Below are 60,948 nucleotides of genomic sequence, written 5' to 3' on the forward strand. Positions count from 1 at the left end.
CCAGGCTGGAGGAATGGGTTAGGGAGTGTTTGTGCTCTTTGCCTTGTTACTCTAAAATCCTCCTCATCTTTGGGAGCCCTTTAGTCCTGGCTTAAGTCTCTGTGGGGAGGGAAGGCTGAGATGAAGGAGTTGCTGAACCTCTCTGTCTTCAGTCCCTGCTCAGCTTCAGGCTGAGCCCTTCCCAAGTCCAGCACTTTTTACAGCCTTATGGAACTGTTCCTACAAGGAGAAATTTGCAGGAGAATGAGCTCCAGACCGAGGAATTCCTGTAAGACCAAAGGACCTGAAGTGGCTCCCTTGGGCCCCCCAGATGGGGAGGTACAGGAGGGAATGGCTCATGCTGCTGCACTTATCCCAGGCCTCTCTGTTCCTCCCCAGGCTCCTGGCTAAAAGGCTCATCTGACTTTTATGGGGCTGGAGAGACCAAGCAAACAAAGCCTCAGGGTTTAGTCAGCGCCGGCGGGTACAGCACGTGCCCTTTCCTTCTCTCCCCTCCTTCCTTTCCTGCTGACAGCTCCCTGACCACATGTGGAGCCTCTCCTCAGGAATCAGCCTCAGGACTGGGGCAGGGGGGCTTTTCTCACCATCCCAAGTGGAAGCTGCTTTCTTTTTCACCTCCGGGACTTCTCAATACCTTCTGGACTCTGAGGAAGCTGAGAAAGGCAGGGAAAGAAGGGGAGGGGTGCTGGAAGTGTCTTGGAGCATGGAGATGCTCTGTTGGATGGAGAAGCGACTCAAGCATGAGCCCAAAGGCTTGCAGGCAGAAGGACATGACACTTCCCTCCCTGCTGTTTCCCAGAGCTCTGACTTACAGCCACAGCCTGTTCCTTCACACCACCTGTGCTGGGGGTCAGGGGAATTCACAGACCTCGACCTGTGGTCCCCACACCCTCAGGGTCCCCTGAGCTGAGGGTCTGCTGAGGAGCTGCAGCAGAAGAGCTCCTTTCCCTACCCACTGCTGGGTTTTGTTGTCTGTAACAAACCTCTCCCTTTGCTGCTGGGGCTGTGCTCTGGGGCTGGGAATGAAGCATTGCTCATCCTGCTCATTCCCTCCTTACAGGAGTTTTGGGAATTCTTGTAAATAAGCCAAGAACATGAGAAAGAGGAATTCCTCCCGTTCCAGGCCCTGCCTGACACTGCACAGATCCTTTGTTCTTGGCTTCTTTCTCCCTCCCAAGGCCTCAGAGGAGTTCTCCCAACAGCACAGCCCCTCTGCTCAGTCTCTTCCACCAGCTAGCAGCTGAGCAGGAATAATTCCATCAATCAGCCCATCCCTTGAGGATCTCTTTCCCCAGGTGCTGGCAATGCCACTTAAGCACCAACAGGAAAGGAGCATTCAAGAGCTATAAATATACAGAGATGTTTGTATAGGACCTCTTTGTTCTTCCTAACTTTGTGGTACTCCTGGTTTCAGCTGGTCCACAGAGAGCTCAGGATCAGCCCTTATTCAGCTTATTCCTTGGAGCCTTGCATTCTGGGCTGTGCTCCCAGAGTGGAATCAGACCTTTCTGGCATCAGTTTTCTCACTTTGTTTTTTTGAGGGGTTGTGTGAGGATGCCCGGAAGGCTTTGAAGCCACCCATGGCATCCTGTGATCAGGCCAGGCATGATGGATCCAGGATGGTAAGAAATAGGCTGCATGTGTTGCAAAGGAGACTGTTCAATAAAATAAACATCCTCAAAGGAGAAGGAAAGTAGCAGGAACAAGTAGAAGAAAGGATGTTTTCAACCCTTGAAGGGGAATCTGGAGAAAGAGAGATTTTTTCAAGGTGTAAAATGGTGTCAGTAGGAACACAGTACTGTTACTCCTTTGAAGAGAGCAGTTAGCTAAAAATGGGAGGATGTGCAGGTTTTCCCAGTGGTGATGGAGCAGAGGGAGGTTCCTTTGAAGTTTTCTGATCCTACAAAGGAAGAACACACTCCTGCCCACCTGAGCCCAGCAGGAATCAAGCATAGAATCCTCGAATGGCTTGGGTTGGAAGTGACCTTAAAGCTCATCTGGTTCCAACCCCTGCCATGAGCAGGGACACCTTCCAGGTGTCCTTGCAGGGAATGTGCCCCATCTCTTATCTGGGCCATGTTCTCAGAGCCCTGCCCAGCTGAGCCTTGCTGCAGGGGAAATGATGGAAAATTGAAAATTAGGGATGCCCAAGCGGAGGACAGTGAAGGGAAAAGGAAGTGATAGTCTACTGGCATCTACTTTTTTTGCTGTGGTACCAGGGACTGAAAGCTGGAGGGTTCAGGCTGTGCAGCACCAGGTGGTCTGAGGGGAGCTGCTTCCATCAGCCAGGAAAGGGGTGATGCAGATTTGATGCAGAGCTTTTAGTGCCCAGGTACCTTTTGAAAGCTTCTCTGCCCTTCCCCTCTTCACATGGCCAGTTATTTCCTCATTCCCTAAGGGAAATGCTAAAGAGAGACCCCAAATCTGATGAGGGAGCTGCTGGCTCAGTGATGCTGGGTTCTGCTCAGGTAGCACAGTGGCTGCAAATTAATTACTGTTAACGATGCCACCTTCCTGCAGAGAACAGCAATTTCTGCAGCGGGCACAAGGCTTGGTTCTGTCGAGTGCCCAGCCTGCAAGGAGGCCTTCTGGCATCCCTGCACTGCCCGTGAGCCCATCTGTTCCCAGTGGGAGCCACGGGGCCATCAGGCAGTGCCGGATGGAAGCTTGTTTTGAGTCATGGGTCAGAGAAGTCTATCGTTCCCAGTCGCTTCTTTAATTGACACAGTGAAAGAAGCCACATCTTCCTGCCTGATTCTGACCAGGTCTGTAATTGAATTCAGCTCAACATCTCCGCTTCAGCCCCCCAGGGACCTGCCAATTAATGATGGATTTTTTTTCTCGCCTTGGGAATTTCTCCTTGCTCCCATTCTTTTTAGTTAATAGGATCTAGTGCTAAACCCAGCAGCAGTAAATCTCCCACCCCCCATGTCCTACCTTTCCCAAAGGTGCCACAAGAAGAAAAGGGCTTGGGCATGAAAAGAGAGATGAGTGAACTTCAGGGACTGAAAACATGTGCAGCTTTCCTGTCTTTTGTTCATTCATCCTTCCTCTCGCTCCTCTCAGGTCTTTTGTTTCTCCTTGCCAAAACTGCTTGCGCACACTTCACTCAGGATCTCATGAGACTGTTTTAGAAGCTGCAAAGCTGAATTGGATCCTTCTTTTTCCCCCCTTGGAGCACAATGTCTGTTTAACCTTTCTCCCTTGGCATCTGTCTCTCCCAGCAACCTATTTCCAACCCATGGTTGCAGAGGAATCCCAGTGCTGACTGGGTTTAAAATGGGGGTTGCTGGGGCGTGGGCAGGAGTGTGTGATACTGTAGGGTACAATTTCAGGCTGGCTGCAGGAGGCAGTTATTCCATGGATCTGCCTCAGCCTTGTCTCTCCGAGCCTTGCCAAGATATAGAGCTTTTTCCTTGCTCTTAGAAAGGCAAATTTGATTTGCATGTCAAAGAGTGAGAAAGGACAGGGGTCCTCAATTCTCCAGCTTATTTATCCTCTCCTCATCCCCCTGCCTCTCCCCACACCCACCCCCCAGCCTTCCTTTGGCATTCCCAACGCGTGATCGCTGCGTTAACGCACCCAGTCACCATGGCAGAGCTCTTGGGCTTTCTCGAGCTGTTGGATCCCGTTGAAGATCCTCGTTAAAGCTGGCCCTCGCTGCAGCGTGCGGGAGCTGCCCACGCAGAGCAGAGCTCGGTCCCCAGCCCACCGGCTCTCCCCCACAGGCGCTGACGTACGAGGCTCCGCAGGAGGCGGCGAGGGAGGGAGGCTCTTTGGGAGAACGTGTCTCTGGAGCTCTGACTGTTTGCTGAATGTGCACACACCAGTGGGCTTGGCGGGGAACCAGGTGAGAGCACAGCGTGTCCCCGCTCTCAGGGAAAGCCCACTGACCCTGCTGCTCGTCCTCAGCAGCTGGTGATGGGTGGGAGGAAGGAGTGGAGGGGGAAATCCCTCCCTGACCCTCCCCTTGGGTGGACTTCTTGTGCTTTTCCTGTGTGGGAAGAGATGAAGTTGCCCGGGATCTGGGTTTGTTAGGCTTGAGGCCTACCTGAAGAACTAGAAGGCAAAGAGCTTTTTCCTCTCCTTCTCATCACTCTGTGATTCTTTCCCAGTTTCTAAAAGCTTTTCTGGTTTGTTGTTGGGCTTGTTTCTTTTCGTTCTTTGATGGTTTTCCTTCATGTGTGGGTCAGACCACACTTCTCTGTGGGGATCCGCATTCACTGCCTGGATCTCCTGGAGCGGGAGAACGAGGAAGATGCTGATACACAGCAGGGAAGAGTGTATGAACCTCAGGATGCTGCTTCCAGCCACCTGCTCCTGAGGCCATCAGGACAGGACCTTCAGCTGAGGCTGAGGCTGGTTACACCAAGAACTCACAGGACAATTCAGCTCTGCAGGGATACCAGTGCCTGCCATGACTGGCCAGAGGAACAGAATCACAAAGTGGTTTGGGCTGGAAGGGGCCTTAAAGCTCATCTCATTCCAACCTCCTGCCATGGGCAGGGACACTTCCACCAGACCAGTTGCTGCAAGCCCCATCTAATACCCTCCTCTGTGTGTGCTGAAAACAACAGTCCTGCACGCAGGGACAGTCATTCCACCATGTGCTTGTGCCCTGCCACCACCAGCTGTGAGGAGGAGGAGATCCTCGTTGTTAGGGTGTGCTGGGACATCACTGGGATCACTGGCTTAGGGACATTTAAGCCTTTGTTTTCTATTCACAGTGTCTCACTTTCCCAGGCCTGGCAGAGAGCAGGGAAGAGTCATCTGCAGCCCGAGCTGAGATCAGTGGGAGCAGGGCTGTCATCCTGCTCGTGTGCAGGGCTGTTCTCACGCCCCATTTCCTTTGTGGACACAAAGAGGAGTTATCAGGAGCCTGCACCTGCTTCCAGCTGAGGAGAGGAAACACTTCTGGAGGGAGCAGAGGAAGGTGGTGGTATCTCAGGAATCCAGGAGGGATCGGGGCTCTGTTGGGCTCTGCACAGCAGAGGTTGATACTGGGAGCTTGTGGCTGATACTGGAAAAATCATTGCCGTGCGCAGGAGAGGACTCGGAATTAAAGTCATCACCCTGATGTTTGTAAAACTGAGCTGCTGGTGGCACTGAGAGCTGCCCCAGGCCACAGAGGACACGTTCCCCAGCCCATGGATCAGTGGGGGCTCTACCTCCCCTTCTTGCCCTCCCTGTGCCTGGTTGCTCACAGATGAGGAGCACCTCAGCCAGTGCTCAGCTGCCCCATCACCCTCCTGGCTGCCTTTGGGCTCTCTCCATCCCACAGCAATGCTTTAGTCCTGGGGACACCCAGTTCTGTCCTGGCTGTGTCCCAAAGGCCCTGGAGAGCCAAAGATGTCCAGGCAGCTAAGCTGCATGGCCTGAGGGAAGGGAGGGCAAATACATCCGAGTTAAGGAGTGATCATGTTAATGTGGTGCATTAATGAGGAAATTGGAATAAAGGACTTCATCAGAGATGTAAAGTGAATTGGTGGCAGGCTGGAAGTCTCCTAATGAGTGCTCTCCCCTGAGTTTTCTACCCTTTTGTGAAGCCAGGACAAGCTGTTTTGAAACAGTACATTAACTCGAGGCACTAAGAGGCTTCCAAGAGATGGGAGGGGAGGAAGGAGCCAGGAGATGGGAAGGAAGGAGCCAGGAGATGGGAAGGAAGGAGCCAGGAGATGGAGGGAAGCACTAGAGGCAGCAGTGCTGAGAGATGCAGCTCAAAGCTCATCTGGGATCTGAACTCCCCTGTGACTTTGGGCAGGACCAGGAGCCTGGACACCCCAGCACAACAAGATGTTGACTCAGTTCTGGACACCAGCCCAGCCCTTTTCTCACACCAACGTGTCCTTGGAGACACCTTCCCACACGAGGAGCTGGGCAACAACACCCCCAGGTCCCCTCTGGCACAGGGCACCCAGCAGCCCCTCTTACCTTTGTGTAATAAGGTTAAATCCCGGCCTCATTAGAGCCCTCAGATGAAGTCCCCACCTTGGTGGATCGATAGCATTTTCCATGATGCACTCGTGACACCGAGCCTGGCAGATGGATTGATGCTGGGAGCCTGGAGCGCTGCAGAGTCAGACCCAGCGTGGCAGGGCTTGTTGTCAGGGGGAAAACGGCAAATTTCCATGGAGAGCAGCAGCTGAGGGCAGGGGCAGGAGCTGTGGGGGAGCGGGGGCACGAGGACAGTGTCTGCTGGCACCTGGTGGGGCGTGGGGCTGGTTCCCAGTTCAGACTTGGGGCTGTTACAGGAGAAGGGTCCTTGTGTGTGAGAAGCCTGTGGCAGAGATGGTCTCCTCCAGGCGTGCCTGCACGGGGATCAGGGTCTAAAATGGGCTTTTCTTTCTACTCCCCCATTCTCCTTCCCTCTGAGCAAGGTCTGGGAGAGGAAAGGCTGAAGGAGCAACCTCTATGGGGTGGTTGCTGTGACACGAGGGTGCCTGGGGCTGCCCTGTGCCATGCTGGCCCCTCTGCACAGGGGCACAGCCTTCCCACCCCAGCAGCCACACCACACCACTGTCCCCAGGAACTGCCACCATGCCCTGGCTGGGGTGGGATCAAAAGGACCCTCCAGCTGCCTTGAGCCCTCTGGAAAGATCTTTACAGGTGTGTCCCAGTGGCTCAGCTGGGGACTGGATCCAGGAGAGGAGTGCCCAGGGCTGAGTGTGAGGTGACTTGGGGCAGTTGGGGACCCCAGGTGCCAGACCACTTCTCTCTGAGCTGCAGCCAGGCCAGGAAGATCTGTGGCCAAAGTGAATCCTGGCAGTCCCAACTCCCAGCTCTGGGATGTTTGTACTTCTGCCAGCTCCCCACACATGGAGGCTTAGAAGGGACCTCTCTGATGAAGACCAGAGACCACCCACCTCATCGCAGCCACCTGCCCCACTCCAGGTGCCAGGGCTAAGGTCACTCCTTCATCTTTCATCCCCATCTCCCTCACCCAGTGCCTTTCTCACCTCCCTCACCCCCCCTTGCCCCTCAGGACCACTAAACCCACGATCCCCCCGTGCTGGGTGCTTGTTCAGCTGGCTGGAGGAGCAGGCAGGGCAGCTGGTGGGTGGTCAGAGCAGGGGCTACAACCCCTTCTTCCTGCTCTGCAGCTGGACACCACAGGGCTGGGAGATGGGGAGGGGAATGGGACCAGTCTGCTGCATGAACTGGGTGAATTTACCCTTCCAGGTCAAGGCTGGCTCTCTTGAACAGCTCTATGCAAAATCAGAGCCTTCTGTAGAGCCAGCCTTTCCCAGCCCCCCAGGGGGTAATTGAGAGGAGCAAGCATAGCCCTAAAACCATTCCTCACCCTCCAAACCAATCACCTCCTGCCTGCAGGGTGCCCACATTGCTGCCAAACCAGAACTCCTGGGTGCTGGCTGTATTTCCTTTCTAAATCTGTAACAGCACAATTTATTCCATATATCTGGCATTTTAAAAAAATGGGATTTCTCCTGTTAATCCCTCTGCAGATACACCCAGAGGTGACCTGGGGGCTGTCACAGCCTCGTACTCAGGCAGAGGTGGGGGAGTGGGCTCCAGGCAGAGGCTGCTGCCCGCCCCACGGCGTGAGGGGTGAGTGGGTGCCTTGGAATAAAACACAAAAGCAACAGGAGGAGGGCAGAGCTGACACAAATGCCCAGAGCAGCTGTGGCAGTGTGGGCAATGCGGTGACACCGCAATTGGCTGCCACTTATTTTGAGGCTTAGCATCTCTGGCTTGTTTAAGGAACCTTGTTTTCCTGTCCCAAGAGCCCTCTTAGGAGCTGAAGCATTTGTGCAGCCCAAAAGTCTGACCTGCAGCTGGCAGGGATGCAGGAGGAAGCCCAGGGACCCCTTGTGAGGAGCGGGGGCTGCTGGCCATTTGGGCTGAGAAGTCCGATTTAAAGGAGAGGAAGGAAGAAACTTTCCTGTGTCTCTGGCTCATACAGGGAGCAGTTCTTGAGCTGATCCCCACCCTTGGGAGCTCATCCCTGGCCTGGAGAGCAGGGAGAGGAGAGGCCACACAGCTGCTGTGGGTGCTGCCAGGGCAGTGGGGCTGTCTCTGTGCAGGCAGAGAGCTGAGCTCTTTGTTCATCCCTGCTTCGAAGCAAGAGAAAAACACTCCTGCCGAGTGCATCCAGAAATAACCCAGGCCTCCAGCAGCCAAAAAGCTTCCAAGGGGGAATTTTAAAGTGCTGGGAATTTGGCCTCTCAGCCTGTGCTTGGGGCTCCTCTGCTGTTACAATGTCCCAGGCAGGGAAAGGCAGACCCTGAACACAGCCTTGCTCCTGAGGTCCAGGAACCCTCATCTCAACGGGGAACAGGGAACAGTTCATTCCTGGGTCACCCCAAGGCCCTCTCAAGGTCCTCTTTTCACCCCAGTCTTTTCCAGCAGCACCACCACAGCTCCTGCCTGGAATGGAGCCAGGTGATGGGCACTTCCCATGTGGGATGTGCTTCCGGCTCGTGGTGCCCCAAAATACCTCAGGGGTCCCTCACTTTGCTGTGTCCCTGAAATGAGGCTTCCTTGCAGGGCCCTGTTACTGGTGTGGCCAGGATTTGGGAATCTGGAAGGGGAATGCAATAAGGATGAGAGGTTCCATTGCCTGCAGAAGGGAGGAGCTGGGGGCATTTAAAAACAGGCCTTCCCTGTCTCTGGAAAGGACAGCAGACTCCTGCACTGTCCATATGGGATTTGAGTCACACCGTGAAGAGAACGATCCCTCCCGTGACACATGTCAGAGGCTGCAGGGAAGATAATGTTGCTTCATTGCTCTGGCCCCACTGTTTGTTCACCCACAGGGATCTCCTGGCCAGCTTTTCCATGTGTCAGCATCTCCTCAGCACCCCAGAGCAAGGGCATCGTGTGGCAGATGCTCCACGGAGGGACAGACACCTTGTCACGGGGCAGCAGCTCTGCTCCAGCTCCATCCCTTCACCTGGGGCTCTAACCCAGCACATCGCTCAGCCTCCGGCTTCCACAGGCAGGCTGCAGCTTCTGGGAGCCTCCTGTGGCCCTGATCTGATCCTGCATGCCCCAAAATGCCCCTGTGGGGCAGGACACCCCCAGGGGATGAGCCGAGTGCTCTGGGCACACGCAGGAGCTCGCTGGAGACGTGTCGGCTTGGCAGGGCAGATCCCCTGATGGATACAGGATCATCTGTTTATTTTAAGTTTTACAGGGGGCATTTTCCCTTGCCAGGAGTTGGAGAATAGAGGGCCTGGGTACCATCTGCCCAGGGGACTGGTGAATCATCCTATTTTCCAGTTAACAGCACTTGTTTGCTTTGGGAGATCTCCAAGTTAAGGGGGAAGAAAAAGAAAACCCAGCCCATGGATCTTTTCCCACACAATAAGAAAAATGCCTTGTTTTCTTTTTTTTTTCCTTTTTTGTTTTTTCCCAAAAGCCAGTGTCAACTCTGCTTTTACTTAGCAGTGGGCTGGATAAAAATAGACAGTGAAGTCATGACGCCTTCAGAAGAAGCAGGTATGGCCTGGGGAGAGGGGGTGAGAGGAGACAGGCTTTGGGGACAGGGACAAAATCCAGCGTGATGCAGGCAGGCAGGGTCTGTCCCTGGAGAGCTGCTGGTTAGCCCAGAGTCTTGTGATTTCCCTAGCATGTTGCTGAGAGGGGCAGGAGCCTCTCTGGTGGATGCTCCAGAGTTCAAGCTGCTGGGATGGGGCTGCAGCCCAGAGAACACCAGGAGATCAGCTCTGTGCAAAGCCGAGGCACTCGGAGCTGGAGGCACTCTGGGAAGCAAGGGGAAGCAGCAGGGAATGGAAGCCAAAGGGTTGTGCTCCTGCTTTCTCCAGGACCATATTGCTGCTGCCTTCTCTCTCAGTGTTCTGCTCAGATCTGTCTGTTCCTCCCCTTTGATCACCTTGCCAGGCTGAGAGCACGCTGGGCTCCTTGGAAGAGTGTGCCTGGCAGAGACTTTGATGTCTCCTGCTCAGGGCAGGGGCCCTGGAAGCCACTTGGACACCTGGAGCACGAGGAGATGCAGCTGGTGCCCATATTTTGGTTCTGCTGGTGGGGTCTCCTGTGGCAAAACCTTCCTGGGGCTGCTTCTGCAGAGCTGGGACACATCCTGAGCTCAGCCAGGCTCGGGGCTGGGGTGGCTGCAAGTAAAGATCCTCTGGGGCAGAGTCTCTGGTATTTCTGCACCACAGGACAAATCAGGGATGTGAAGGCAGCTTTCCAGCCACACAAATGGATGTGAGAGCCCAGGATGTACCACAGAAATGCTGAATCCCTCTGTAGGCCTGGTTTGCCTCAGGTGTGTCTCGGCTGAGTGCTGAAGAAGACCCCAAATCGCTGACTGCGGTGTCCCCTCTGTCACCACACAGCTCCGGTGCTGTCCTGCCAAAGCCACTGCCCCAGCTTTGGACCTTTCCAACCAAGCACCTGCTCAGGTCACGACTGAAATGAGTTTGGCTGGCCCCAGCACACCCTTCCACAGGTATTTCTGCACATGCTTGGAAGCACCATGGAAGCTGCAAGGAGGTGCCAACTTTACATAGCAAAAAGCTGCTGCCCAGCAGGAACACCGGGCCCTGCCAGGACCAGGGGAGATGAGCTTCAGGCTTTATTATTTTCAGGATATAGTGTGAGGGGTTTTTTTTTTGCCCTTCTTCTTAAACAAATTCAAACTTTCAAGGAAAAAAAGAATTCCTGTGGAAACCTCATCCTCGCCCCACAAAGAAGGAACCTTCTACCATTAAGAAAATTCACACGATAGGAAAAAAGCATGCTCTTTGCTTTTCCACCTGCTCCTGAGCCATGGTTTCTCTGCAGCAGGGGAGTATCTGCATTTCCCTGGGATCAGTCCTGGAAGCGGCATTATCGCTGGAACAATGGGCTCAGCCGGGCCGGCCGTGCCAGGGCGGCTCCACCGCAGCGCTCCCGGGGTTATTTCTGTCCGGGCTTGGAGCGGGGGTGGCGGAGATCAGGTGACAGTGCCCGAGGAGCGCTTGGCATCGCCTGTCCTGCCACCGGGCGTGCACATGGCGGTGGAGCGGGGAGCAGGCAGGGATGAGGGGACAGGCAGGGATGAGGGGACAGGCAGGGATGAGGGGACAGGGAACAGGCAGGGATGAGGGGACAGGCAGGGATGAGGGGACAGGCAGGGATGAGGGGACAGGGAACAGGCAGGGATGAGGGGACAGGGCTGGGCGGGCAGGGTGGCTGCTCCTCCTCATGGATCCTTTCTCTTGGATGAGCCTGAGGAGACCCCTGTGGGAGAGGGGATGCTCCCACAGTGGGGGAACCCACGGATGCTCCCACTTGAGCTGGTTTAGAGCTTTGCAGTCCAGTCTGAGGAATCAAAGCAGTGAGTGCTTTGTACTGGGATTAGGAGCTGGAAACCAGTTTCTGATAGAATTGACTCGTGGGCATACAGGAGGTGACCAAGGAGACACAGAAAGGAGCGTGGTGGAGCCAGGGAAGCCCAGCTCCCCAGGAACCACTGCAAAGCTTCCATCTCTGAGCTTGCCTCTTTTTCCATATGGTTTCCCCACTGCGTTGTGTTTGAGCACCACCAGAGAGCCCAGTTCATTCCTGGTGCTGTCCCAGAAGAACAGCCAGCCTGGCAGATGTGACTGTGATAAACTTCGAGTTGACTAATTTGGCAAGCTAGTCAAATCTGCCAACATCCTTGGCCACACAGGAACACCTTTCCAACAAGAATCCATCCTGGATCCATCCCCAGCCTCAGCAGAGGTGAGTGTGGCACTGCCAGAGGGTTCAGCCCCTGCTTTCTCCATCACCTGAAAACAATCTGCCACGCTGGAGAGTTTTATTTCCCAAGGGGCTGAGAAAAGAGAGGAGCCTGGAGTTAATCAAAGTCTGGGAAGTGTGTGGGAGCAGCTGTGACTGCAGGAAGCTCACAGGGTCTGTGCCGGAGAGGGAGCAGAGCTGCACTGGGGGCTGGGGGCGCGGGGTGCAGAGGGATGGGGGCTGTTCAGAGAGTGGCTCTGTGGGAACACAGGAACAGGACATTGATCTCTCAGGTATGGAATGAGGGACCAGGGTGCTGTGCCCCAGCTGGGGGTGCAGGTTTGTGTGGCATCACACATGTGATGGCTGCTCAGAGGCCTGAGCAACATCCCACAGCCCGGGGTGCTGTGACTCAACACACAAGCCCAGCCTGACCTCGACAGGAGCCGAGTGCTCTGTGGCAGAGGCTGGGGCTCTCCCTGAGCCCAGGGCTGTTCCAGCTGCGCTCTGGGAGCCCCACACTTCAAACACCTCACCTTTGCAGGCCATCCTGCAAAGAATCCCCTTTTATATAAATCCCAGCACATGATGCCGGAGTGGAAGGAGCCTCCCCTGGCCCAGCAGGTCATTTCAGGCTTGGCTGAGCTCCTTTCCTCTAGAGGAGATGTTTGCCAGCATCTCGGAAATGGCACTGGTGGGATCTGCAGCCCTGTCAGTGGAGGACCTGCAGCTCAGAGCAGCAAATCCCTCCTGCAGCAGGATAAGGATGGGTGATGTGGGAGCATGTGGAAATCTGGCAATGGATTCATTGAGCCTAGCTCAGCTTCCAAGGGTCTGACCCTGTTGGTGCCTCCCAGCTGTGTCTCCCTGGATCCCTGGGAGTGTCTGGGCGTCTCTGATGTTGAGATCAAAGAGCCTGTGTTCATCCAGAGGGCTGGAAACACACGGTGGAAGGGATGCAGGCACAAAGCACCGCCCTCTTCTGCACTCTCAGCACAGCCCTTACCTTGCTGTGGGGACAAAGGACACACACACACACCAGAGCAGTAAAGCTGAGGGTATCACCTGTCAGTTTTCCTGAGGGGGAAAACTTCCAGACTGCTCTGCTGGGAGATATTCTGCAGACATTTAACAGGAGCTAAATCCAGCTGGGATTTGTAGCGAGGTCTGATGCATCCCCCACTCTCCGGACTGTCACGGTCAAGGCAACATGTTTTCCTGGGCTGATTAGGGAAAGTGTCAGGGACCTCACAGCCAAGACTGACAGGTCAGGGCTTCTCCTCTCGCTCTGCTGTGTTTCACTAATTGCACCTCTGCCTAATAAAAAATCAGTGATGTGGCTTTGGCAGCTGCAAGTCAGGTCCCCCAGGCGAGCCCGGGGCAGAGGTTGGGAGGCGGAGAAGGATGGAGCCATGCCTGGAGCCTGGCACGTCCCCTGCCATGGCTGGGTGCTGCAGAGGAGCCGAACATCCAGGAGAGTCCTCCTGAAGAGGCACAAAATCAGAGCTCGCCTTGCCAGAGAGGTGGGGCAGCCAAGGGTGTCCTGGGCCCTGAGCTGCTGTTGAGCAGGAGGGAAATGCTCTGTGCCAGCTGCAAAGTCCCTTTCCAGGTGGCAGTGGTGGCTCCAGTGCCACGTGGAGCTGGGAGCTGGGGCTCTGCAGCAGAGGCAGCAAATCCCAGGATGCTCTGGTGAGCTGGACATGCTCTGCCTCTCCCGGGGGACAGGAAGGGCCAGCTCCCTGCCAGGCACTTAAAATCAGACAAAATAAAAGCTGGATGATCTATAGAAGTGCAGCTTCCTCTTGGCTTGTTAGTTGCTGATCTATCAGCTCTTTTCCCTTCCTCATTTCCACATGAGGAAAAAAGTTTTGTTTCAAGTGTCTTCCCATGGGATAATAATTTCTCCAAGCAAACTCACCCTGGGTGAAGGCAGGAGGAGCAGCCAGTCACCAGCAGCAATGTACAACATCAGCAACTGCAGGGTGATTTCATTAATGAGCTCTTGTGCTCTCACTGCAGACTCACAGACCCCGGTGAGTGTTCCAATCCCCTGCCGTGTTCCTCTGGGCCAGGCTGCTCCAAGCTCCATCCAACCTGGCCTTTTCATACCTGCACATGCCCTGCTTGGAAATCCATGGCTGAAGGGGGTGTCTGTCTGTCAGGATGTCAGATAAGGACAGGAGAGGTGATGCTTTTGTTGCCCAGGGAAGCTGTCGGTGGGAATAGAGACGTCAGCTCCTCTCACCTGAGGGGCTGCTAGAGTGAGGTCTTGGGGGAGGGTGAACTGCACAGCAGCCACTCCAAGGGATGAAGCAGGGAGGGTCTAGGAGGGGCAGCACACTCTGATCTCTCAGCCGGGCATGGACATCTTCCAGGAATTGGTGAGCAGACTTTGGAGAGTGGCTGGAAGCCTTCAGTGTGGTGGTCTACAAGAGAGCCTGAGAGGGACTTTGGGCATGGAATGACAGGACAAGGGCAAATGGCTTCAAACTAACAATGGGCAGGGTTAGTTGGGATATTGGGAAGAAATTCTTGGCTGTGAAGCCCTGGCAGAGGTTGCCCAGAGAAGCTGTGGCTGCCCAGGCAGTATCCAAGGCCGGGCTGGAGGGGGCTGGTCTAGTGGAAGATTCCAGGGGGTTGGAATGAGATGATCTTTAAGGCCCCTTCCAACCCAAATGTCCCCAGGGAAACAGGGAGGATTGTGCCCAGCTCCCCTGTCTGGCCCACAGCCAGGGAGGACTTGCAGATGGAAAGCTGTGCCTGGGGCTGGCTGCTCCTGCTGGGCTAATAATACCCCTGGGAGAAGGTCAGGTGGGCAGCAGCACGGGCAGCTCCCATTACAGGCTGCCACGCATCACCCTCAGCTGCCAGAGCCTCCAGAAAATTTTGGGATGTCTTGGAAGAGAGCTGGCAGTGCCAGCCCTCCTCCACTGGTGGATTTCCAGGGAGATGGCAGCAGGTGGCTGCCAGTGGTTATCTGCACCATGGCGCAGAGAATTCAACCCCCAGCACCATCCCTGCCCTGCATCCCCCGGGTCACCACATCCTGCCCTGCCTCCCCATCCTAGCAGGACCTGGCTGCCACCGGGCAGCCCACCGTGCTGTCCCACGGCCACAAATGTCCCAGCAGAGAGGGTTTTTCTTGCTGAAAAGCTGCTTAGCAGCTTAGGGAAACAATAAAAGTAGTATTATCTTCAATGGTGAGGCAGATGGTTTGGATGATTGGTTTGACTTTTAAGCTGGATTTGAGCTACGGATATTCTGATTTTTAACAATTTTTGGCTGGTCAGACTCTGGCAGAGTAATCCCCAGATTCCTGCTCCCACAAATCCAGTCCTCTCTGTGCTGGGGGCTCTGGGACGCAGACCTGCCCTGGGAGGGGCCCTCAGACACCTGCATGTGAGGGGGGCACCCAGAGCCCCCCACCTGGGCTGGCAGCCACCAACTGCCACCCTTGTCCCCTGACCTTGGGGGGACAATCCCCAGCTCTGCTCCCGTCCTGCGTGGGCAGCTCTGCAAATCCAGGGCTGGCAGGAGCCCAGGCCTGAGCTTCTCCCTGCGACATTGTCTTTTGCAGAGGGATTTATTTAGTTTTTCTCCTAATTATCAGGAGCTTTGGACTTCCTGCCACCATCTGAGGGCTGGTAGCAGCCCTCAGCGCTCCTTCTCCTGACAGAGCCTGTTCCTGCTGTCACCCCCGCAGCCTGTGACAGTGTGGAGTGCTCAGGGGTGACATCCTGCCCACCAGGACACGGCCAGGGGCCTTCTCCATCCTTCCTGCAGCAGGGACCCTCAGCCACCCAGGAGCCCCTCCAGGGCTAAGGGACCTGCCTTGCTCCAGGACCCCCAAGCAGCCCCTGGGATTTCTCTGTAGCCACGGGTTTGGGAAAAAAAGAGATTTGGGAATGAAATCAGCGAGGTTGGGGAAGGCTCCTATTGGGGCAGCTCCAGACAAATAAAATCCATGTCTGAGGGCTCGTGGTTAACTCTTTGCTGAGGGATGTGCAGCAATGTCTCAGGTAGTGAGTTACCTGCCCCAAACCCCACACTGCCCTACCTGAGAAGAGCCATCACATCCAGAGCACCCTGTGTATTAGAATGGTTTTTATTTAGCAAATCTCCAGAGCATTAAAATAAAACTCCCCTAAAACAAGGTTCATCTTTGTGTGTACATTGAAATTGTAAACCGAGAAAAAGAGGAAGACTTCTATGGAGGTCAAAGGTCACCCAAAACACCCCTTCAAGAGAAATATCATCAGTTTTCTGCTCCCACTGTGAGCTCCAGGGCTGGTCAGCAGCCACCAGTGAAGCAGAGGACAGGGAGGGAAGGAAGGATGGGGACGAAGGGTCTGGGAAATCTTTACCCAGCTTGCTTCAGTCCTGCAACCAAAACTGTGCCCGGATCATGAAACACCAGGGGAAAAGACCTGTGGTGAAAGAGCAGGGGTGATTTTCGGGGGTCTGTTTGGGAGAGGCCGAGGGAGGTGAGCCGGGCAAGGGCGGGTCCCAGGGATGTGACAGCAGGGATGGCGACGGGACCTGGCTGTGAGCTCGGTGCCCGATCCCAGCAGCCTTTCCCCTGCCGGCTCCCGCGGGGCCTGGCAAAGCTCTGTCAGAGCTGCCAGGCTTATCTTTAGCTCTGTTCCCTCCCTCGCCCCCGCGCCCACCTCCTCGCCGCGCTCCGCGTCCCGGCCCCCGCCAAAACACGCGTTATATAAGCGCTCCAGAACCATCTGGGGCTGAGTCAGCCACGAACCCAAACGGACAGCAAGCCCCCGAGGCGGGCATGCCGACCCACGGAGAACGGGATTTTGGGGCCATCCCCCCGGCGGTGCCACCCCCGAGTGTCCGGCACCCCGGGGACAGCGAGGAGCGCCCCAGCCCGGGGGACGGGGCTGATGCTGGGGGTCTTCAGGCAAAGAGGGGAAGGCTTAATTACGTACTAATGAGGTGTTTCCAAAATAAATGTGCCAGCTGCAGGGGAAGAGGAGAGGGAGTGTCGACTGGCTGGGGAAGGGATGCTGATGTGTCAGCTTGAACACATCCTCTCCATCCTGATACCCCGCGGGAAACCCTTCTCACTTCTCCCCTTAAATCAGCACCACCGAGCCCGGTTTGATTCCAAATTTACTCATTTGGGGTTTCCCCCCAAAGCCCAGGGTCAGGACAGGAGATGTCCTTCACCTCCTTTATAAAAATCACCGTTTTTCCCTGTGAGCAGCACCTCAGGAGCGTTTGAGACCTGAACTCCGCAGTGTTGTGCTGATTCACAACGGCTTGTCACAAAAAAACTGCCTAAAAGTGACAGAAAAAAGGACGCTGACTCATGTGTTTGCCTTCCCCGAGTGAGGAGAAATGTGAAAGGTGAACGAAGTACTTAACGGATGATAATTACATTCCGCACTGAAAAAAGCCAATCCATATTAATAAGCCAGAGTGTTATTGCTAGTAGAGGCATTCTACAATTAAAAAAAAATTAAAGTATTTGAGGTTTTTAACCTTGACAGTGACCTGTTAACAACAAGTGTAAGGAAACCCCTAATTTTGTCCCACTCACAATTATAAATCTGTGTTAAGGAGAAACTCCAGCTGCTGCCTTCCTGGACTCCCTGCAGGATGCTGGAGGCTGGTTCCCTGGCTGGATCCTGCTTTTAGTGGGATGAAACCTGGTGTGGGATGGAGTGGAAAAGCTTGCCCCTCTGGCAGAGCTCTTGGTATTGCCTTTATGGAGGGGGAGAAAGGAGTTGGAGAGGGTCCACCTTAATGTAGGATGAAAAAGCAAATTGCCAGCAGGAGAGCAGAGATGCTGCTCCGTTACTATGGTTACCCCCAGAGAGAACCCAGCATCCCTGGGTATCCGTGAGGTACCCGAGCTCCTTCCGGACACCTGGAATGGCACTGGGGCAACTCGGGTGGGCAAGGGACCAAATGTGAAGGGTCTGAAGGGTCTGAGTCTCTTGGAGCTGCCTGGAGAGAGGATGAATGCAGGATGGATGGAGAAGCAGCATCTCCAGTAAGGCCAGGGCAAAGTTCCTTGCCTTCATCCCTCTGAGGTGAGGTGCTGGTGGGAATGCAGAGTTCCCAGCCCCTCTGCCCACTCTCTGCCTCTTGATGACAGACTGGCTCAGCCAGATTTCAGTGGGTTTGAGCCAAACCCATCCAAGCTGATGAAAAGACACCCTGCTTTTGGGGAGGCCAAAAACCTCTGCAAGGGCACAGAGAGATGCTCTGATCCCCTGAGTCTGGAGGGAGAGAGGCAGGAGGGCACTCGGTGAGGGCTGGTGCATTGCTGAGTTCTGAGAGGGTTTTAGCCCTTAAAGACATCTTGAATATTAGGAGTGGAGGTTGCCAGCTAAGAAACAGCCCCAGACTCATCACACTGGTGCCCATTCCTGCTGAAAACCTCCCAGCCAGGCCTGTGAGGGTGTAAGCAAGGTCATTCCCCTCAGAGCCACCCTCTGCCTTCCCTTCCCTGCTGCTCCCACCCCTCAGTTCAGCTCTCGAGGATGAGGATGGTTGGACTGGAAATAAAGCAAGGAGCAAGCACCTGGCAGCACATTTCCCGTGGCGCCAGCATCAGCTCGGCTCCCTGGGGATTTCTGCACGAGCAGCCACTGAGGGAGGAATTCTGGAGGCAGTGGGAACCGTCCCCAGGGAGCTGCCGGCTCCTGAATCATTGAATGCTTCCACAAAGGAGGCGCTGGGGTTTGTAGAGCAAACGGCTGCGTGAGGAGTCACTGCCGCATGGCAGAGCAAACCCCGCGAGCGAGCGGAGGCACGGCGCCCGTGGGCAGCTGCTGCACGGGCCTCTGCGTGTCCCCAGGAGAGAGAGAGATGCTGGCAGGGCTCTGCCACAGCATCCCCCACCTCCTCCCTGGCATTTTCCTTGCCGAGATCCAGCCCGTGGTTTGGAGTAAGAGTTTTTTGCCATCTCCTCTCCTGCCCGCCTCTAACAGGCCATTACCGTCCCCAAGAACCCCCCGCTCCTCTCCTCGGCAGGAGAAAAGCTTCCAGAAAAGCATCTGGTCCAGATTTAAAGGCATTAAGAGACAGAGATTGGTGGCTTGTTCTAATAGCTAATCATTATTAAAAGATCGCTCCTTATTTCCAAGATAGATTTGTCTGGCTCCAGCTTCCAGGAAGAGGTGGTTATTATGCTTCTCCCTGCTAGATTAAGTTACCTCTTTGTACCAGTGTATCCTCCCCATGACAAATGCTGTAATCAAGTCACCTCTCAGTCTCCCCCTTTGCTAAATTAAACGGGCTTTGCTCTTAAATCTTGCCTAGCCCCAGCCCTCTCTGTGATGATTACAGTGAGTGGCTGGTGGGGATTTTTTTTTTTTAATGAGTAAAAAACTTCCTTATGGCGAAAGGGATGGAGCTGATGGGACCCAACAGACCATTACTGATGATGAGCCGGCGGTCACCTGAACTGGATTCAGCCCGTGCCCAGCCCGAGGAATGATGATGGATAATTTCCCCAGGTTATCTCAGCACACGAGCCCCGTTCCCTGTGGCAGCCAGCTGTGAAAGCCAGGAGGAAAATCCAGGATGGCAAATCCAGGGGCTCTGCATCCACCAGGCCATTAACCTCTCTGTAAATAGCATCTCACACAGTCTCTGCTTTCCTCCAGCCGTGACCATTAAAGACATTCAAACTGTCACTTGGACGTGGCGTGATGTCCCCTGAGGTCCCCACAGGAGGCAGTGCCCGTAGGAAACAGATCCTCCAGGGCCCACGGGGACCAAGGTCGCTCTGGGAAGATTTGTTGGGTCGGTTTTGGATGACTGGGCTCGTTCTGCCTGGGCTCCAGACACATTTTCCCATCTCCGGGCTCCCTGCATGGCTGCGCTCTGTTCCTGTGGGCAGCCACTGCAGCGAGTGGTACCCAGGGAGGGGCTGTGTTTGGGGGGCCCCCCCCCTGATTCTGAGCATTCCTGCAGCAGGGAGGAAAATGATCCTGCCAAGAAAAATTCAGATATGCGTTTTCTGCTCCTGCCTAAAGGCAGCAGGATGGATATTTGCTAAAAGGCTCTTAAAAATAATCTCTCTTTGTCGTGCTGGCCCCAGTCTCGCTCAAAGTTTGCTCCACATATCCTGTGTGTGTGACAACTGACAGACTTGGAAACACGTTGGAAGTTGGCTACAGGCAGACACTTCACTATGATCTTTAAAATATACAGCATGACGCGAGATATTTTAAATAGATCAAAATACATTTATTACATATTTATATTATTTTCTCTAGTCTATTTATATCTTTTGGAGACTCTTATATATAATATATATAATATATTTAAAATAACATAAAATTGGCCAGTTTTGTCATCTGAAATACATTTTACAAATATATATATACATTGTCACATATATCTCAAATATATGTGCAATGAGACAGAGAAACACCGGAGGTGGAAAAGGTACAGATACTTCATTGCATCCCTCAGCTTCTCTACCACCATTGCCCCAGCGAGCACACTCAGCGTTTCACCCCTGGGAAACCAGTGCTCCCAGTTGCCAGCCCGCCCCGTGAACTGGTGCCAGGTCTCTGTCCCCAAACCCACGCGGGGCCAAGCCTGGGGGAGCACTGGGGCGTGTTTGGGGGGGGAGATGGAGGGGACAAGGTGCCCTGGGAGTGGGCAGCAGGACAGATGTGCACAGCTGGCGGCCGAGGGGATGGGTGGCATCGGGTTGGGCGCTGTCCCACATCCTGTCCCTGCTCCTGATGCATCTGGATCCTGCCCTGTGCCAACCCCCCCGTGGCAGCATTCCTGAATCGGAGGGGTGGGAGAGCAGGATGTGGCTGGAGTGCTGGACACAGCCGCAGCTGCCACACGCTCGTTTCTGTGTGCAAGGAATGGGAGGGGGACACACACACACACACACAGGGGACTCTTTTGGTTGTCAGCACGAGAGGAAAGGGAAGAGCAGGAGGGTTTAAAAATAAACGTATTTGTTCTGCCTTATTAAAGATAGAAAAGGTGGCTCTGAAATCATCTCCTACAAAAGGTTTGAAGGTCAAGCAGGCACCGAATCGTGAAAGGTTGAGCGCTAAGTGATTGTCCCAGCCCTAAAAGACAAAGTGCACTAAATTCGGTGATGAGAAGCTAAGGCTCGTCCCGACGGCCCCCCCGGCCAAGGGAGGACCCCTCAGGGCACAGGATGCTCTTCCCAGAGGTGGATTCAGGGTGTGGGGATGCCGCTGCTTTCTGCCCTCTCTGGGGAGTGTTTGGGGTGAGGCCACCCTGGAGCAGCAGCAGGGGCAGCCCCGACCCCCGGCCTGGGGAGCTGCCCGAGCCCCGGCCCAGGGCGATCCCCGCGGGATGCTGCCAAGGGGATCAGCGGCTCTCTCCTGTCTCCTGCCATCCCTCAGGGATCGAGTGTAACGCCGGGGTGAACTCCAGGGATGGAGCTGGCTGGAGGAAATGGCTGGCGGCTGTTTTTTTCACCTTGCTCCTCTCCAAGCCCCTTCCCACAAGGATTCCACTCCACAAAAACCCACACCCCCAAAGCATCCCTGTGCCTTCCCAGCCCCCTCAGGAAACCCAAGTGCTGAACTTGGGCTTTTCCCACCTTTTTTTTTTTTTGTTTTCTTTTTTCCCCCTTTCTTTGACGATTGATGGGATTTAAGCTATGGATGGGCAGCCTTCCCAATTCTCCCTGGTGGTAGGAAAAAAGACCACTAGCTCTGGGCTCTCACAGGTAGGCAAAAATAATATTTATACACTATGTACCGGCGTGGTCCATGGTCAGGACAAGGACTATACAGTAGATAGAGGACATCTCACCAGAGCTAGACCCTCACTAGCAGGGCTTGGGGCAGGGGGTGTGTGAACAGGGGCCAGGGAAGGTCCAAAATCCCCTCACTGTGCCAGCCACAGGTGCTCCCTGTCCCAGTTCACATCCTCCTACACAGCAGTTTAAAAATGCATCTGTATATATTATTCTATTCTCCCAGGTAACACTGTACAATCATAGAAGTTTCTTTAAAAGCAATAATTTACTTAAAGACATCTCTATTTCTCTTTCATTTTTATACAAATATTTACTGTGATATATATATATATATATATTTATTTATAAAGAAGTTAACCCTCTGAGAACTCTACAGCAGCAAGATGTGCACCTTTTATTTTTTTAATAATTATTATTTATTCAAAAGAACCTAAAACCACTTAAAAGCATTTGTTTTAAAAAAATAAATAAGTAGTGCTCACACAAAATCTCTCTGCCCCCCCCCTCCATCCTTCCCACCCCCCAGATGCTGTGGTGCAAAAAGCAGGGGGTAAAAGCATCCCCCCAGGAGCAAAGGAATTGGTGATGGGATGGCATCCACCTTCACTGCCTTAGAAACATAATTGTCATGGCTGGAGCTCAGTGGCATGTCCCTACGTGTCCCCACTTTTGGGGACAATGCATTTGGGGCACTCAGTGCTGTAAAAGCTGCCTCCCAGTGCTGCCCCTGGAGAAGCTTTTCTCCCAGTGGTTTTTAGAGGAAGCCAAAAACAGGGCAGCGCCTTGGTGGGCAGCGTGGGGTGATGGTGACAGACTCTGGTGGGAAGAAGCTCTGCAGGGATGATGTCCCGGTCCCCAACACCGTGCTTGGTGGCACAGGGCAGTGGGACACTCGGGGCAGCTGTTCCCCAGAGCCCTTGGCAAAAAGAAGATGGGGATGAGGACACAGGACAAATCCTGCCTCTGCCTCCCATGCCTGGACACGCCACAGCAAGTCCTGACCCCAAGACACGGCTTCCCTGGTGTGGGCTGTGGGGGGAAAAGCACCGGGAGCCCATCACAGCCCAAATGCTGTGGAGGACCCCCTGTTGAGCCCTGTGTCCAAGGGCTCCATGCCCAGGGTCAGATGAGGGATGCCCATGGGTACAAAGCCCTTCCCACGGCCACAAGGAGCAGGGAGCCAGAATTTGGCTCCCAGAGCACCAACGAGCAGCACTGCCAGATGGAGGGACCCACAAACCTGACTCCTTCCCTCTGTGGGGAGCAGGGCAGGAGCAGAGGGAAGCACCCTTCCCACGCATGGGGTGCTCTGCCTTGTGCTGGAGCCAAAGCTAAAGCAGGTTGTCACCGAGGCCAGCCTGAAAGGTGGTGGATGATGGGATGTGGGTGCTGCAGAGCAAGAGGGGGGGATGCAGGATGGAGGCTGTGGAGAAGGGCTGGGACACGGGATGAGTTTGCATCTCTAAGGCACAATCCACCTTGAGGCTGGGACGCAGGGATGGGCTGAAGCACAAGATGGGATGATTTTCTCAACTGGCATCTGTTGTTTTGGGGAGAACATCTGCCTCTGAAGCAGGACTCTCTGGTGGGTTGGGAATTCATAAAGCCCAGCCTGGCATGGACACAGCTCCAGGACTAGAAGTGCAGCTCAACAAGATGACTTTCCCATTGATTTCCATGTTTGAAAATATTCTTCAAGGAAGAAAAATACCGAATTGGTCAGAAAAGTGGGGAAATACCCAGGTTTGAGTGCTCTCCACTCTCATTTTTGTGCTTTTCACTGTTCCATCCCAGTTATGGTGAACCTTATGAATTCCTCATCAGAGATGTTGGGGGAGACCCAACACTTCGGCAGCTGATGTTCCAGACCCCATTTCCACCCCAAAATCCAACATTTCCAGAAATTGGCTAATTACCGTGTTTACAATGCTTTTTTCTCTCACAGCCCTGCTTATCCTTATTACCTCCTCTGTCAATAATTCCACTACTTTCTTTCACTGCCACGCACCTACAGTCACTTACATCTGTTTTCTGCATATGAAGCCAAGCCAGTGGTAAAAACACACCCCAAAATTGGATGCAATCTTAATTTTTGGCTCTTGCATTTACCCAACAAGTCACTCCCTCAAAGGACCCCGGTGGCTTCTTCATTCCCTTGTTCATTTCTAAAAAAATACTGAATGACTTCTTTCAGATTTAATATTATTATTATTGTTATAATTATTATAATAATAATAATTATTATTATTTTGGTAAACAGTCTCCCAAACGGTGTGGTGAAAATATTAAAAACCCTCTCACCTCCCTCCCCTGTTTTTCCCCCAAATTAAAAACAAGTACATTAATGTTGCATGTTATTTCAAGTGTTGTTCTTGTGCAACTGAACCAGACCGCCTGCCGAAGGAGCAATTGTTTTGTTGTTGCTGCTCAGTTAAAAAACAAAAGGAAAAGAAAAGAAAAGAAAGAGAGAAAGAGAGAGAGTAAGATTTGTTTCCTGATATTTCCTCTTTTTTGGATCTCGCAGTGCTCGGCTCCAGGACAACACTGGCTTTTTCCCCGCGGGGAGAGCAAAGCCCCACGGGGCCGCGCGGGGCGAGCACCTGCCCACGCCCCACGGACCCTCCTCTCCTCATCCTTCCTTCTGTCCATCCATCCACCTGTCCATCCATCCATCCATCCATCCCCCAGAGCCGTGGGCCCCGCCGCGGGCGCTGGGCGCGGGGGACGCGCCGTGGCCTGCCACCGTCCCCTCTGCAGACCGCTCAGTGGTTATTGCGATGAAACTGAAAACTATGAACGATACTAATTTCTCAAGCATTCCTATGGCACTTGCATTGTTCTGCATAATTTGAGCGGGTTGTAGGGGAAGAGATTAGAGGAGGAAAAAAAATACCCTTGGAAAAGTCAACGGAAGGACCAAGAGTCATATTTCTGACTCCCTCCTGTACGACCGCTGATCCAACGCTATTGTGGCTTGAAGCCTGTCGAACTCGTGCCTGTTGTCCGGGCTGAGGTCCTCCAGACCCCGACTGTCATCGTCTTCCTCTTCCTCGTCGCGGCTCATGAAGGCCAGCTCGTTCTCGTAGCAGAAGGAGTTGGTGCTGGGCAGCAGGAATTTGTTCTCCACCAAGTCCTTGGCGCTGCAACGGGGCGTGGACGGGACCTCGTAGGTTTTGTGGAAGTGGGAATAGTCTACTTTGTACTGGTTTTTCTCCTCAAACAAGACGGGCTCGAAGCGGTGGCCCCACAGTATCTCACTGGCCAGGTAGGAGCTCCGAGCTTGCGTCGTCATGGCCGTGGCCTCTACCATGCCCTCCAGGATGACGACGATCTCAAAGTCATCTGTCTCCAAGTCCTGGCGGCTGATCCCAAACAAGGGGCTGTCTTCGTTGATCTCGTGGAGAATGGTGATGGGAGACACCAAGAAAATACGGTCCAAGCCTTTATCAAACCCCACGTCAATGTCTATTTGGTCGAGCGGGATGTACTCCCCTTCCTCTGTGATCCTGGGCTTAATTAGCTGAGCTCGTACGTGGGCTTCTACTATGTGGCTTTTCCGTAGGTTCCCAACTCTCCACATCAGGCAGAGTTTTCCATCTCTCATTGCCACTACTGCATTATGGCTGAAAAGTAATGTCTGGGCCCGTTTTTTGGGCCTGGCCATTTTTGCCATTATTGCACCAATCATGAAAGAGTCGATTATGCAGCCCACGATGGACTGAACCACCACCATGAAGACGGCGAGCGGACACTCCTCGGTCACGCAGCGGAAGCCGTACCCAATCGTCGTTTGGGTCTCGATGGAGAACAGAAAAGCAGCCACAAAGCCATTGACCTGCAGAACGCAAGGCTTGAAAGTATCGTCTCCACCCGGGTTTTCTAGGTCTCCATGAATGAGTGCAATTAGCCAGAAAATCAGCCCAAACAACAACCAGGACACCAGAAATGCCAGGGAAAAGAGCAAGAGCATATACCTCCAGCGGATGTCAACGCACGTGGTGAACATGTCTGCAATGTACCTCTGTGGCTTGTCATCCATGTTGGTGAACTCCACGTTGCACTGACCATTCTTCTTTACAAACCTGTTCCTGCATTTCCTCCTGGTGTGGATTTTCCCATTGCCAAAGCCGTTGATACCTGGCATGGTGGTCAACCTCAGCCCGTCTTCCTCGGAGGACACGATGCTGTAAGGGTTGACTCTGCCCGTTGTCATCCCTGAGCCAAGCCCACAGTGAAGGTGAAGGGTCTTGCGACTCCCAGTGTCCCCCTGACCCACCCCTGCCCACCCCCCAAATTCTGCTGCAGTGGAAGAGAAGTCCCAAACTTCCACGTCTTGGCTGCCACGTCACCACGTGGATCCTGTGAGAGGCTCTGCAATGAGAAAACAAAGACAGGGCCGTTACCACTCGTGGGACCCGAGGTGCTGCTTGGCCAATGGTTCTGATGAGTGACAACATCCTACACTGCTCTAATTCTCCCTTCCTTGGCTGGGCTGCTCTCAAAAAACACACCGAGGAGAGGAGAAGGTGTTAGCGTTTATTCTTTCATGATATGAAGTGAGTGAAATTAATCTTACTGCATTTATGGGACACTCAACATCCCCAGCAGATGAAAAACCTGGAGTTCCTCCACTTCACTTTTCCCACGAGCTCTGCCACCAGAGAGGAAAGCAGAGAGGCCGGGCTGTTCTCCGTGGGACACAAATACCAATAAAGGTACTCCTGGAAGTGGCTCCATCAGTTCACATTGCCCGTGCCAGATGGATCGGCGCCCAGCCCAGCGCCGACCTCAGAGCACCAGCTCTTCTGGGCTCGAGGGAAAGCACAGGGAGATGTGGATTTAACCTCTGTCCCCCTGCCTGGGGATGGGAGAGGACACAGCCAATGTGCATCTGGCTGGAGAAGGCCCCAGGAAGGTACTTGCTCAGGGCAGATGTCCTGAGGAGCAACATTCCCAACGTATCCATTGGGACATGGAGCCATCCGGTCACAGATGGGTTTAGCTGGCCAAGTCTCATGAAGGAACAACTGCCACTGGGGAACGGGGAGCTGTTTTGGGCCCTTCTGGAAGGCTCAGCTGCAGGGTCAAGGACCTACACTCAGCTTTGCTTGGGAGAGAGGTGACATGGACATGGGAGAGGTGGCTCAAGCCTGGTGGGCTCCCTGGTGGAGGTGAGCACATGGTGGGGGAGCACAGTGACACTCTGCCAGGCTGCTGGACCCCCCCCCAGCCCCTCGTGGGGCTGCATCAGGGAATGAACAGTATTGCAGAGAAGCCGTGTGGCACACCCCAAGCACCTCAAAGAGATGGCACCACAGGAACTCTCCCCACACCACCCCCTGGCACAGGTCACCCTATTATTTAGCACCATGGGACGTCCCACTGAGGATGGAACCGCCGTGCTGGTGGTGAGACCTGCACAGGGCAGCAGGGTGGTGGGGCAGCGGGTGCAGAGCCCCCCTGAGAGCCCAGCTCGTGCCTGGAGCGCAGCGAAGCCGCCGGGCTGGACACGCTGTGCCGGATCCGCCGGCCCGGTCGATGTGCTCGATTCCTGCAATCAGCTCCAGTGCCCGGGGACACGCTGGGACAAACACACCCTTTCCATTACACAGTGTCCAGGGCCAGCCAGAGCCAGGGAGCATTGCCAGGCACAACCTGCCTGGGGCTGCATCATCCCAGCTCGCAATGATACCCTGCACTGCCTTTTACTGAAATGCTCCCCAAATCCAGCCTGAGAATCAAGAAACACTCCAGAAGCGCTGCACCACAAGCAGGAGCATTAAAGCCTGCCCAAACCTCCCAGCTGCTGGACACAGACCCATGTGTGCCACCACCTCATACCAAACAACACATTTCCCCCGGCTGCAATCCAAACACAACCATTTCTACTCCCAAAGTTGATTTTTCGAGAACCACAGTGGTTTGTTGGCATCTCAGCAGACCAAGGGATTGCTCACACATGGAACGAGAGCCTCTCCTTCCTTGAAGCCACAGGGGAGAGTAAAATAGGAACAAACAGTTAATACTAATAGTAAATATTTACAATCTTATAGTCCCTGGAATTGAAACAGCACCAAAGTGGCCTTGAAGAGCTGATCTGTCAGGCCAGCTGCCCAGCACCAACCTGGTCTCCCACCCCAAGTCTTCCTCCTGTCCATCCTAGCTGCATCCATTAATGTTTCTCCTCTTTTTTTCTAAATGAGATCTGAGCATTTTGGCCAGAAAAGGCTGCTCCTCTATCACCCCTCTGGCTCGCCCCAGGGCAATACACTGAATGCTTTTGCCACAAGAGGAATTTGGAGTTGAGTTTTTTAATTAATTCTAGATGCATTTGAGAAGTGAATAAAATGCAATGAGCCCCAGTGACCTGTGAGAGGATTAGCTGGGGTCTGGATTAACTGTGCTGGAAAGGGAGCTGTGCCCGGGTGACTGCGGAGGCAGCAGAGCTGCCCTCACCTGCAGTGGAGTTTCCAGGGACCCTCAGCTCCCCGTCCCCATCACTGCTCCTCCCCTCCCTGCATCCTTTTTCCCATCCTTCCTTCTTTCCTTCTTTCCTTCTTTCCTTCTTTCCTTCTTTCCTTCTTTCCTTCTTTCCTTCTTTCCTTCTTTCCTTCCTTCCTTCCTTCCTTCCTTCCTTCCTTCCTTCCTTCCTTCCTTCCTTCCTTCCTTCCTTCCTTCCTTCCTTCCTTCCTTCCTTCCTTTCCTTCCTTTCCTTCCTTTCCTTCCTTTCCTTCCTTTCCTTCCTTTCCTTCCTTTCCTTCCTTTCCTTCCTTTCCTTCCTTTCCTTCCTTTCCTTCCTTTCCTTCCTTTCCTTCCTTTCCTTCCTTTCCTTCCTTTCCTTCCTTTCCTTCCTTTCCTTCCTTTCCTTCCTTTCCCTTTTTTCTTCTCCATGTCACACACAGTTTCAGGGACCGCTCTGCTGCGGGGTGATGCCAGGACAGACCCCAGGAGCCGACTCTGGTTTGGGTACAGGGACGTTCTTGTGACACAGCCCCTTTTCCATCTGGGACCCCACATTCCCGGGCCGAGCCCTTCCCGGAGCTCCTGGGGGGACAGACCCCCCCGTCCCAGGGCGGCAGCGGCAGCCTGGGGAGACGGCAGCTAAATAAAGGCAGCAAAGTGGATGTGCCGGAGCAGGCGGCCGCCTGCGGCTCGTCCTTTATTTAGCACAGTTTTGTTTGGAAATACACTTTCTCGAGTTCGCTGAAAGCTGAATTTCTGGTTTGGTTTAAATTTGAAGGCTGGAGCCCCACGCTGCCGCTGCGGGAGGCTCAGGCTGGGAGAGGACTCATGCAAACACACGGAAATCGTGGCTGGACGGGCTGTGACAGGGGACCAGCTGGGGACAACATCCCCGCGGTCACTCTGTACCTCCGTGGCTCCGGAGCGCATCCTCCAGCACCACCCTGGCACCCCCCACAGCCAGAACTGCCCCAGGGGGCTCTTCCTGGAGCTACATCCCCCTTCCTGCCGGCTTCCCAGGAGTTCCACTAACCTGCCTGTGGCAATTTTCCCTCACAGGAACAAAATCAAAACTTCCCTGACAATCCCTGCCCGTTAATCCCCATCCCAGGCAGGAGCGGGACATCCCCTGCTGTCGCTGCCACGCGTCCCGCGCGGAGCCAACAGCGTTAACGTGCAGGAAACAAAACAGGCTCATAATCCGAGTTTCGGGAACCAGCGGCCCCGGCTCCCCGCGGCTCGGAAGGCAGGACTGCCCCAGCTAATGAGCTGACAAGAGAGGCAACAACTGCTGCCACGAAATGCAGCGAGCCAGCTCCCGCCGCGGAGCGCATCCCCGCCGAGAACCCGAGCGTCCCCAGCAATCTGCCAACTGCACCGTTAATGTTATTTATTTTGCTTTTCTCTTTAAAAGGGGATGTTAAATGTTACAACAATATTCGGAACAGCCAGCACGCTGGGAGAATGCGCTGTGTGCCGGGGAAGTCATTAGTTAGAGCCGGCTGAATGTGCCAATGCGATTCAGCATCACACCTTCGGAGAGGACGCGTTTCGGCTGCCACCCGCCTCTCGCACCCTCCCAGCGAGGATTTTCCCATGGGAGTGAGCACACAGCCGGGCTGGGGGCTCGGAGGAGCTGGGTTTGGGGATGATGAGTTTGCAGATCCCCCGTTCGAGGGGCAGGAGAGGTGAGCGGCCGGGAGGGGATGGCGTGAGCGGGTCACACTCGCTGCTGCTGCCTGCCCCGAGCCGGAGATAACGCTGCCCTGCGCCGGGAGATAACGCCGCTATCTCCCGCGGCGATGCCCTTCATGCCCCAGCAGCAGGACAGCAATGTCAGCGGCGAGGAGGGAGCTCTGTGTGCCAAATATCCCCTGTTCACCCTGTCCCGACAAAGCCACCCCTCACCGGGCAGCCACAAAGTGAGGGGAGGCAGCTCAGGGGCTGGAGGCTCCCCCAGCCATACCGGGGCAGCAGCAACGCCCGAATAACTCCCTCCTACAATGCCCTGTCTCTGAGCAATGCCAAAAAATTAAGGGTCAGCACAAGGCAGGCCAGGTCAGGACATATAAAGAATAAATGAGAATAAATGGCCCCCTGTTTCCCCTCCACTGCCAGGGAGGACAGGAAAGAGGTTCCCACCACAGTGCATCACTAATGAGAAAAAACTGCTCCATCTTGGCAAGGACACAGGAGGAAAACAGCCATGGGCACACCCTCCCCAGGACCCCACACACTCCCTTATTTCCAACAAGCAGTCGAGAAATCGCTGTCTGCAAGCCTTGGTGGCACATACAGAAGGGAAACTGAGGCACGTGGGACAAGGAAGGCCCTTGGTGGCAGGATTTGGGTGCTTGGAGAGATGCTGGCTCATTCCTGTCCCCCCGAGCCACGTGTGGATGCCACGGGTACGGGAGCAGAAAAAAGGGCCACGTGCAGCCTTCGTCACCACTGGGGCCAGGTGACCTCTGTGGGGTGATGGGCTTGTGCTTAAGCACCCTAAAACTCCTGCTAAATGTGCCGTGGATCAGAGAGATCCTGGGAAACAGCCTTCCAGAGGCTGCACCGAGCATTCCTTTGGCCCCAGCCTCCGTGGTGTGATGTGGGGACTGAGCACCCCAGTCCAGCTGCCCCCGTGTCTGCTCCAGCTCAGCACCCATCCCTGCTCCAGCACCCACACCCTGCGGTGACAGGGCTCTACATCCACCCCTGCTGCCTCCCACTGCTCCAGCTGCTGTCCCCCTGCCCAGCTGCAGGACAGTGCCAGAGGGATCTGGGAATGCCACAACACCCACAGTCACCCCAACCCCCAGCCAGCCCTGCCACCCCCCAGGTCTTGAAATCCCATCTCGTTCTCCTGGAAAACTCAGGAGAAAAAACTCTCTCACATCCATACACCCGGACAGTGGGACACGGCTGGGGGGAAGGATGAGGGCAAGGGGGTCGCAGGCCTTGGCAGGGGCTGCCAAAGGATGCCCCAAAACCCAGCCAGACTGCCCTGTCCACATGACACCCACCCAAACCTCTGGGGTACCCCCTTACCCCTCCCCACAGCTCCCTGCAGACCCCCACAGCCCCCCCAGCTGCCCTGGCTCAGAGGGTGGGTGTAAATATCCCAGGAAATCGGCCTGGGAAGGGCAGAGCCCCAGCTGCTCCCCAGGCAGGGAGGCTCAGCCAGATCCCGGGGAGGGGTCAGCCCTTACCTGGTGTGTGCCCGGGGGGACCCCAGCGCTCCCCGGCCATGGCTGCAGGGCACAGGGTGCCCCGGGGCCCTGCTGCAGCCCGGGCAGGAGACAGAGAGTTTTAATTGAATTTCTAGATTATCCTGGGGGAGAAATTGTAATCTCCTTAAATCCAACCTCTGGTCGAGTCCCTTAACCTACTGTCCTGCGCCGGGGAAGGGATTTACTGAGGGGGAGGGGAGGTTTCCCAGCCTGCTGATGCTCCAGACCCTGCACCCAGCAGGATTTGACCCACGGGACATCAGAGTTCTGCTCCCAGCAGCCCTGGGATCCTGCAAATTAAAGTTCTGCAGCAGCAATGCCCTGTCCCCTGTCCCCGTGTCCTGCCATGGTGACAGTGTCCCAGGAGCCTTGGGAGCTGGTGGGGTTGGGACTCTGGTGATGGAGATGGCTGGTGCTGGGTCAGTGGGGTCTTTGGAGGGTGAGGAGGAGCCCCCCTGGGTGGGACTCATGGCTGGGGGATGTCCAGGGCTTAGAACTGAAATACCACCCGGCCCAGCCGTGCCCAAGGTGCCAGAGGGTTGTACAAGCCCCCAGGCAAGTCCTGTTCCCTGCCCAGGCTGTGGTGGTGGCCTCCCTCCCCAAAAAACCCATCCCTGGATCGTGTGGGCCAGAAGATGTTCTTGGATGGTCGGTGACCTTGGGATGTCTCCATCGCATGGCCCTGATCCCTCCTGCACGCTCCCAAATCCAGGTATGTGCTGGGCTCCAGCCCCAGCCCCGAATCTCCCAGGAATGGCGCTGAGGCAGATGATGGCAGGGCTGGAATCGGTCAGCCATGCTCCTGCCTGCCATAGCTGGGGCCTCTGCAGGGACACGGATCTCCGTCGGGAATGGCAGGTTCCCATCCAGCACATGCCAAGAGGCTCAGGGGACAGGCAACACCCCTGCCCCAGCCCTGGCCCTGACCAAGGGGGGAGCATCCAGCTGCTAAAAACCACCGTGGGAAGAAAGGGAAAAGCGAGGCAGAAAGGGCAAATGTCTCCAAGTGGACTTTGTCACCAACCAGATGGAAACGAGCTGAGGGCCGCAGTGCTGAGGGCTTCCCATCCTGAAGGTAACACCAGTGATCGGAAGCATCCCTGGGATATCACAGGCGCAGATTATTTTGAGAGCCCTCTCACACCTCAGGGTCGGATCTGGATCCATCCATCCTCATCCATCAAGGCTAACTCTGTGCCTCCTGCTGGCCCGGTTCCAGTGGAGGTCTCTTTCCCAAATCCCATCACTCCCAAGGCAGGTTTCACTTGTTCTCACCTAACAACCCCCCCCCCCCCCCACTCCAGGAGCCGTGCCTCCCGCTCCAGGGAAATCGCGACTGTGGGCAGAGCCCCCGCCCAGGAAATGTTTATCCTGAAGGCACAAAGGCAGGTTGGGAGCCATGGAGCTGCCAGCCGGAGCCAGGGGCTTTGGGGAGAGCAGTGGCATATCCCCTCGGTGACATTCCAGCTGGGAATCTGCACGGAAAGGAGCGGGATGACCATGAGAACCAGCTCAGGATATACACACATCCCTTCCAGCCAGGAGAGTTGGGATGTCAGCAAGGCTGAGCCATCAGCTGCTCATCAGCACCCTCCACCCTTTTCGGGACTTTAAACCAGCTATCGTTCCCGCTCCACCAAAACATTCACAGCTGCTCAGCTCCCGGTGAGAAGCACAGCCCGTGTCCCACTGTCCCAGGCAGCTTTCCTGGCTCCAGGGCGGTGCCAGGGTAAAGTTGTCATTTCTGAAGGGCTGTGTTTCCAGTGCTCTTTGGCACTGCCGTGGCTTCAGGCGTCAGCAGAGCCCTAAACGTGACTGCTAACCCCAGGAGGAGGGAAACGGGGAGGAAGGACGTGCCAAGCTCGGGGAGAGCCGCCCTCCTGGCTCTACTTACCCCTCGGTGGCAGCGAGAGCCGCAGATGCTGAGCCCGGTGCCGGCGGCCGAGGGAGCGGGCGGGCGGCGGGGGCTTTGCCGGTGTCCTGCCTAATTGCTGCCCAGCTCAGATTACAGCCTCGCTTCTTCCCTACATGTACAGGAGATGGCACCTCGGCCGCGGCCCCGGGGAGCCACCGCCAGCGAGGGGGATGTGCACCTTCAGTGGCATTTCCAAGGGGAAGGGAGGGGAATGGCCGTGTGACAATGGTGGGGAGCCCACGATGCCTTAGCGGTCCCAGGGGTGTTGGAATAGAAGCAGCTTGGAGGGGATTTCAGAGATTTTTGGGAAGTGAAGGACCAGCCAGAAGGATGAGACACATTCCAAACTGGTGGATCAGACAGTGGTGTCAGGCAGTCGGTGTTCCAAGGCGAGACCACTTTGTTCTTGCTGTTTAACGACGGCCGTGACACAAACCCCATCTTCTCAGGAGAGGATGAAAAATCACCCTCCTTTTCTGCTGGGGATGTCCAACTCCCCTGGCACACTCGTGATGCTGTCCAGCATCTTCAAGACAAAAAAGGCCCTTGCACTGTTGTTGCAGCTATTTGTTTTCCTCCAGCTCATGGCTCTGCCCGCAGCAGTTCATGAGTTTCAGTGTCTTCAAAATCCTGTAAGGGCTCCCTTTAAAGCTCTTATTCCTCAAGCAAAGCCTGTTCGGAGGAAATCGTCTTCCCAGGGGGTAACAAGTTTCTATCCCAATGCTTCTGCCTTTTCAATGCTTCTTTGCTGTCACTGGAGAGCTGGACAACCCCAAACTTCAGGCATGACCCCAAACCCAAGTAGCTGAAGGGCAGCAAAGGCAGGGCAGGGTATTTTGGGGACCGTCTTTATCTGCTGCACGAAGATTTAGCACAGACGTTGCGTAACGCTGGGGGGGTCACTGCTCTCGTCCCCTCTCGCCGTCAGAGATCAGAGACTCAATTAATCCTCCCTCATTCCCTGCCCACGGGGACCAGCCATGGGTGCCCTCTCAGCCTGGCCCTGGCAGCAAGAAGTCAAATCTCTGCCCGACGTCAGCATCCGCTGATGTTGGTAGCCCACAGCCTGGGGGCGATGTGCTGTGGGACACTGCACTGCCACATCCCAGGGCACCCATTGCCACCACCCAGGGCTCCCATTGTTCCTCCCAGGCCACCCACCTTGCTTGGAAAGCCCTGTTCGAATTGAGGTGGCCATGAAGGAGCCAGACAGACACCCTTAAAATGATTCATAATTTCTGTGCCCCAACCTCGGGTTCTGTTGTTAAGGGGCTCAGCAGACACAGACCCTGTGGCAGAGCTCTGGGCATTTAAGGCATTTTAAAGGTCATTTTTAAACCATCAAGGTTTGGTGCACATCTGCCCGTGTTCCCCCTCTGCTCCTTTGCACAGAGCAGGTCCCTGGTGGGTGGCTCAGGCACACACTGCAGGATCACAACAGCAATGAAGGGATCCCTATTTTTTTTTGGCCTGCCCTAAAATAACAACCCCCACGTGTGTCCTTGTGCAACCCTACAATGAACAAGGCGAGTGCAAAGCCCGGCGTTGGCGAGCCCGGGCACTGCTGTGTGCACACATGGGCTGACAAGGAGAAGGGCACTAGCAGGCAAACCCAAAATGCTGTCACAGGAAGGTTTGGGGAAGTAAAAGTGGTGTCATGCTGCTGCCACCCACAACAGCCTGCAGAACCCCTGGGGTGCTGGTTCTGCCCACCAGCATCCCTTGGGCGGTAAAAATAGACATCAGACAGCATCCTGGCATGGCTGGGTGGCCGTGATGGCAACGGGAGGGCACAGAGCAAAAGGACCCCGTGGCTGGGGCAGGGGCCAAGTCTGGTGGCACTGGGGAGGATGACAAGTCTGGTGGCATTGGGACAGGGTGACATGCCCCTGGTGAAGAGCCTCACGGAGAGTTACACAACGCAGGCCCCGCCGCCCTTGGCTGTGCGTGCTCCTATCGACACGGCCCCGGCCGCCCTCCGACATCCCCGCGGGCACAGGACTCTGCAAGTGGCACAAATGAGAGTGCACGTGAGCAGGGGACCTGCTCCAGCCCCCCCCCGCCCGAAGCCTGGAGCTCCTGCGGTGGTCAGCAGCCGTGCAGCAGCATCCCACTGTCCCCTGGCCCGGCTGTGCCATGGCAGGGGGGCAGGAGGGCTGCATGGAGCAGGGGGAACAGTGGCAGGCACCCACCCCCAGCATCCTGCCGGGAAAACACAGTGGCTAAGGCACTGCATGGTCCCCACCCAGGGACTTTTAGGACATCGAAGACCAGCAAGAAGGACACAACAAATTCAAACCCGAGGGATGTGATACAAGATCAGGGCAAGGCAGTAAGTGCTGCAGGCAGGACCTTGGTTCTTTGGTCTTGCCACTTCAGGAGGTCTGTGACCCAAAACCACCCTCAAGCCTGTTTCAAGAGAGGAGAAAAAATCCCCCTCTTTTTTCTGTTGGAGGGGAAAAACATTCTCTACTCCCATAGGCAGCAAGGAGCCCTCCCCTCAGCACAGCAGCAGAAGAAGAAGGGATGCATTAGTCCATAGAAGTGGGGAAACTGAGGCACGCTGGCTGGAGAGGCCTGAGCGTGGGGACTGGCAGCAGCCCTTGTCATCGCCTTCCCCCCTGGCTGGCCTGGCCCCAGGTCGAGATATTTATAAAGCCGATAAGGGAGCAGAAAGAATTTTCCAAACGCCCAAGTTACGTAACCCCTCCTCGCCCTCCACTGACATCGTCTTTAATTATAGGCTTGGTTTGGGGGGCAGCCCTCTGTGCTGGGGCTGGTGGGGGCAACACAGTCACCCCAAAGGGTCTCACCCTCCTCTCCCTCACTGCAGAGAGTCCCCAGGGCCGGGCACCAGCCTGTGCCACCGGGTCACCCTGCGGAACCCCATCCCTGAGGGACCCTGATGGTTTTGTGGCCAGTGTCCCCATCCTGTGTAGGGGACCCCAGGTTTTTGTCTGGGGTCTGGGTGGCTGAGCCCCCCAGGGTGTGCCCACCCCTGCAGCCCACCCCAGCACGTGCTGGATGTCACAGTAGATGACAACCTGAGCTCAGCTGGCATTGCCATGGTGACGATCGATGGCTGCTGCAGGGAGGACTCGTGTGGAGGTGCTGCACCAGCACCTGCCCCCCAAAGCGCTGACCCCCACCCCAGAGACTGCCAGCACCCCCTGCCCTCCACCAGCCCCATTTCCACCACTCTTCACCCCATCACACCTCATAGGCAACTTCCAAACCCTTCTCCATCGCCTCACAGCTGCCTCCAACTCCTCCAGCTGTGCCTCAGTTTCCCCAGCCTTGCGCTTGCTACCCCAGGGGAGGACAGAGTCCCTTCCCTGGGATATTTTCCTCTCGCCCAACTTCGGCCGAGGCTGCGGAGTTGGAGGGATGCTGAGCAAGGCTCCGTCGCTGTGGCAACCCGCGGCGGCCGTCTCCAGGCGACCGCCCAGGGATGCTGCAGAGATGCTCCGGAGGCAGAGCGAGAGGGACCAGGGCGGTGGGGGATGTATCCATAGGGATGCCACCCCCCTCCTCCCCTTCCCTACCCAAACCACAGCCTGGATCTTTGTCACAGGCTGTTAAAACACCCTGAAAACAGACACTGATTTGACTCAGGCATCTGGCTGAGCACTGACAAGCTCATGGCAGCACAGGCTGGCTGGTGGGAACACACACACCCCCAGCAGGATGCTCCCGGGTGGGAGCAGGGCCGCTCCGCTTCCAGGGACACCTGCAGAGCTGTGGAAACCATTGTTGGAAATAAGCCCGTTAGCTTCTTAACCCTCATTAAGCAGCTTAGGGGGGACACGCGCCCTCCTACGCAAACCCGGAGGCGGAGAAGGCCCTTGCCAGGGCGAAGGGGTGACGGGATCTCAGTGGCTGCTGTGGGGGTGGCACGGGGGGCACGGCTCCATCCCTTCCCCGGGGCGAGCTGCACTCCTGCATCCAGCCCCGCTGCTGCTCCTCGCCAGCCGGGCCCACCGGCAGCTCCCGGCGGCGCTGAGCAGGGGCAGGGATGGTGAGGATGGGATGGTGAGGATGGCATGGCAGCGCTGAGCAGGGGCAGGGATGGTGAGGATGGGATGGCAGCGCTGAGCAGGGGCAGGGATGGTGAGGATGGGATGTCACACCCGTGTGACGAGTGTGGGAGGTCTCAGCCGCAGCCCCGGCGGCGGGGGGAGCGGGGTGGCGGTGACAGCGGGGTGGCGGTGACAGCGGCCCGGCCAGCGCTCGGCACCGCGGCTGCGGGACGGAGCGGGACGTTTCTAATCACTCCACTTGGAAATGGTCCCGTTTTTACATTTGTTAAATTAAAGGATGTCAGCGCCTGATGCCAAGCCCAGGCTCCCTCGGAAATTTAAACTAATGACAGCGAGGAAAATGAGCTGAAACCAGAGCACGGGCGCTCCCACGTTATCCAGCCGCACCAGCCATCTCTGTGGCGGGGCTTACATGGCAGCTTGCACAGCACCAACCACCACAAAGATCTCAACTTTCTGCCCCAAAATCCAACCTTGCCCGCTCTGCTCGGCCAGAAGGTGCGTTGGTGGCACCTGGGCAAGCCAGGCTGCTGTGCTGGGGGCCCCAGAGACCCCCATCCTCCTCCAGCCTTGCAAAGGGCAAATATCTCCCTCCTTCCAGGGTACTGCTGCCCTGGGCGGGGGGGTTTATCAGCACGGGGTGCAGGTGGGAGGGCAGATTAGCGAGTGCGATGTCCGGATTTCTCCAGCTCTGATGATTCCTACGGCCGGCTCCATCCTGCCTGGCCCTGTGCCAGCAGGCAGCGGGGTCCTGGCAGAGCGCGGGGGCTGCCGCCGTCGCACGGCCCCTCGCTGCCCCTCTTCCCCACGGAAATACCTGGGCTCAGGCGAGGGCTTCGCTCCCGGCGCTCTCCAGGCTCCGCTGGGGTGGTTTTGTGCTGCAGCTGAGTAAAACCACAGAGTGGTGGTGGTTGTATTTTTTTTTTTTTTCCTTTTATAATTTTCTCGGCGAGATAAAATTAAACAAACAAGCCCTTCTGGGAGCAGCGCGAGGAAGGGAGCCTGCTTCCCTACAGATGTGCGTGTCCTCAGCTATTACAAGCACCGAATTAAGCTTTCCCTGTGGCTGGGACATTTGCACAATCCCACTCGTTCGCCTCCTGCGGTTTCACTGGTAGGAGACTGGCTCACTCTGCAGCCTCCCTCCCCATGAGGTCATTACCCAAACACCTATTTTTCACAAAAACATTGAGAATGTTGTTTTTTTTCCCTGACCTCACCATCTTGCCATCAAGTTAGAGTGGTTTGGAGTGTGAGGCTGGGAGAGCTCAGCGAAGCAGAACATGCTGAGGAGAATAGAATGGAATAGAAATTAGAATATAATGGAATGGAATGGAATGGAATGGAATAGAATAGAATAGAATAGAATAGAATAGAATAGAATAGAATAGAATAGAATAGATGCACCCAGACATTCCAGGGCGTGGGGCTGCAGAGAAGGGGGAATGCTGTCAGTCAGGAGGGGAGTGGGGTCTCCCAGCTGCCCTCCAAGCCCCATCTGCATCCCCCAAACCCAAAAAGGAACAATCATGGCATAAGACTTGCAAACACACCTAAACTTCCCAGCTTCATCTGCCTCGGGAGCCAGCACAGAAGCATTGCCATAGCTTTGAGGACCACCGGTGGGTTTTGCAGCACAATCTGGACCACGGATCTATGCAAATCCCCAAGGCAGAAGAAGTCTTTATGGAGGCATATGACAACCGAAAAAGAATAGCGCTCAGTGCTCTACTCCCACACGCCACCCCCCAACTTCACCATCATTTAAATCAGTCTTAAGTTGGAAGAATTCAAATCAACACTGTCGTCACAGAGCCAAGCAGAGAGGTGACACAACTTGGATGCTGCCAGGGAAATTGCCCCCCTGAGACTCCAAACTCATCAGCCCATCACTTTTTTTTGAAACCCCATCGAGGAAAACAAATGAACCGGCAGCTTGCTGCCCCCAGCCCTCCACTGCCTCTTGCCTGGGCTGCTGGAGAGGTTCCCAACCAGCCTTCCCCCTGGGATCATCAGGAGGGGGACCAGTGGGAGAAAAAATATCCAAGACACGCTGTTGAGGCTAGAGAGCTGCAGTTGGAAAAGAAATCAAAGCTTCTAAAGAGAGAGATGCCAAGGAGATATGTTGTTCCCAAGAGAAACAGGACATTCCTCTCCCAGGGGGGGAAAATGAGGAGGAAGGCTCGTGCCACCTCTTTCAGCTCCCTGGCATAGGTGCTCAGCAGTCTGGGCACAGCTTGTCCCTGCTGTGCCACACTGCAGACACAGATGGCATCACAGCTACTGATTCTTTCTTTTTTTCCATGTGTTTTGTAGGGGTTTTTTACCCCAAAAGCACATTTTCCATTTGGAGGAAAGGTTGCTGAGTCGTGACAGGCGAATGTGGAGCCACTCTGGATTCCTGGAGACCTCCCTGCCTTTCTGCACCACACGGAATCATCTGGGGTGGAAAAGGTCTCTAAGATCACCCAGTTAACCCAGAACTGCTATGACCACCGCTAATCCATGTCCCCAAGTGTCTCATCCACACCTTTAATCACGTGCCAGACCTGCTGCTGTCTCAGGGACAAGACCTGGCATCAGCAGAATCCTCAGGGCTCTTACGGGAGTCACAAAGAGAAGAAGCCCAGGGGAAAAATTTATATTTTGCTACTGCCAGAAACACCAAAATCAGATCCTGGCTTAGTCCATGGGGGGAAGGATCATCAGGTTAGATTTTCCTTACAAAACATGAGTTACACAAGCAATGGGATCAGGCTGGAAGCAAGCGGGTGAGATCATCTCAGCGCAGTCCTGGTTGATCCCCCGAAACCACCCAGTTTGGCTGGTTCAGCACAATTCCTGCAGCAAACTGTTCCTGCAGGAAGTTTTAGACCTGTGCCCTTGGGCTAAGCCTTGACAGCATCTTTCTCTGGGAACAAGCTACCTGCCTCCCCAAGGCAACACCTGGGGACATCAGAGGGAGAGGAGGGTGGGAGCAGAGCTGGCCTGGCTATAAATAATCCCATGGAAAGGAAACGGGAGGAAAAGCAGCAAGCAGGAACCAATAAATCCAGGGAGATGAGTTCAGCTACAGGCACTCAGTGTGAACAGCTCCCTGTGCTCCATGTGATCCCATAGAATCAGGCACAAGAGAAAATGGGATCTGTTGCAGCTCAACGGAGCAGGATCCAGCCCAGACATCGCCTTTCCATGAGAAACACGTGGAAACCAACCCAGAGCCCAGCGTGCAGGATGCAGCACATGGCTCGTGGCAAGACCTCATCCACTCTGCTCCATTAGAAAAGATGAAGTGGAGAAAGGGGAGAGTTAAATAAAGGAGAGTTAAATTACAGAGAGTTAAATTAAGATGCCTGTTGGACCACGTTAACACAGAGCTGGCCTGGCTCCTGGTGCCACCAGCACTGAACACCCAGCAATCCCATCCCCAGCAAGCTGGGAAATAGCCTGTGTTTAAGGCAATCATTATTTGCAATCTGTGATCCCAGAGAAAAGGGCAGAGAAAGCAACTTCTCATTTTCACCAATAAAAGAGAAATTGCAGAAGCTCAGCAAGCACAGTGGCCAGCAGGTCACAACCAGCAGTGCTACAGTGATTCATCCTAAAAGAGCCAGATTTAGTCAAACTAACCTAGAATAAGGCAGGGAAACAGCCCAGAGTTTTCCCTGCTGGTACCTGCCAGTTATTTACCCATGGGAGCAACAGGGCCAGCGAAGAGGAAACAGAACAACATCATCCCCACCACCGCTGTCCCCTCCAGCTCCAGGACAATCAATGCAAAGCTTCAATCCCAGCTCCCACACCTGCATACTGCACAAAATCCCATCAAAGAGGGATTTTTCCCCCTCTCTTCCCAGCCTGTCTTCCCAGAGCACATCAGTTCCCAAAGGTGCTGGAGGACCAAGGGCCCAGGCACTGCTCCGCAGCATCCACCTGGCTGGTTTTCCCCACAAAACCATCTGAGCAGCTTCAGTTTGGCTTGTGTGTAACTTATCATTAAAGCTGAGCAAATAATTCAGGGCAAGAGTTCCAGGAGCAACGTTTTGCCTTTTCATTTTCCGCTCTGGAGCTGTCTGCAGTTTTCCCAGAGCTCGGGGATGATTTAAAGACCTGTCTCCGGACGGGAGCGTCTCGCTGCGACGCCGGCTCCGAGTGTTTGATGGCCCCGATTTCACGTGCGTGTTTGAGGACACGCTGGACACATAAGGATGGATGAGCCTTTCCTGGTACCCTAATTAGATGAGCAGCATTTGCAAGTGGGTACTGGGGATTTTTTTTTCTGTGTTGGAGACCTGCAAACACTTCAACGCAGAGTTAATGACCGCCTGTTCGTTAGGCAGGGCTCTACTTTGCTTTGTGGTGCCTCATTTTTCCAGTCAGTGATGCCATCCTGGACATGAGATTTCCTTGGAGCATCCCCTTCCCAGCTCCTCTTTACAGCCCAAACCACTAAGGATGTGGGAAAGGAGGATGGGACCATGGGCAGAGCCATGGGGCTGCCAGGCTGTGATGGCTCTGACCTTCCAGCGCTGCAGCCATCCCAGGAATTTGCTTCCTCATTAGTGGAAAGGTTAGGGAGAGGGGATCAGCTCTGTGCAAACTCCCCGTGGTGCTCATGTGACACAGGCTGGCAAAGGCAGCTCACCCCTGTGCTCGGGCAAGTGCCAGCCGAAAGAAAAGCAGGGAAGAAAAGGAGAGCCACATTCCCAGGCTGCAGAACCCAAATCAGAGGTCCCCACACTTGGAGTAGAGCCTGTCCCCCCCACACTGTCTGCCTGTCCCTGGGAAGCCCATCTGTCCTCAAGGCCGTATGAAATGCTGACTCCAAGTGCCTCCACCCTTTTCCTGGAGCAAAGGGCTGTTGTCAGCTGCTGCTGTGACCCCAGACACTCACCAGAGAAGATGAAGGGACACCACTCCTGAAGCTGCAGGGGGAGAGATGACACTGAGGACAACCCTGTCTCCTTTAGGGGCTTGGCCCTGGAGAAAGGTTTGGGCCCCCAGGATTGGGCCAGGCGGCCGCTGTCACTGAGTTTGCTGCTTTGAGGATGGAGCAAACCAATGCCATTGACCTCCCACGGTAAAACCCCTCAGAGCAGCTCATGTGCTGGACAGAAGGAGCCATTTAATGCCCCCCAGCACCTGAACATTTTGGGGCCATCCCAGGTGACCAAGCCTGGGGCTCCATTAGTCCTGGATGGAAACCCCTCTCCGGCCCTAACAGCTTTCTCCTCCCATTGCGTAATTGCACTTTGTTGAGCAGACCCAGCCTCTGGCAATACATTTTCTCCAGCCTTGCTGCTCTCCTGCAACATTTCCCTTATTCCTTTCACTCTCTCTGGACAGTTGTTGAAACACATGGAGAGAGAGAGGAGAGAAAAACCCAATGCTTGTCCTAAAGCGAGTTTACGTCCCTGCGCGTAAAGCAAAACCCCGGATGGGAAAAGGGGGGAAAAAAGCAGGGAGTGGTGTCAAATGCTTCTCCCCAGTCCATCCCCTCCCAGTGTGCCTGTGGGGGTTTGACAAAAGTGCTTTTTGGCTGACAAAATGATTACAGGGTGCCGAGACAGTAAGTTGCACATGGGCTTCTTTCCTGCATTTCAAACAGGGCGAGGACCTGGCTGCACTTCTGGAGGGGTCACAGTGATGGGGGTGAGGAAGGGGGAATTTGGGAAGGGGAGGAAGGAGGGGAGGAGGGATATCTTCCATTCGGGAAAAAAGCCAGGACAGAGTAGATGGGAATGTGCGTGAGTGAAGCCAAAGGCAGGTGAGGCTGAAGATCCATGATGGGGCTGGGTTTGGGAGGATGCTGGCGGCGGTGTCTGGAGCAGCCCAAAGTGGGGAAGGGAGAAGCTGCAGCCGCTGGTCCCTGAGCAGGGTCAGATCCTGCGGCCTTGCTCCGAGGTGGGGCAGCGGCAGCGCTGACAGAGGGAGCGGGGTGCGCTCACTCCGGACGGGAACACGGGCGGCGCGGAGCAGAGCGAGGTGCCCGCGGCTCACTCGGACTCGCCGCGCCTGCAGGCAGTGGGTGCTGGGCAGCGGGGAGGAGGAGAGGAGGATTTCAGCTCCCAACTCAATCTGTTGGAGAACTTGGCCTGCTCCCCGTCAAGCTGAAAATAGCGCACATGTAAGGACGTGCACGCAGTGCTGCCTGTGTCCTCGCCGAGCGCTTCCTTCCTGCTGCGCTCCGCGCCTCGGACCCCGCAGCGCCCCGAGCCCCCCGCGGGGGACAGGGCCGGGGCGAGGTGCTCCTCAGAGCTTCCTCATGCCGCGAATCACGGGCAGCACGGATGCAAGATGCTTTCACCTTCAGCCGCTTTTCACGGGTACCACGCGGTCCGTGCGGCGGCGGCTTCCCCGCCGTTATCATCTGGAGCGGGCGAGGCCGAGCGCGGCTCACGGCGGGGGCCGAGCTTTATTAGAAACAGGCATCTGGCTCCAGCCCTCCCTGCAGCCCCCGGCTCAGGCTTGGCATCGGCGTGGGGCAGAGAGCACAGCACGCACGAGTGACCAGGCGGCAGGCGGGGAACTTCCACAAGTCCCCAGTTTATTTTTTTCCTGATTTTATCTCCGAGCTTATTATTGGCGATGGGAGAATAAAGCCCTGGTGCTCCGCTGCAGGAGCCTGTGCTGCCCGGCCGGGGTCGAGCCCCAGCCCTCGGAGGGACGGGGGAGCAGCAGAGCGTGCTGCAAGCTGGAGGATGGAGATAACCCTGGCAGCAGCCAGAGCTGATTTCTGCAGCGGAGAAGGAAGAAAAGAGGCTGAGCTCCCCGTGGACAGCAGGCACAGGAATAATGGGAGAGCTTTGTCGGGACATCGCTGCAGCTCTGAGCACAGCTTTGCAAAGTGCTGCTCCTCTCCCATCCCTGCTGGGAATACCTCTGAAGAAAGGTTCCTCTAAAGGGCAAATACCCCGGGATGGAGGAAATACAGGAAGCAGCCTTATGGGGCAGTGACTGAGGGATCTAGGAAGTGCAAAAAGCAAATAACACCCGGGCTGGGGAGGGACACACAGGGACATACACGGATGTACAGGTGGTCCACACGGAGTTTGGTGCTTGGAAGAGAGAGCTGTTAGAAACACACAGGTGGTTCTGTGCTCAGGGCAGGCAGGGTGGCTGTACACAGACTGTGGGGTGATGCCCTGTGCAGCAGGAGCCAGCTGCCCCCCAGATTCCAGGCTGTCCCATGTCCCAGGGCATGGCTCCACAGCAGCACCCAGAAGGACGGGCACTTTCTTGTCAGAACACATTTCTTGCCCCAAATCTCCCCTCTGCCAGGGCTCTGCTTTATGCCAATGGTGGCCTCATGGTGCAGCACTTGGCTGGGGACAGCAGCAGGACACCAGGGAATATCAGTGGCTGGGCAGGGACCAAGACCACACTCACAGCACTCCAGATCTGTACCTGGGCATGGCCAAAACCTCTCTGCTTCCCAAAACCCTCTGAGGAGCAGCGTTAGCCAGCGTGTGGTATCAGCTCTCCTGAAACAAAGCCATTGTGGTTGAGGCAGGATCCTTATTAATCCTTTCCTCTCTTTAATTTCCATTTTTTCTCAGTTCCCTTCCCCATTGCTCAAGCAGGGCGTGGGTAGGGCCCTGCTGCTGCCAGCCTGTGTCCCTGTGGCACGGTGCCACTGGTGCTATTGCTCTGTGGCACAGGGACGTGAGGGGTGGCTGCATTTGGGGTGGATGGTGAATCAGAAGATGCAAAGGGAAGGGAGCCATGGACAGAGCAGAGAGCCCCAGATGGAGGGGAAGGGGAAGGTGGGGAGCACCAAAATAATGCCCCATCAGCACCAGGCAGTGGACTGGGAGGGATGCACAGGGGGGTCCCAGCCCCATCCACCATCCAGCTGGGGGGTGGAGACAGGAAACTGCCACTTTTTGAACCAGCTTTGGTGAAACATCCCAACTTCTCCCCAGACACCATTCCCAGGGACGGACCACAGCGAAAAAGAGTGGGACAGGACATCCTCAGCACCCACAAAACACAGAGATTGCCTTTCCCACCTCTGCCAGCAGCACCTTCCTCAGCCACCCACCACCACCACACTCCCCTCCACCCTTGGGTCATCACCTTCCTCCCCCAGGACCCTGAAAAGCAGCATTTTCCCTGTAACAGCCCACATGCAGCACTCCTGCAGTCCCCTCCAGCACCAGCCCTGCAGCACCGATTGCCATTGATGCCACCAGCATGTCCCCAGCTCGCAGGGGACCCTCGGCAGGGCCAGCACACAGAGCCTGGGTGGCTCCGGGCCCTCCCACCTTGCCCACCATTACATAAACACCCAGGCCCGGGACTGTTTGTGTTTGTGCTGCCTTCAGCGCTGTGCTCCTCAGCCCTATTTGCATAACAAATAATTAATAATAATTAATGACTGGGAGAACGGTGTGGGTTGCCAGATTGTGCTAATTAGTGAACAAACACCATTGCACCAGTGGAGGCGGGCATCACACGGCCCCGTGTCCTCACCAAGTGTGGGGACACGATGGGGACAATGTCCTCTGTGACTCTTGGCCCTTCTGGGGTGGGGGAAGAGGAGGAGGAAGAAGAGGAGGAGGAGGAAGAAGAGGATGAGGCAGCGCTGTCAGTGGGGGGGGTCACTGGTGCTCCCAGGTGGGTGCCTCAGCACAGCCCCACTTTGTACCCGCACATGTGGCACCCCACAGCACCCCACAGCATCCCACAGCATCCTACAGCACCTCACAGCATCCCACAGCATCCTACAGTGTCCCACAGCACCTCACAGCATCCTACAACACCCCACAGCATCCCACAGTGTCCCACAGCATCCTACAGCACCTCACAGCATCCCACAGCACCTCACAGCATCCTACAGCACCCCACAGCATCCCACAGTGTCCCACAGCACCCCACAGCACCCCACAGCACCCCACAGCATCCTACAACACCCCACAGCACCTCACAGCATCCCACAGCATCCCACAGCACCTCACAGCACCCCACAGCATCCTACAGCATCCCACAGCATCCTACAGTGTCCCACAGCACCTCACAGCATCCTACAACACCCCACAGCATCCCACAGCACCCCACAGCAGCCCACAGCATCCTACAGCATTCCACAGCATCCAACTGCATCCCACAGCACTCCAATGCACCCCACAGCATCCTACAGCATCCCACAGCACCCCACACCCGCTCTGTTCCCTCATTAGAGCCTGGGACAACACTCCTTAATTGTCTGGCGATGGCGCCGCTCCACATCATTAGCGAGCAAACCAGCACCGGCTCATTAGGGCAAAGCCTTTGCTCCGGCAGCTCCGCAGCCAGATCGGGCTGGGGACGCTCTGACCACAAGGCAGGTGACACCCCCTCCCCGGGGCAGGGGGGCTGAAGGCACCAAAGAACTCCCCCTGTGCCACCAGTGGCGGAATGTGGGGATGTGAATGATGGGTGGCCCCTGTTTGACCACCCGGAGCAGCCTCTGCCCGCAGCTCACACACCTGCAGCTGCCCCGGGGCTGGGAACGTGGAGCAGGAAAGGGGGAAAGGAGAGAGCAGGAAAAGCATGGGGGAAAAAAAAGCAGAAAAAAAAAAAACCAGAAGGGGAAAAGAGAGGGGGAGACAGAAAAAAAAAAAAAAAGAAAGGAAAGAAGATAGCAAAGAGGAAAGGAAAGGAAAGGAAAGGAAAGGAAAGGAAAGGAAAGGAAAGGAAAGGAAAGGAAAGGAAAGGAAAGGAAAGGAAAGGAAAGGAAAGGAAAGGAAAGGAAAGGAAAGGAAAGGAAAGGAAAGGAAAGGAAAGGAAAGGAAAGGAAAGGAAAGGAAAGGAAAGGAAAGGAAAGGAAAGGAAAGGAAAGGAAAGGAAAGGAAAGGAAAGGAAGTTCTCTTGTCTTAGATCTGCTCAAGCACTGACTGCTGGTCACACATGGGAGCACAGGGAGCAGGGGGATGCTGGAGTGAGCAATGGTCAAAGCTTGTGGATCTGAGCGGCCAGAGGCAGACTGGGAGCAGGGTGCCTTCCTCCCTGGGAGAGCAAGGGATGAAGCAGAGCACAGCCCTCTCTCACTCCCCTCCATGAAACTCTGCAGGTCCAGCTCAATGTCCCCAGTCCCTGCAGTGTCCCAGACAAGCCCTGGATGCCAGCAGAGCTCTGGGGCCTCTCGGCCTCCCACTGCAGCTCCAAAGCAGGCCCTGCTCGACCCCCATGAGAGCAGAGCTGGGTGCAATGATGCTTCACTGCCTCTCCTCTCTCACTGCAATTCCTTTGCTCTGCTGAATTGCTTCCCCTTCAGCACCACACACAATCCATTGCACTGTAATTACACGGGAATTTTAATATCTGATGTATTTATAAGATGCACTTAATTCATCAGCCCCTTTAACCAGCCTGTCACTGCAGCCCTCAGCACGGTGGGAAGGATGACTCGCTGTCAGATGGAGATTAGCTGGCCCGTGTGTGTAACGAGTTGGAGGCTGTTCTCAGCCCAGCTGAGAGCCTCACTGCCACGTCCCCCCTGGCTGGGGAGCAGGGTCACACCATGCCAGGTGCCCCGGCCCTCCAGGGGATTGTGCCAGGGCCCCCCTGTGCTGCTGCAGAGACAAAGGGCAGCACCATCCAGAGGCTTTTCCCGAACATTTGAATCATCCAACAGGTTGGAATTTGGCAGAAATCAAGGGCCTGTGTTGGGGTGAGTTTTATCCCTACAGCCCAAGCACTGGGGGTTCCCCAAAGGGCTCCCTAAGGTGAGGGATCCACATTCAGATCCCAAGAAGAAAGCAGCCACTGCTGAAGGCTTCTTTTTCCTGGCATTTCTTTTGGTGGCTCCTTTCCAGCCGTGTCCTAAAAGGGAACCAAAGGCCTTTGAGCCTCTTGCAGGGAGCACAATGCAATGATTTTCCCAGCCCAGGCAGGAGGGATGAGCTCACTGGTGTCCTTGGTTCCCCTGGCCTGGGGTGCAGGGTCCCTGTGCCGGGCACAGCGCGGCTCCTCGGGATGCCCAGGAGGGCAGGGGATCAGCAGAATGCTGGGGGTGCTGGGGCTCCATCCCACCCAGCCCTGGCAGAAATGCCAGCTGAGCCTGGGAACGAGGGGCAAAGGGGGAGAGAACAGGGTGGTCTCACTGCCTCGGTCCCTAGGGGCACCCTGGCTGTCACTGATGGATGACACCGTGTATTTCACACTGGGATCACACCGGGATTTCCCACAGCCCTGCCAGGCACCCTGTGGGCAGGTGGCACTCACAGGTGGTGGCATTGCCATGAGGCACCACAGAGGCACAGCGCAGCTGCTGGTGGCACTGGATGGCCCTGCATGAGCAGGATGGGCCAGGGTCCCACCAGGTCCCACAGCACCGGGGGACCACTGGGACACAAACCCTCCTCTGCTTCCAGCGAGCTGTGCAGGAGCAGAGCGGTGCCACAGTGGGACTGTGATGACATTCCAGCTGGAGAAGGACCTCCAGCAGGTGCCACCCTGAGCCCCCTGGCTGCTGTCAGCACCCTGAGCCCACCCACAGCCCCCGGGGCTGGGTCAGATCCCAGGTGCACCCCAGCACTTGGCAGTGGGCAGGCACGGTGACACACTGGTGACACACTGGTGACACACTGGTGACACACTGGTCCCCCCCCAGGCCACAGCCTTGGCACAACCTGGCAGGGAGGTCTCTCCCCACGGCTCCCTGCTCCGGCACCCTGTGGCTTCCTGGGAACTCAAGCTGGGGACACGACGGGTGCTGCAGCCAGCCTGGTGTCCCCCCGTGGCCCATGCCGTGTCACACTCACCCAGAGCTGCACCTCCCTGTCAGGCTGCTCCGAGTGCCAGCTCGTCCCTGTGCCCTGTGCCAGCCCTGAGTGGGGACACCAGCTCTGGGGACAGAGCTTGGGCCGAGCTGGGGCATCTCCAACCCAGGGAGCTCTGAGGAGCTGCTAATTCCCTGTCCCCTCCCCATCCAGAGGGTCCCTGGTACCTGCTCCCCACAGGATGCCACAGCCTCATGCCTCAGTTTCCCCACCTGCACAGTGCTCTCCGAGAGGGTAGAGGCAGGACTGTGGGTGGCAGGGGGTGCAGCTGGGACTCCAACCTCACCTCTGGCTTAGGACCAGGGCAGTGCCCCCTCTGCTGTCCCCATCCCCAACCCCTCCTTCCACAGGGTGCTGCCACCCGAGGGGAGTTCTGACCCCCAAGGTCACTGCCAGAAGGGGCTGGGAGCAAACACCTCAACCCCATGCCCCAGCCAGCCCTACCAACCACCCCCTCCAGATCCTGGCCGCTCCCTGAAGCTCAGCTACCCTGCAGGTGTCCCCCTCCCTCCCTCCCTCCCCGCTGTCCCCAAAAAGCAAATATCCAGGGAGATGGGCTCGCGCTGCAGCTCTGCCGGTGGCACTGGCGCTGAGCAGAGCAGACACTGCAGCACGGCCGTTACGTAAGCCCGAGCCAGCTCTGGGCATGTAGGACACCGGGGTTGTCCCCCAGCCACCCCCCCGGGGCTGCCACCCGCACCCCGCCCCAGCCACGGGGCTTGGGAGTTTGGGGGAAAGCCCCACCAGGCTGAGCCCCCACTGTGAGAGCTGCAGGGGGGGGCTGGGGTGGCCCTTGGGTGGCTGCGGCCCTGCCATGGGGCACACGGTGGTGGCACGGGGGTGGCAGCGGGGGGACAAGAGGGTTGGGCTGCTGTGGGGCAGGGAATGGGGCAAGGGGTGGGGTGGGATGGGGCTGGGAGGCAGCGGGTGCTGCACCCACATCCCACTGGGTCCCTCTGGAATCTCCAGAGCTCAGCCGGGTGCGGGTGAGGGCTCAGGGAAGGAGCCAGCTGGTCAGGCTGTGACTCCCGGGCTGTGCCTCCCTCGGGGTGACTCACGGAGCAGGATGCAAAGGATCCAGCCCTGATCCCAGCCTGCTACATCTGTATCCCCATCCTCACAAATCTGGATCAGCATCCCTAAGGAGAGCCCAGCATCCCTGTGACAGCATCCCTGCGATCAGCCTCCTCGGGATCAGCGTCCCTGGAACAGCCCCCCAGAGAGGAGCATCCCCGGAGCCTCCAGCACAAGCTGGGGAGCCAGGATCAGGAAATCCTGGGATCAGGGTTTCCCGGAGCTGAAGGGAAGATCCTTCCCCTGCGGGACAGCCCCGGCCTCACCAGGGGAAACGGAGGTGAGGGATGGCACAGCCGGCTCACCCATCCCCACAACACCCATCCCCCGTGCTGGGGGCACGGCGAGCGGGCAGGCAGGGCTGGCAGCACCGGGGCTCCCCCGGGATCAGCCTTATCCCGGCCACCCGACCATCAGGATCCCCCTGCCTTGGTGCGGGGTGGGGACAGGGATGGGGAGCCCACAGCCCCTCAATTAGGTGATTTCTCTCTGGCTTTCTGTCAGGCACGGTCTGGATCTGGCCATTTCTGTTTGGGGATGTCGGCGGGGGGAGAAAAAAGCCCAGGCTAAAGGTCCCAGCAATGGGAGATACCAGAGCAGGAAATTAATGTTAATTAATTCATAATGACGCTGAGGTAGTGATACCAGATGCTTCAAAAGTCCAACGGGGGAATCTGAGAGAGCTTTGCAAGAAATCCATCGCCCACCGGCAGTCCTGCCTCACTGCAAGCTGGGAACGAGGGAGTGAGCTGGGAACTGGGATCAAGCTGGGACTGCAGGACCAAGCTGGAACTAGGGAGTAAGCCAGGAATGACCCAGGAATGGTGAAAGAGGAGCACAGCCCTGTGAGGTGACAAGCTCACAGTCACCCAGAGCTGTGCAGAGCAGCACTGGGACCCTCCCTGCCACCACACACCCACCTTTCTCCCTTACACCCCAACTCAGAAGCTGGAGTGGAGCTGGCGTGACAAGACACCCACCGAGCTCCGCTCCCTGGGGCCCAGGGGCTTCCCCAGACCCTTAATGCTCATTTTTTCCTCTCCTTTCCTCCATTTCAGGCACACCAGGGTCAGGGCAGGTGGCTGGTATGCACTGGGCACTCGGGGGCCCACAGGGGGATGGAGGGACAGCCTCATGATTTGGGACAGGGACAGAGCTCCTTTGCCAACCAGTGTCCCCACACTCAGAGGACAATTCCTCCCTCCTCAGCCATGTGAGCCAGCCCTTACCCTGCACCGCCAAACCCAAACGGGGCTGGGCTTCAGCCAAGGGGTGCAAAAGAGCCCAGAAAGGGGCTTGAGCCTGGTGCCACCTCCCCAGGGCTGGAGATGCCAGAGCCAGCACCGGGAGGGGTGCAGCCATGAACTCTGCAAAACCCACAGGCAAACCCCTGAGCTTGGGGCTGCTTGTCCTGACAGGGGGATTATGCTCCTTCCACAGTGATCCAGCAGCTCCTGCACCCAGAGGGGACCCTGAGAACGGGGACGTGGCCGAGGCCACGCAGGGCCTGGCAGCAGCAGCGCAGGGTGGCACAGCCAGGGCACGGCGCTGCCATCACTGCTTACATAAGGTGTCCCCTCCAAGTGCCACACGCCCGAGAGGTGACAGGAGAGCGGGACAGAACTGTCCCTCCAGCAACCCCTCACGGGGACAGCGCTCCCACTCCTCCTGGAGACAGCATCCCCCAAAACTGCCCACCCTGCCCCCTGCCCCCTGCACAGAGGTTGGGCGAGGCTCCCGTGTCTCACAAGCACATTGCCACCCTAAGAGCCCCTAAAGCTGACAGGAACTGGGTGGGAATGCCAGGTTTCAGCTCGAGGTGCAGCTCCCCCGGCAGCTCCTCCGAAGTTTATCCGCAGCAGGAACGTTTCTGCTGCGCTGCCAGCGAAGCTGCCCCAGCCAGCAGGGACAGGGGAAAACCCCACTGTGAGTGAGCACCACCAAAAACTACAGAGCACCACAGCACCAGAGTCGGGGTGACACCAAAATCCCACCCCAGCTGGCCCCCAGGGAATTGTCATAACCCCCCCGGTCATTGCAGCGCTGAAGAAAAAACTGCTTTGACTTCACAGGCAAAGCAACTCTTTGGGTAAAGAGCAGCAGAGGCAACACAGGATTTCAAAGTGTGTTTTGGATCAGAGGCAAGAAGTAAAGTGGCCTTTACGGTGCCTTCTCCAGCAAAGCCAGAGCTTTATTAAGCTTATCTGGCATGGATGGGAACGCTCGCTGTTATTCCAGGCCTGAAAAGAGCAGGCAAGGATTTTCTTTTTCTTTAATTTTTTTTTTTAGTCTTGTTTTCATTATTTTCTGGTAGCTTCATTTCTTTGTGCTCACACAAAGGGAATTTCACCTGCTGTTCCAAACAAAAGGCCCTGGAAAGTTTGGCGGAGAAGGGGATGAGGGGAAGAAGGTTTGTAGAAGAAAAACGAGTTGTTGCAGGGCTTGTTGTGGATTTTTTTTCACAGTGACCTGTAAAACATCCCCAGCTCTTAGCTGCTTGCAGAAGACCTGGCGCCGACATGTGAGCACCCTGTCCCCAGCAGTGTCACCCCTGGGATGGGAATGGGAAGGTCTCAGAAACTGGGGTTGTTTTGGGGTGCAGAGGGAAGGCAGCAGGACCGCTTCCCATCTTTTTCACGGGCAAAGTCACGCCACGCTTTCTAAGAACAGGAAAGAGAAGAACCCGGCCCTCGTTTGCTGACACCACAGCAAAACAGGTGGTTCAAAATCACAAGTGCAAGGGTGGGGAGAAAATAAACCCTATTTGGTGATTTTGTGCTCATGTTCACTGCAAAACTGTCCGGGTATGCTGCTAAATACACACCATTTTCCCTCTCACACTCTTTGCTCTATAATTAAGAGAGACTTCTAAAAATACAAACGGCCTCGAGCACCCAGTGAAGGCGTGCAGGTGCTGCTAACTGGAGGCACTTTAGTACAGCTCATTTTCTGGACAATTTTACTCGCCTGGCTCGTGCTCAGCGCCGATACTATTACAGTGATGCAATTATGCTGCTGCTGCTGCTGCTGCTGCTGCTGCTGCTGCTGCTGCTGCTGCCGCCGTGCTCGGCTCGCTCGGATTTTTCCCTGTGCTTTGCAGTTTGCCTCCCAAGCCCCCCCAGCCCCGCAGCTCCCGGGCTCACCCCAAGCGTGTCCCTGCCGGCAGGGCCCAGGGAGTTGGGGATAAGAGAGTGAGGAGCTCTGTGTGTGTCACGCTGACATGTGAACATCCCTGTGTGGGCACCGAGGGGCACAACCCCGCGTGGGCATCGCCCAAAACAACCGCTGTGCAAAAGTTTTGGGTGAGGAAGCGAGCTGGCCGGGGGAAGCGAGCAGAGGGGAGCAGGAGCACGGAGAGGAACCCAAAAAGCAGCAGCAACACCCTCAGTGCTGGCTGGGCAGGGAGGGGGCCCGTGGCACTGGCAGGGTGACGCCGCTTGGCAAGACATCCCCCCCAAAACCTGGCATTTGGGGCACAGGGGTGAGGGGGAACTTTCCCCGTGGAGCCGCCGCTGCGAAACTTCCCCGTCTTATTTCTCCATTAGGGCTGCAATAGGTGGAAGTGATTGACTCACTATGAGACTGCTGTTTTTGCCTCTGACTTGGGATTGAGACGGAGCTGGAGGAGCGGAGGAGCCGTCGTCGGCAGGCACCGGAGCCGGCACTTACCTCTCAGTGCATCCAGCCCCTCCGGCCGTGGGGCTGCAGCTCCTGGAGAGTTAGCTGGCAGGGGACCCCACATCCACTCGGGTTTCTCCCAGGACCGACGTTCGGCTGCTGCTTCTTAGGCACAGACCCAACCCCTCCATTCCAACCACAGGGGGAAGAAAAAAAATCTTCTTCCAAAAGAAAAAAAATATTGGGAAAAAAATAAAAAAAGAAGGGAGATTAAAAAAAATTTAAAAGGGGGAAAAAAACAACAAACTGGCTTTTTTTTCTTGGCTCGGTTTCCCCGTGGAGAAAAAAAGAAAAATAGATAAATCCCAGCGACCAAGAGATCCAGACTCAGGTGAATTTAGCTTCAAACTCCCTCTGTGCTTTCGGAGCCTTCACCCTCAAATGGGCTCTGGAAGATGCTGGGGGACCCATCGTTGCCAAAGTGTCATCAAATATCCTTCGGGCTCAACTCCGCTCCTGCCCGGGGAGGGTGGACTTCTTCCCTTCTTCCCTGCTTGCTGCGTGCTGTGGAGTTGGCAGGGACCTGCCTGTTCCAGCCTCAGCGTGGAGGGTGGGTGGGTTGGTTGGTTGATGTGGGTTGGTTTTCTTTTTTTTTTTTTTCTTTTTTTTTTTTTTTTTTTTCTCGCCGCTATTGGTTTCCTTGCTATCTGATCCTGAGCGAGCGCTGCAGCTCGCCGCTTCCCTGCTTCCCCCCCCCCCACCACCACCCCAGCTCCCAGGCTTTTGACAGGGAATGAAACACAGACACCCAGTGAGACAGGCTCCGGCTTCCACAAAGCTCCACTCCCTCCTGCTGCCTTTGTCCGCGAACAGCAACTCCAACTCTGCCCGTAGACACGAGGGAACCTCTGCATCAGCACTTTCCTAATGGCTGCTTCGCCCCAGCCCTTCGGCCCTTCTGCTGCTTCTTCTTCTTCTTCTTCTTCTTCCTCGCTTCCTCTCCTCTACCTTGATGGCTTCCGCTCGCTTCTTGCAGCCCCGGCAGGCACAGAACCGGGAAGCAACAGCCCTTTCCCGCTGGATCCATCTCAGCTCCCCCGCGCCGGCGGCTGCGCTCGGGGGGCAGCGGCCCCGCGCTCCATCGCCCTCCTCCCCGGGCACCTTCCACGAAAGATCGATGGTGGGACAGCGTCCCTGAAGGCTTCACTTTGAGCTGGTTTAAGGGGCAGGGGGCTGCGTGTGTGGAGGGGAGATGGGGGCAGAGGAGGGCTGTGAATTGGAGCCGCTTCTTTTTATTGCAGGCGGGGATTATTTTTATTTTTATTTTTGAAAGGTTGACTGGAGTCCAAGTTTGTTTCTTTGGTGGTGAGCATTATTTTAAGCCATTTGGGAGGCTTCGGGTGTCTCCAGGTCACACTATCCTTATGACAGCGAGGCCTTTTTAGAGAGGGTCAAAGTGAAACCTTGCTCCGGCAGCGCCTTTCCCCCTCGGAGGGGAGCGGGAGGCACAGGGATGCTGCAGTGGGCTCACAACCCCGGCTGGCTCCCAGCCAGAGGGAGATGCAAACCAGCCACCGTCTGTAATTTTTGCTACACTTCCTCCACACTCGGTCACCCGCGAGATCCCAGGGCTGCTGCCTGCTCCTTTTTTGGGGATTCACAGGCTTTGTTCAAAAAAAAAAAAAAAAAAGAAATCACAGCCAGGAGACCTCCAGCCTCGCCAGCGATGCTCGGCGCTGCTCAGCGTGGCTGTCACGAGCTGGCAGGTCACAGAGAAAACATAAAGCCCCACAGAACACGGCACATGAAGAGGCTGCCTCCCCCCCTGCCCTTTGGCAGCATCTCCCTCTCTTTTCCGTGGCTCCCACCACAAGTTTGGGACCAGCAATGCTTCCTTCTCCCCTTTGACAGCGTGCTGGAGCAGTGACTCTCCTGGTGCCCAGCTCCCATCCTCTCCTGAGATGGAGCATTGTTCCCTCACTGCTCCCAAACACCCCAGAGCACCTCAGGGCAATGCTCCACTCCCCTCCCCACCTTGGCTTGTCCCATCTCACCCCATTCCACAAACCTCAGAAACACTGAATTTCAACCAACGCAAAAATCCCAGGATGAAAAGCACTGCAGGGCCTTGCCCCAGCCCTGATGGATAATCATGAACAGCAGGGATTTGGGATTTGCAGGTCAGAGGGGACAGCAGCCCACACACTGGGCATGGTGCTCTTGTGCAAGACCACCCAGGGACAATCCTGACCCCCAAAACACTGCTCCTTTCTGTCTGTCAGGCAGCCCCTCACACTCCAGCTTGCTCCTCCTCTCCTGTCACCCCACCATGCCCAGGGAAAGTGTCCCAAATACCTCCCTGCCCCGATGCCCAGCCTGAGGTGCCAGACCAAAGTTCCTGACGCTCCCTTCAAAAATAGATTAAAAGACTGGCTGCAGAGCTGGGCTGGGAGACTGGCCATGAGCCAGGGGCACCCACTGGGGTGAGGGGAGCAGCTTCAGGGTCCCCAGTCTAAGACGGGCTGGCTGGGAGGGCTGGGTGGAGCTGGGCAGCCCCAACTGGCCAGGCTGCTGTTCCATCACCTGCCCATGCTGGTGGCTCATCCCTCTCTCCCAAGCTTGCTACAGGAAATGCCAATTAATAGCCTGGGACTTCCATCCCGGTAAGCCCCAGGTTTCCTCTGCTTTTGGGGACAAGTCCCAAATGTTTTCCCATCAGGGCTGGGGAGAAGCTCGTTGTCCCCTTGTGTCGGCGCAGGACCACAGCCCTGGGCACCCCCATGTCCCGTGGGCTCCCAGCCAGGGAACAGCTCCGGCCGAGATCCAACCTCTCCCTGCCCCAAGCCACTCTTTTAGGAATTGTCCAAGAGAGGGAAGGAGGATGAGGGGATAAAGGAGGGTGCACCCGGCGGGGTCGAGGCCTGGCGAGCGCCCGCAGCGCGGCTGCGCGGGGCCGTGAGCGAGGCAGTGCTGAGCCATCCCGGCTAATTTAATCAAGACGGATGGCCCGATTGGAGGGCTGCCGTCCATAAATCCCCCCCTCCCGCTGCATTAGTGTCAGGGCTCCCAGAGGAAGAGGCCGAGGGGGAGGCGCGGGGGAGCGGCGGTGGGGAAACGTGCTAAGTCACCCATCCTCCTGGTGGCACCGGGCCGCTCGGATCGGGTGGCACCGCACACCCTGGGGACACAGCCCACCGTCCTCCAGCCCTTCCGAAAACCTAGCAGCTGGATTGCCAGCAAACTGGGTTTGCTGAGCCCCAAAGGGTGCAGGGTTTTCACAAATAGTGCAGGGCAGGGGTGTGCTCCCATGGGCATCTCGCCCATTTGCTCCAGTGGGTTTTGCAGCAGGAGGAAGGTGGGGCACTGGGGGAAACAGGCTTGGAGCCCCATCGTAGGCCACAGTGTGATAACTGGGACTTGGAAATACAAGCTGAGAAAGCCCCAAGGCTGATGGATGCAGCACCCACCCCAGAACCCAACAAAACACGCAGAGCTCAAGCCACACCAGACCACGACACCACTGCAGGGCACCCCAATGGAATACCAGCCCCTCTCTCCCAGCACCCCACTCCCCTCCCACTTCTGCTCCTAGAAAAGGCCGTTTGCAGGCTCAGGGCTGCCATCTGATGACCCAAAACATATCCCCCCATCCCTCGGGCGGGAGCCGCACGTGCCAGCTCAGGAAATAAACCCTCATCCATCCAGGTTAAAAATAGCCGTGAGCTTTGCCACGGCCACGCCTCGCCCTGGCACTCCTGCCCCCTCTGAGCTGGCTCCCCTCTGCCCTGCCCAGCCAGCCCCCCGAGCTGCCGGCCGTGGGCAGGGGTCCGGCCGGCTGCGGCCATCTGCTCCTGGGCACGGGTGCCCGCTCTGCCAGGCCGCGATGCTGGCTGGCAAAGGGACGCAGAGGGCCAAGTCCTGCTGGGATTTGGGAAGACAGCGGGCCAGGGGATGCGGCAGACGGAGGGGAGGATGGATGGCACGGGTTTGTGGGCACCGCTCTCGCCCCTGGAGCGCGCACGGAGGTTGTGGCAGGGGAGGAAGCAGCGGGGTAGCCCAGGGCAGGAGAGAAGGTGTTTGTGCTACCAGGGGATCTCAGCCTGGGATGTCCAGGAGCAGTTGGATGATGGAGAGAGGGATGCTCAGACCTTTCTCCATGTCCAGAGCATCTCGAGGTCTGCGTCGGCACAGAGGGAGCACAACCAAAAGAGCCCAGGGAGGTTGACCCCAGGGCATGAGGAGCAGTGAGCTGTGGCACTGCCATGGATTTCTCTGGAAACAGAGGAATGCACATCCCTGTGCACCTCTGGGTTCTGGCTGTGCTTCAGCGAGACCAGGAGGGATGGAGGGCAGGGAAGGAGCCCAACTGGCAGCAGGAGGAGCACAGCAGCTGAGGTCTTTTGATTGTGGTGCTTTTTTGGCACTACGAGTGAGGTCTTGGGGAACAGAAACTGCTGATGGGGGCAAGAATTGGCCATCGCCATGCAGGGATGTGGAGCAGCTCTCCATAGGTTGGTTGCACCATGCCCAGCAGGTCTTGCTCTCTTGGCTCAGCACCTTTGTATCCACTCACCCAGGAAAGACCAGCAAAAGCAGGATTGGGTCTGAGGAACCATCAGCCAGGAGCAATAATCTGTTCCATGAAAAGCCATGGAGCAGGTGAGCCATTTCTCCCCAGAATGGCTAGCACAGGGAAAAAAAAAAAGACATTTGTATTTCTGCCAGTTGACAAAATGAAATGCCACTTGTAGCCAGTGAAACTCTGCAGATTTTGCTAATGAAGGACTGCTCCATCCAGCTTCCAGCTGGATCCCAGCCCCAGCCACAACACGGACACTGGCAGCATCCCCCGTCGCATCCCAGCATGGTGCCACAGCTCGGGCTCAGGCTCACTGCAAACCCCAGCAGTGCCCCACAGCGGGGACACAGATCCCACTGCCAGCTTTGCCTCCCTGTGTTTGCGCTGGGGACCGTGCTGCTGGGATAGCGCCGTGTCCCTTGGGAGGCTCTAACATATCTCAGGAAATTTTCCCATTCTACTCAGCTTAATTTCACCCATTAGAGCTTGTTTCAGCAGGGCCCCGGGGGAATGTCACTCCCCAGCATCCTCCTCTGACTCTTCCTCTGCTTCTCTTCTCCATGCGCGCACATCTCAGCTCAGGATGGCTCAGCCTTGCTCCACCATGAGCAGTGCTGGTCCAAACAACCACATCCTCCACAAAAAATGTCCCTCCCTGCACAGTCCCAGAGGATTTCCCAGCTGGTCACGATACACTTTTTAGGAGTTGAAGGGTGCTGACCCTGCCCTGCTGCACGCAGAGAGGTCCAGCCCACGGACAAACACTTGAGGAGACCTTGGCCAGCGGATTTCATCCTGGCCAGAGGAGTGAGCCTGCTCCTTATCCACAACTGAAGAGCAAAACAGAGCCAGTTTGGGAAACTGTGCACCCTCAGCATGCCACCTCTTCAAGACCAGGCCAGAAACTCCATCACTTTGGGATCATGACTGAAAAAAACATGAAAAAGCAGGAGGAAAGAAGCTTATCTGCTGCTGTCGTGGCCTGCAGTGCTTGGGGGGAGGATTTGGGGCAGCAGATGGGAGTTCCTAGACTTTGTGCACAATCCCAGTGCCAGCTCCATGGCCCGGGCCAGTTGTGATGAGCATAGCTTTGGCTTTTTACCATGGGATGCTCCAAAAGGGACAGCAAAGGGCAGCTCCCCTGGGGGCTCACAGCACCCAGGAGAAACCACGGAGCCCTTTCATCTCTCCTCGCTCCACAACCAATGCTCAGCTCCCCTTCCCCTCATCCCAAGGGTGGATTATTTCAGGAAGGAAGGAAGAAGAAGCAGCAGTGATGAGCTGCTCGCAGCAGAGCCCAGGCTGGACACCCTGTGGGTCAGACAAGCACCTCACACGACCCAGAGGTTTGGCTGCAGCCAGAGAGCCCAACTGGCTCTTACATAAAGGAGCTGAGGGCAGTGCCCCCGGGACCCCCAGCTCAGGCAGCAGATGCTCCGAGGGCAAATCCACCCGCCCGGGCAGACGTCACCTAATCAGCACGCTGGCTTCCTCCCAAGGCACTCCTGGGGCACACAGTAAATATCTTATGTAAGCACCTCTGGCCTGGCTGGAGCCAGCTCAGCCATGTCACACAGCCATTCCCTCCTGGACAGAGGACAAGAGGAGGTCTGGGGGGCCTGGAGGGGCTTTCCCCATCAGACCCCCTGGGTGACCCATCTCACAGCTGGGCCACAGGAGGCTCCAGGGAAAACGCTGGTGTGTGGAGAAGAATTGCCCATCCCCAGAGGCAAAAAAACGCCAGAAGGAGGTGTCAAAATGACAAATCACCTCTGCCCCCAAGCTATTTGTCCTCCAGGACTTGGTAGCTGAGTGCAGAGCTGGGAAGAGCCCAAAAGCCCTTCCTACAAGGCCAGCACTTCCAGCCCAGCCACAGCGAGCTGGACCATAAGTCTCCTCAGTGATGGAGACATCACACCAAGCCAGGAGACTCTGCCAGTGCCCAGCTCCCACCACGTGAGAAATTTCTCATCTTGGTCTCCCCCAAATTTCTCAGCACTGCCAGAGACAAGAGAGAGAGAGAGAGAGAGAGAGAGAGACATTCCTCTTTGTCCTGAGCAGCCTTCTGGAGACAGCTGGAGTTGGGAGGCTGGAGAGAGCCCATGGATGGACACAGCTGGGGTAAAACCAGCTGGGCTGGGGCATTAGCAGGATGCAGAGGATGGATACCTGTGAGCATCTTCAGCACTGAAGCATCTTCCAGGCTGCTCAGTGAGGTGATAACTGTGGTGAGGGCTGTGCTGGCAGGCACTACTTCCTCCCTTTCTCCGGGCTCACATCTTCAAAGGATTTACCCACAGTGGTTTTGGCCAAAGAAAATCCCAAATGAGTGGGATTTTGCCTTTAGCTGTCAGCACCAGCCTTGGGGGACTTGCCCATCCATGGGACATCCCCTCCTGTGCCAAACCAGGTCACACGAGAGCTCGGTGAGGTCACACATCAGCTGGAGGGTGCTCGGAGGCACAGACAGCAGGGGGACACGACCTGCCCCAGCCCTCTGCTCCGCTTTGACAGGTCACTTAAACACTGCAGCCGCCGAAAACCCGCCCCGTCTTTCACAAGAGGCATTTCACACCCGCCCCCGCTGCTAAATAAAGCAGCTCCAGCGCTGCTGCACCTCCTGGGGCGGTCCTGGGCACGGAGCAAGGTTAAATTCAGCCCTGCACAATCAGCACCAGCAGCTTCTCCATCAGCACTGGAGCTCCAGGCTGAGCCCCCAGCATCCCCGGGCTGGAGGGGAAAAGAGAGGCAGACAGAGAATTTGGGTCTCTGTGGCTGGCAGAGGGGAACAGATCCACAAATAGTTGTGTTCTGCTGCTCTTGGCAAAGCCTCTTTGCCCGTCGCTG

General features: G+C 56.1%; 2 protein-coding genes across 4 annotated transcripts; both read right to left on the reverse strand.

The window, feature by feature from the left end:
• Positions 1-19,932: 19,932 nt before the first annotated feature.
• LOC119707030 (ATP-sensitive inward rectifier potassium channel 12) lies at positions 19,933-54,294 on the reverse strand. Of its 3 annotated transcripts, none has more exons than XM_038151394.1 (2): positions 53,574-54,294; positions 19,933-25,795 (listed from the first exon to the last, which is right to left on the reverse strand). In XM_038151394.1, the coding sequence occupies exon 2, from the start codon at positions 25,635-25,637 to the stop codon at positions 24,348-24,350; it is 1,290 nt and encodes a 429-aa protein (XP_038007322.1). In that variant the 5' UTR covers positions 25,638-25,795; positions 53,574-54,294; the 3' UTR covers positions 19,933-24,347. The 3 variants fall into 3 exon arrangements, with proteins under 3 accessions (XP_038007322.1, XP_038007323.1, XP_038007324.1); XM_038151395.1 differs by lacking the exon at positions 53,574-54,294 and adding an exon at positions 33,005-35,483; XM_038151396.1 differs by lacking the exon at positions 53,574-54,294 and adding an exon at positions 31,090-31,187.
• Positions 38,447-60,574, reverse strand: LOC119707031. Its single transcript, XM_038151397.1, has 2 exons — positions 60,271-60,574; positions 38,447-44,549 (listed from the first exon to the last, which is right to left on the reverse strand). Exon 2 carries the CDS (start codon positions 44,316-44,318, stop codon positions 43,386-43,388), a length of 933 nt encoding a protein of 310 aa, XP_038007325.1. The 5' UTR covers positions 44,319-44,549; positions 60,271-60,574; the 3' UTR covers positions 38,447-43,385.
• Positions 60,575-60,948: the final 374 nt, after the last annotated feature.

This window comes from Motacilla alba, chromosome 14 (assembly GCF_015832195.1).
Source record: "Motacilla alba alba isolate MOTALB_02 chromosome 14, Motacilla_alba_V1.0_pri, whole genome shotgun sequence".
Lineage (NCBI taxonomy): Eukaryota > Metazoa > Chordata > Aves > Passeriformes > Motacillidae > Motacilla > Motacilla alba.

Bases quoted from the DNA above. Each gene is read 5' to 3' on its own strand.
- LOC119707030 (XM_038151394.1), bottom strand. From the start codon at position 25,637: ATGACAACGGGCAGAGTCAACCCTTACAGCATCGTGTCCTCCGAGGAA.
- LOC119707031 (XM_038151397.1), bottom strand. From the start codon at position 44,318: ATGTGTTCTGACAAGAAAGTGCCCGTCCTTCTGGGTGCTGCTGTGGAG.